This window comes from Sminthopsis crassicaudata, chromosome 1 (assembly GCF_048593235.1).
Source record: "Sminthopsis crassicaudata isolate SCR6 chromosome 1, ASM4859323v1, whole genome shotgun sequence".
Taxonomy (NCBI): Eukaryota; Metazoa; Chordata; class Mammalia; order Dasyuromorphia; family Dasyuridae; genus Sminthopsis; species Sminthopsis crassicaudata.
Genome location: NC_133617.1, coordinates 680,490,052 through 680,549,154, shown reverse-complemented (window position 1 = coordinate 680,549,154; position 59,103 = coordinate 680,490,052). Strand labels below are relative to the sequence as shown.

The 59,103-nt window shown below is 33.4% G+C and overlaps 1 protein-coding gene across 1 annotated transcript; it reads left to right on the top strand.

The window, feature by feature from the left end:
* Window positions 1-13,681: 13,681 nt before the first annotated feature.
* On the top strand, window positions 13,682-53,445 carry SUN3 (Sad1 and UNC84 domain containing 3). Its single transcript, XM_074282730.1, is given in 11 exon segments — window positions 13,682-13,707; window positions 14,097-14,206; window positions 14,745-14,848; window positions 23,293-23,333; window positions 28,754-28,925; window positions 37,551-37,635; window positions 39,279-39,394; window positions 41,027-41,194; window positions 52,518-52,572; window positions 52,575-52,609; window positions 53,146-53,445. Coding segments are annotated over 11 exon segments (1,044 nt in total). The 3' UTR covers window positions 53,278-53,445.
* The last annotated feature ends 5,658 nt before the right edge of the window (window positions 53,446-59,103 follow it).

The following is a 59,103-nucleotide window of genomic DNA, read 5'->3' as shown; positions in this document are numbered from 1 at the left end:
TAGATCTCCTGTACTTCCTTTATAAACATCTATAAATTTTAGTTAGATACACTGTCCTTCTAATTAGCTTATATACTTTAATATGTAGCTCTCTGGAAAACTACAAAGTCTTAGCAATATCCTGGGGACTTTAAATGACTTCATTTTAAAATTACCATTTTAAATCACTGGAAATGGTCCATTTTAGTTAGTGTAGACTAAAGGAAAAAAATAAAATGAACATTTTATTGGAAAGGTATCCAAGATAACAGCATTTTTTAAAGTTTAGACTAGATTTTTCTTTTAAAAATTATTTATTTTTAATAAGCAAATGCCCAATGCCATATCTTTTTTTAAAATTGTTTTATTTTTTTTCTGGTTATTAGTGTGGACAATGTTCTCCTGGTTCTGCTCATTTCACTCAACGCCAATTCATGTAAATCTTTCTAGGTCTTTCTAAAATCAGTTTGCTCATCATTTTTAACAGAAAAATAATATTCCATTATTTCCAGAAACCATAACTTACTCAGCCATTCTCCAATTGATGGACATGTACTGATTTTTCAGTGCTTTGCCACCACAAAAAGAGCTGCTACAAATATTTTTGTACATGTGGGTCCTTTTCCCTCCTATATGATTTCCTTGGAATACAAACCCAGTAATGGCACCTAATGCTATATATTATTAATTTTGATAGTAGGGCTCATAGAAAGGAAACACTTTGGTATTTCAGGAAGAAAATGGAGGAAAATTGTCTTCAACTTAGGTCCTTGTGAAATTTGCTATTTTATAGGTTTAGCTTTGCAAGTAGCTTGTAAGAGGAGGTTTTTTAAATTTTATTTTTCCAAATACATGCAAAAATAATTTTCAATATTCACTTTTGAAAAACCTTGTGTTCCAAATTTTTCTCTCTCTCTTTCCTCCTCCCTCCCCAAGACAACAAGCAATCCAACGTAGATTAAACATGTGCATTTCTTCTAAACATATTTCTATATTCATCATGCTGCACAAGAAAAATCAGATCAAAGAGGAAAAACATGAAAATGAAAAACCAAGCAAACAAAAAAAGGTGAAAATACTATGCTTTGATCCACATTCAGTCTCCTTAGTTCCCTCTCTGGAAGTGGATGACACTTTCCATCACAAGTCTATTGGAATTTTCTTGAATCATCCTATTGTTGAAAAGACCCAAGTTCATTGCAGTTGATTATCACATAATCTTGTTACTGTGTACAATACTCTCTTGGTGTTCTTCTGACTTCACTTAGCATTAGTTCATGTAAGTATTTCCAGATTTTTCTGAAATAATTTCTTATAGCATAATTGTCATTTCTTATAGCACAATAATATTCCATTATATTCTACATACCATAATTTATTCAGCCATTCCCCTCCTGATGGGCATCCACCCAATTTCCAATTCCTTACCAAACAAAAAGGACTGCCACAAACATTTTTGCACATATGTGTCCTTTGCAAGAGGAGTAGTTTTTTAAGGTACTATGCCTTCAGATGGCATTAACAAATGTATAGGGACCTGCCTTAGTGCCTCAAAATTTCTCTTATCTATTTCCTTCTCTCCTATTTCTTTTAGTCCTACTCAAGGTTCTAGTTATTATGGATCTGGACTATTACAATAATATTCTCATAGGTTTTTCTCCTTCTATCCTTTCTCATACTCCACTTCATCCCTCCACATTGTTGCCTAACTAATCCAAAGTGACTTTCAGAGGATCTACTCAAAATGTTTGCTTCCATTCAGAAGATATTCTAAAAATAATTTGGTGCAACTGTCTTGTTAAAAAAATTTTTTTCATTATGAACTTAGCAAACAAATCTTTCCCTACATAAGTAACAGAAAAAGAAACTACTAGGATATGAAACTGTGAATCTGTGTTTTTTAAAAGTGCATGTAATGTTCAACTTGATCATAGTAGCAGTCCTGCCTTGCTTAACTGAGTTCCCTGATTAACTTTCTTTGCTCTCTCATACATTTTCCAGTATTTCATTAACATTTTTTGCACTCTTACTCTACTTCTCTCTCCAATTAAAATGATCTATCTTGTAACAAGCAAGATTAATAAAGCAGATTAATATTTTTACCTTATCTGAAAAATGTCACTACCCTGAGGCACAGAGAGGTGACTCCAGTATTTTTGTCTTGAATCTTGTGGCCTTCTATACTTAACATAAAATTCTGTTCGTAATATTCCTTTGCTTAAAAAAAAAAAAAAAAAAGCTTTCCATTGGCTCTTATTCACCACATAAAGTGTTCTCTGTTTGAAATCAAACTAAATTTTCTCTCTAAATCTTGTTCCTACTTTCCCTATTTCTATTAATGTCATCACTATTCCTTTAATCAATCAGTTCACAAACTTGAGAGTTCCTTGATTTTTCAGTTTTCTCACTTCTCTATCAAATGAGTTGCTAGATTTCATCATTTGTACCTCTACATCATCTTTCCTGTTTCATTCTTTCCACTCCAATCCTGACCACCCTAATTTAGCCTCTCATCACTTCTTCCTTAGATTATTTCATTACCACCCTAATTGATCTCCATAAATTTAATCTTTCTCCTTTTCAGTCCATCCTTTACTGGGTTGCCAAATTAGTATTCCTGACATATAGGTCTGACCATTTTTGACTTTGAACACTAAACACATTGACTAAGATTTGGTTCTGAGTGTCTATGTTCTATTTGAAAGAAACAGGATAAATGGAGGTAGCATTGAATATTAAGGTATAACCACATATATATATATATATATATATATATATATATATATATATATATATTTTAATCCAGAAACCATAGAGTAGAAGCTCTATAGAGAATATTTGAATGAAAGTTAATAAAGGGAGAAACAAGTTATTTTGTCATGAACATGCTATAGACCACCTAGACAAAAAGAGGAAGTAGATGAAGAGTAGAGTAGATAAGGAGCTTGTTTGCTACAAAAGTATGATATGATGTGGTACTGGAATTATCCATATATTTTGCTTTCTCCCTTCCTAGAACAACTAATGATTTCTTTACTTGTTATGGTATCTTTCAGAAAGCAGAGAAATCTATAAGGAAAAATTATATTATAAAACACAATAACAGAGGAGAATTGGTTGTTATTGGTTGTTGGGAAGAAAATAAAGAGAATACAAGAGTTTATATATATATATATATATATATGTATATATATATATATATATATATATATATATATATATATTAAAGGTCATGCAAAAAAAAAAAGAATCTCTTCAAGTGTCTTTTGAAGTTATGGACATCTGGTAAATTTTTTTAAAGTAGATTTTGATATGGTTTGCTTTTTTATCACCAAAATTTTTCCTAAATTCCTCTCCCTTCTCCTTTCCAGACAACCACCCCTTTTAATAATGAATATTTTTTAAAAGAGGAAGGAGATAAAAATCAGTAAAACTGATTAATAAATCAAAAGGAACTGATGTTGTATAATGCTCCACACCCAGGGACTCCCTTCTCCCCAATCTTTGCAAAGACTTTGGGAGGGTGTCTTCTCATGTATCTTCTTTGGGGCCAAACTTGGTGTTAATTGTTTCAAAATACTTCCTTCTATTGTTTTGCGGTGGTGATTCATTCTTTTTACATTTATATAGTTATTTTATTGTTACATAGCATTGTATATATAGTCACTTGCTGTATGACCTTATGCAGTATGATTCACAGGGTCACAAAGAGTTGGGCACAACTGAATGGAATGAACAACAAATCAGTGTTGTTTGGGGGTAATTTATAATTAAACAAGAGATAGAGATGGTCACAAAAGAGAAATGAGATTTTGACAATATGAAATTTTAAAAGCTTTTGCACAAACCATGAACAAGATATTAAGGGAACTAGTTAAATAGAAAAATATATCAAACAGATTTGATATATATCTAATAACATATGTATGTATATATATATATATGTGTGTGTATATATATATATATGTATATATATATACAACCTAATAGAAATATGTAACATCAAAAGAGTGCATTCCCCAATAGACAAATAGACAAAGAATATGAAGAAACAATTCTCAAGTAAACTGGAGATTACTATTAGTGATCATATGATAGATTTTCTAAATCATAATAAAAGAATGCTGAGGTTTCATTTCATACTTAGAAATGGGTAAAGATAATAAAAATAGAAATGGTCAATGATAGAGAGATTGTGGAAAGACACATTATTACATTGGTGGTGAAGCTGTGATTGGATCTATTCATAAAGGCAATTTAAATTATGCTAAGAAAGTGACTAAAATAATCATATCCATTAACCTAATGATATAATTTTTCATTGCATTGAAATACAACCCCAAGTAGGTCACTGGTAGAAAGAGAAGTCCCATATATACCAAGCAATTTTTTGTAGGGGAGGTAATAGGAGAACAGAAAGCAAAGATTTTCTTCAACTGGGGAATGCTAAATAAGTTGTACATGAGTACAATGGAATATTACTAAACAGTAAGAAATGATAAAGAAAGACTACAAATAATAAAATACTCATATGAATTAATGAAAAGTAAGCAGAACCAGGAAAACAATATATACACTGGCAAAGCAATGAAAATGGAAAGGACAAACACAGAATAATCAAATCTGAATCCTATGAAATTATATGAACCAAGCTTGAGCCCAAAGAGGATAAATGAGAATATACTCCCTTTCTTTACAGAGATTAGATACTATATGAGTATGTAATATATATAATGTCATATTTTTTTTTTTACTGAACAGTTTTCTATTTTATTCCTTTTTATAAGACTGTAGAAGGGAAAGGATATACTGCAGAAATGTAGTGATGTGAAAACAAAAGTTGTCAATATTTTTAAAGGTTAAGTTTTAGACTTGGTTCTTTTGTCCCTTTTCTCTATTTTTTTCTTTTCTGAACACAAATCAGAGATCTGTGATCACTGGATGGGTGGATGGTAAGGGTGCTTGCACAAATTTACAAGCTCCTTTGGGCCCCTGCCAACTTTCACCTCTTTCAGCCCCAGAAATGATCACATTGATGACTGGTATTTATATAGCTTTTTAAAGTTTTCAAAGTGTTTATATATCAGTACTGACTACCCTGGCCCATACTGCCTAAAAGCCAGGTAGTTTGCATTGCACCCCAACCTTAAGGGGATTTTGTGTGTCTAAGCTTTCTGCTAATGGCTCCAGCTCTCCATCAATGACGTTCTCTCAAGTGGAGGGAGGGATCTCTTGTATTCCAGTTCTATTTAACTACTGATAGATTAAATCTTATATAAGGATATTTCAAAGGTATAAAAATAAACAAAAAAAAATACTCAACACGAAGAAGGCATAATTGCTAGCCTTACCAACATCCCCCAGTAACACTAGAGAAGGGAAAAAGATTAGTGTGGGTTTCAGTCTGAGGAACACAGGCTTCTCAGGTTTCCCCATCAGACTAGATGGATGCAACATCCTATTTGAAATCTTGCTCCAAGGTCACCATGGATCAAACTTCTGGTCTGATGGGAATGACTGTCTGTACCTAAAAAATGAAGACAAATGAAACACAACAAGAAAAACACTCCAGGCCCTTTTCTATTAGGTAAAATGGAAGGGGAAGGCCAGGTATCTACCCCTTCCAAGCTCCAGCACTGTGGATGGATGGGGAGACAGTTACTTGTGTAGTACTTTTGCCCATGTAGATTATGTGTATCCATATGGGTCTGACTAGATGTGGCTGATGGAGGGAGAAGAACAGGTATCTCTTGAATAGCCTATTTCCAGCCTTCTCCAAGAGCAACTTTGATTCCTTCCAACAGGGAAAGCAGGAGGTTATGGCCAAAAGCTGATGACTACTATGCTCTCCTCAGAGAAAAGGGATACAAGTATATAATATATGTCTGCTCTCTTAAATATTATTAGTCTAAGGAAAATTATCTTGTGTTCAATCTATACATCTAATCAATATCCTTTAAAGCTATATATTAGAAGTTTGATCTGATCCCTTTCCCATCAGATGCCAGTTCCACAATGAAAATACATAGCAAATGAAATATGAGTTCATTTATCCAAATATATAACAACTCGGAGAAAGTATGCTGGTGAAAATATATATGAGACAATAGAATAAATGAGATCTCTCATTGGGAATAAGATAACTCAACTTAACCAACAAACTCAACTCATGAAGGGCTAAGTATACCTAATCATCCACAGGTGAAAATAACAGAAATAATTGACCTTATGCTTATACATGGTGATGCTTAGGTTATAGGAAATAAAATGAACTTGAGATGATAATGTCAATCAGTCAATAAGCATTTATCAAGTGCCTGTTATGTTCCAGGCACTGTACTAATTACACAGCCTAATGAAGTAACATTCATTGCTAAAAATAGTGTTGGATGAAATTGAGAAAATGAATCAAGATGTGAGTATTCCTTGTTCAGGAGAAAAATCTGATAGAGCAATAGAGCAAGCCTATATTTCATTTATTGTAAATAAGACACAAGAAGTGAGAGCCTCTAGACAGAATGGGAACATATCCATCATGGAAGTGTTTTCCCAGGATGTCCAGAGCTATGAAAGAGAAAATTGTAGCTCACATGATATAATTTCCAAGAACAAAGAATAAAAAACACCTTATATTGGGAAACCCATATGGGAAATGTTAGTAGTAGAGATTAAGGTTTAAATAGGAGTGACTGAAGATCTCTACTTGCTAAAATTCTCACCCTAAAAACACAACAGAACAGTTAACTTGGTTAATTATAGGGGCATTATAGCTCTAATACATCATGGTTTCAGCATATCACTTGAAAAAAAATCTTAAAATATCCTTGTAGATAAGATGATGAAATAATCTGAAATAAAATACAGTTAATATCCAGGATCTTGGAATTCTGTCCTATGCATTGAGAAATAGGGCTGGAAAAGCCATATAACAATAGTATGTTATTATCATAACAATATGAGTCTGAGAAATTCAGAACATTAACAAGTTCTTAATTGTCTCCTTATTTGGACATAAATTCTTAAGACAGTCCCATACACATAGGACATGATAACTTGTCTTCTCCAGATGGGTGGAATGAAGGAAGAATACAAAGACCCACCAAAGAATGCAGTTTCATTGCAGTGAAGCTCTTAACTAGTTCTTATTTCTAAGTTGATGGAGAGTTTGTTCTCCATAAAGTTAGAAAGGGCATGATAGGAACTTTGGAATAGTAGAACTGAAGCAGATAGGGATGAAAGTATGGGAAGACAAAAGAATGGGGAGAGATTGCCTCAGTAAAGGATAACAAAATCAAAAGAATAGCATCAGGGAGTTCATCCACCATAAGATGTAAAAAGAACCAGTTGATTTTGTTCCCTTCTGTCTAGAGTCCTGGGACATTGTTTCTGCGTGAGTTTTGTGATCAGGAACTCATCTATTTCATGCACTTGTCCAGGAGTTCTGTAATATATGTCTATGGCTATTTTATTCTTTCCTTTTATCATTATACAAATATTTTTCAAGTTGGAAGAAAATCACAAAACATGTCAACTGAATCTAATAGAAATGTATATAGTCTCAATTGACCCTCATTCCTGCAAGGCATTCTTTTTATACTTCCCTAATCAATTCAGCACAGTGGCTTTTTAAAATCTTCACTCCTCAAACTTCCCACTCTTTCAGCTGAGATCCTTTCCTGGTAGGTCACTAGGGAAAAAAAAAAGCCATTCTCATAGTGCTTCCTCTTTTTTTCTCTTCCTTATATCATTCAGATCCCTAACACTAGTTCCTCCTTCACCTCTGTCTCACCAAGACAAACATCGTTATTTGAACAAATGATTCCAATCTTTCTTCAACTGTCTCCAGAAGATTTCCTTATCAACCCTTGTCTTTATTCTCTATTGTCTACTTCCTTATTGCCTACTAATATGCCCATATCTCTCCCATCCTCAAAAAATCTTCACTTGATTTATCTTTTCCCACAAGCTGCTTATCCAAATATATCCTTCATTTTATAGCTAAATTTCTTATACCACAATATACAATAGACTAACCTTCCCCTCATCATATTTTTGAATCATAGAAAGATGTCAGATAAGTAGCTAATATGTTGGAAATTAGAACTGATTCATAATGCAAGTGATCTAGATCTAGCTTGGAAAAAGCCCTAAAGTCTGAGAGTCCCTTAAAAATGAGAAATTGAAATCCAGGATGGTTAAGAAAATTGCATACCAGGTCACACTGGAAGGGCTGCAATGGTGCTCTAAATTGAGCAATAAGAACTTTGAAAGAATAAATTTAAAGTACTCCATTTAGGTAAAATAATTATACAAATACAGGATGGGAGAGATTTCTAAGATTGCTATCAAATTCTTGGATTGATTTCTGGATGACCCTTAATGTCCTTTTCAGATAGAATTCTCCAATTTGAATTCTCTTTGCATACTTAAACTTTTTTTAATACTTAAAAGAGCTATTGCAAACATTACTGGTATTATGTTAACTAGGTTTTGTGACAGTCAGTCGAAAGGCATTTATTAAGTTCCTACTATGTGCTAGTCACAGGACTGAGTGCAAGAGATACAAAGACAAAAATGCAGGACAACATGCATATAGCAGTCAGTTCTCTTGTGATTAAAATTTCAGTACTCAGAATATAGTCATTAGAAGACAGTCTTTTTGAGAATTTGTAGATAAAGCCTTTAACTTGCTAGGACCCTACCAAATTTTGTGTTCTGTCGGCAAAGACATTGGGAACCTAGATTACAGTTATCCAATAAAACATTGAAGCGAAAGTGTAGGATATAAGTTGAGGTTATATTGCAGGCAAAGTTTAAATTTTACTGAATGTCTTTTCAGTATATGTTAAAATGATACTGTTGTGTTTACTATTTTTCTCATTCCTGTTATGAATTATGTAATCTTATCTCATACCTGTTACATCCTGCCCAAAGTAGGATGGATATATTTAAACAATTAGAGAATCTCTAGGTGGAGGAAACAATAATCTTCACCTGGGGATAGAATAAAGAGGACCAAAATTGAGATGAGAACAATTCTAATCTACAAAACCAACCCTGATTTGCTCTGGGTGCCAATAATCCAAAGGACTGAAGCAATCAAGTAAAGCATTTGCCAGTCAGAAAATATAGGGCCAAAAGAGTCTACTAAAGATCAGAAAACCAAAATGGAGTTTTAGGGATTTGATACTGATTCTCTAAAGTCTGGATCTTTCTTATGATGTGGTTTGAATGCCTCATTCACAACTAGTATTCATGTACCCATGAGGGCACAGATGGGACCCACTATATTTCCATGTATTTTATTCCACCCTCATGCTGAGGTGGGGACCCACATAATACTAACTTTCAATTTTAGACATAAAAATCTCTTGATTATAACTAATATTTAGCTTAATGTGAGCATCTATTTGAATTAGGCTTATAATTTTTTTCTCATATTATTTTTCATATTTGGAGAACAAAAACTTAGTTACCTCAATTATTTAGATAACAAACCATCTTTTTAATTCAATGAGCAATACTTATTATGCACATACAAGGCAATAATCTATTATGTATAAGAAATGGTATTTTAGTTCTTTTAAAACAGTTTACATATTATAGGAAATAATTGCTTTTCAGAAGTTCTTAAATAGTGTTTTAGTGAATTTGTAATGCCTGAGTATCCTTGTTTGGTAATTCTTTAATAACTATGATTGATAAATTCAAGTTTTTTTTTTTTATTTTGGACAATACTTTTTATTTTGTAAGTAATTTTCAATTTCTACTTGGTCATTATTTATACTAGCATATAGTTGAAATCAGTATTTCCCCAATTTTAAAATATATCCTTTTTATCATTTATTAGATCTATTTTCTCAATTCAACACATATTTATTTAATACCTAATAATTGCAATATACCATTCTAGGTGTTCTAGGGTACACAAAATGATTGTGTCATTCTCCCTATTCTCAAGGAACCACAAGATAATTGGATAAATAATTATTTAACAAATTAGCCTCTGGTGAATGCATAAGAGAAATACAAAGTTCTATGAAAGGTTCAAGGAAAGAGAGATTATAACATTTTGAATTGGATGGATAAACTTTGGGATCATCTTCAACACTTTCATTTTAAAGATTCAAAGAAGTGGTAACTTTTCGAAGATTATACAGTAAGAGGCAGAAGCTTTTCTTGGCAAAGATATTGGAATAATTTGTCATTTCCTTCTCCAGTTCATTTTACAATTTACAAGATGTCTTATTTATCTCAAGCTTAGTATGTCCAAAACTCTGCTCAGTCTTTCCACACAAACAGTTCTCTCTCCCACATTTTCTTATTATTTATTGCAAAGGTATCACCATCCTCCCAGTTCCCTAGGTGTGGAATTGATTATCCTCAATAATTCACTATCTCTAAACTCCCATATCTAATCTATTGCCAAAATCTGTCAGTTTCTTTACAATATCTCTCACATAATATTTCTCCTTCTTTCCTCTGACATTGCTACCACCCTATAGCAACCTTCCATTTCCTCATTCCTGAACTATTGAAATAGCCCCTCCATTCTATTCTTCATTCAGCCAACTAAAGTTTTTTTTTTTTTTCCTAAGACTCAGGTCTGATCATGATAACAATCTATTCAAAAATCTCCATTAGCCTCCTATCACCTCCAGGATTCAATTTAAGTTTTTGTTTGGCATTCAAAATCCTTCATAACCCCACTGCCAATTTTCTAGTCTTCTTACACCTTAGATCCTACCCCCTCTATGTGTTCTTAAGTCTAGCAACACTGAATTATCTGGAATATTCCTCCTTCTGGCTTCCTAGTTTCCTATAATTCCCACCCAAAATACCTTTATTTATAGAAAACCTTTCTGAGTTATCCTTAATTGCATCCTCGTATAGGATCCCATAACTGAATGTGGATGTCTTACAATTATGATTATCAGCAAATGTTTGGTTTATATACCTATTTTGTATACCTGATAGCATGCAAAAAAATTTTCTGGTGAAAAGGGATTGCAAGTGGAAAAGATTTAAGAATCTTCAATTTAGATGAAGTTTCCACAAAGGAACCTGAGAAGGAGTCACAGATAAGAAGAGGGAGAATCAGGAGAAAATAGTGTCCCAAATACCTAGAGAGAAGAGAGTATTGAGGAGAAGAGGATGATGATCAATTGAGGGCAAAGATTATAGATAGAGAAGGATAAAGATTGAGAATAGATGGTTACAAAATAAGGGATCATTGGTTACTTTGGAGAGAATAATTTCAGTTGAATGATGAGGTTAGAAGTTAGATTGAAAATACTTAAGAAGGAAAGAGAAGAAAGAAAGTAGAGGCACCTATAATAGAGACTTTTTCAAGCAGTTAGGCCAGATAAGATGTGGGATGGTGGGTAACATGCATGGAAGGATTAAGTGAGAGTTTTTTGAGGATGGGGAAACCATGGACACATTTGTAGGCAATAGGGAAGCAACCAGTATACCGGGAAAGATTGAAAATAAATGAGAGATGGGGTTGATTGAGGGGGCAGTTGGAGATGGGATAGAATGGACCCTTTATGAAATTATTTTTATATTTATAATTCTCATGATATATTATTGAATGGGTTTGTCTGAGAGTCTTCAAGTGATAATGTTGTTTCCAACATCATTGGTACTGTCTTTGAGATATGTTAATGGATATCTTTCCTTTTTGGAAAGAAGTATTTATTATTTAGACCTCTATTTCTTTTTTTTTTTTTTCATTTTTCCAAATTATCCCCTCCCTCCCTCCACTGCCTCCCCCCCCCCATGGCAGGTAATCCCATACATTTTACATGTGTTACAATATAACCTAGATACAATATATGTGTGTAAATACCATTTTCTTGTTGCACATTAATTATTAGCTTCCGAAGGTATAAGTAACCTGGGTAGATAGACAGTAGTGCTAACAATTTACATTCGCTTCCCAGTGTTCCTTCTCTGGGTATAATAATTTCTGTCCATCATTGATCAACTGGAAGTGAGTTGGATCTTCTTTATGTTGAAGATTTCCACTTCCATCAGAATACATCCTCATACAGTATTGTTGTTGAAGTGTATAGTGATCTTCTGGTTCTGCTCATTTCACTCAGCAACAGTTGATTTAAGTCTCTCCAAGCCTCTCTGTATTCCTCCTGCTGGTCATTTCTTACAGAGCAACAATATTCCATAACCTTCATATACCACAATTTACCCAACCATTCTCCAATTGATGGACATCCATTCAACTTCCAGTTTCTAGCTACAACAAAAAGAGCTGCCACAAACATTTTGGCACATACAAGACCTCTATTTTTTTAAAGTTTAATAATTTTTTTTTGCTTGTTTGTTTCAGAGACTTTCACAGTGTGCTGCGGTGATGATCAAGGAAACATGGAGAGAGTGAGGGACTGGTTGAATCAGTGAGTGTGTATACTGGAAAGTGAGGAAGTCGGTGAGTGCCAGGGCAAGTGCAGAGCTGGCAAGTTCTAGCTGTGCATTGAGCCCTGGTCCAGGGGAGACTTTGTGTGGGGGCATCAGATCTAGTCTCAAGCATCTCCTCACAATGTGACTACAATCACAACCAGCAATGATAAGAAGTTGTTAATCAGATTTTGGGGCATACTACTTATTTAAACCCTAATTCCTCAATCTAAATCTGCTGTGGGATGAAATTTCTCTCCCTAGTGTCATTTGTGCCTCCCTGGGAGGCCTCTTAAACCAGTCTTTCATAAAAGTCATTACTGAATTGGTGAAGCACCAGCTTTTGAAATCAAGATTTATTAAATGTTTAGATATTTATCTTTTTAGGGCACAGGATTCAGCAGTTTTCATCAACTTCAAGTAGAAGAAAAGGTCCTGCTCCATACACAATTTTCAGTGTTTGAGACTCATTTGAAGTTGGAAGTACACAATTTTGATATAGCATGGTTTGAGTACAAATTTTAACTCTTCCTAAGAGGACAACCTAATGGTTCAGATAGACACATTCAGAGGAGTATGTGTGTGTATGTGTTCCAAAGAAGGAGGGAGAGGGAATGGAGAAATAGGTCTGGTTTTTAGTATGAATTTGTGAAACAAATGCCACCCCCCAGTATTTTGGGGATTAGGCTCAGAATAAAAATCAGAACCTTGTGAAGAATAAACATTCTCTAGGGAGCAGATTGAGACTGAAAATCCTCAAGACAGGCTGTATGGGCCTCAAGAGGCACTTGGCCCATTAGGGAAAACAACATTCCCTTGATGATTTGGGCAATACCCTTCCACTAGAAAGAACTCCAGAAGGTAAGGCTGAGACAGATGCCCCCACTCAAATTCTTCCATAACAGAAGTCCATGTTTAAAGTCATTAGAGGGGAAAGTCAGCCTATAGTGGCCCAGAATGAAGTATAAGGGAGGAAATCTATTCTTTGGTACTCAAGGAAGGGAAATGGCTTACATTTGAAAATAAAGAAAGACTCTCCAAATGGACTTTGATAAAAATAGAGGATGATTTAAAAAAAAAGAATTGGATTATTCCTTGGTTTATTCAGTTATCTAAGACAGGCAATATGGGGGGGGGAGTAGGAAGAAGCTTGGAAAAGTATCAGGCCAGAAAACAATTAAGAAGGCTGTTAATACTTTTCACCAAGCAATCTAGCAGTAGTCACTGTTAATTGAGACATCTCTTCTATAAGGAAAAGCAGAAAAAAGTAGATTTTAGAAAGGTGATGTCAGATGGTGAGGATACCAAGGGGTGGGAAGAAATATTCTGAATTCTAAACTGAAGGGGAAAGCAAATGCCTAAGCAATTGAAAATGATCATAGAATTGAAATTATCAGAAGTCAGATACGTAGGAAGCTCTTAGGTACTAGAGATCAAAACATAGTAAGACAGAGAAAAGACATATCCACGGATTAGCAAACATAACAGCCCAATGTCACAGAAATTAGAAATTACAGCAATTTCTACCTGAGATTGAAAGCTTCTCACATTCTATTCTCTGGGGCCTTCAAGAGCACTGGTGTATAGTCAAGATTACATGCAGAAACAAGTTTACCATTTTAAGAAGATAGAAATTCCATTAATTTAGTCTGAGAGGGTTGGGGGGATAGAGGCACAAATCATAGCAATGTCTAAAATAGGTTTCCAATAATATTGCAACATTGTATTCTTGGTTTTATATTGTTTAGGGAATATTTCTCATGGAAGATTATCCTAAGTGTGATGGTCTTAGCGACTTTTATCTTTATAGGTAAGTTTTAGTTGAATTATAAAAGGTTCTCTAAACCATTGTTTCAAGTCCTAAAGGTGCATAAAAATATGTTTCCAAACAGCATTTGTTCTTCATATGCCCTTCTAACACACACATACACACACAGAGGTTTTTTGGTTTTTGTTGTTTTGGGATTGAAAATTGTATGCTACAGAATTAATATATGAACTTCCCTTAGTATCTTTTAAAAATATGTTGAAATAAAAATGTCTTTCTTTAAAGAATATACACTGCTACTTTGTACAGGATCCACCAAAGCTGAGGGACCCAGAAAAGGTTTCAGACTATGCCATGCAGAATAAGCCACCAAACCTAGTTATGAAATTTATTAATGAATCTCTTATCTACTTTAAAAAACAAGCAGTGTTTAATTCATTCCAATAAAATTATATGGCATTGTGTTTTTTGAATAATTTTACATATTAGTCCTATTAGTTTCCTACTATTACAGGCTGTACAAGTTAGTAGATAATAATTCAGCTCTGTGGTAACAAATTTGTTTTTGTATGATTAACAGGATTGCATGATAGTGAAAAACTCAGAAGTACAGGGTTATCTCACATACCCAGGCAATTATATGAACTTTCTGCGGATTATGGTTCTAAACTCTACAATTATCAGGTAACATTTATATTAAAATTTTTTTTTAAATACATGTGTAAAATCAACATTTATCATAAAACCAGATAGGTTTGTAAAATATTTTGTTTTACATCCACCAACATAATTTGATATCTTCTTGTTTGAAGGTTATATGTTTTCTTTTTAAAAGCTATTCTAGCTTTAGATCTTATTTATATACTTCAGTCAATTAAGAAAATGAAATGTCACATTTTTAAACTTTTCTACCTTTGTTTCTATAGCCTTATTACTTATATAGTGCTTACTTACTTACTAAGGAAAATCTTAATTTTTGTTCTATTTTTTTTCTTTTTTTTTTTTTTATAACCTAAACGTTCTTAGTACCTATATTGTTTAGTTGCAGAAAATTTCCTGAAAGTCAATGATTCTTGTATTTATAAATTTTCTTAAATTTAATAACATAAAAGTCCTAATTTGTATTTTTGTTTATTTAGATTGATTTTGGGGGGGGTATTGAACTACATTTATCAAAGTAAAGTTTTATTTTGTATGAAATTGTCAAACTAATTGATGGCATCATATAATCACTATAGTTTTTTCTATGTGAAATCAGATGATGGCAGGGATCATGACCAATCACCAACTGACCCATGACCAACTTCCAAAGGTTCATTGATGACAAAGCTTCAGCAACTATAATACTCATTTTCTCTCCTTCATTCTCTGTCCCTGTATTCCCCCTTACAACCTTAGATATACAAGTTTAGGCAGTCATTTATAAAATAATCAAGCTAGAAGGGAACTTTTCATTTTATGAGGGAGAACACTGAAGTGAAAGAAAGTAACTTGCTCAAGATTAGTAGTAGAAGCCTGAACCCAGATTGCCTGGATCTTCTGATTCCAATTCCAGAACTCCTTCCATTGTATTGTCCCTGCTGTCCATAGTTAAAATAAGTTGGAATGTTTGTGTAGAGATATTAGATAAAGCACATCACAAAGAAGCCCAATTGTGTTTTTAATGAAATACTTCAAGCAAGGCTCTTGGCCTTAAATCTATGCTCATTCAAAGTGGTTTGCATTTATGTGAAATTTCCTTTTATATTATGCTATATATTAATGTGATATGGAAGATAGAAAACTAGCTGTCTTGGGAGATCTTTTCCAAGAATGATAATATTGATCTGTTCACTTTTTCCAAGACTATAGGTGGAAAGAAAGTTCTCTATACCAGTAAAATCACAAAAATAGACCAAACTAATTCCAGAGATGTAATTTCTGAGAAAATAAGATATTTTACTAGCCTGTATCTTTGTTTGTTACAGATAATCCACGTATAATAATCTTCTTGTCAATACAGTATTTAAGAGACCAGCTGATAAAGTTTTCTGAAATTCTAAATTTATTCATTTGTTTCTTGGCACTTTGGAAAAGTTGAAGTGGCCATATTGAAGACTACTTTATCATAAGGGAAAGTTTTTCTTAACATTGTTTTGTCTTAAGAAGCATTATAAGTATATAAAATGAACAAGAAAGTGAAACTAAAGAGTTTATCTCTGATTTCTCTGATTCTGTGTGTTGTATTCTCCATAGCAAAATTAGTTATCAATTCTTTTATTTATTCAATTTTTTCCCCTAAGGACATGATATATTTAGAAATTTAAAGAGAATTAGCAAAAAAAAAACACTTGAAACAATAGTTTGTATAAAGTATCCAGATATACAAATTGAAAGTATTTATGAATTATAATAGTGGCAGAATTCACGAATAAAATAAAAATGGAAATGTCACTCAAAATAACTACAAAATTACAAAAATGTTTAGGAGGCAAATCTACTATAGTATATTCCCATAGTATTCCCTAGTTTGTTTTTAAAATATGTTTATTTTCCTCAGTTAAATATAAAATAATTTTTATATTTGTTTTTAAAAAATTTTCAGATGAAGAAATTAAAACCATTTCTAGTCATATGAAAAGGTGCTCTAAATCACTATTGATCAGAGAAATGAAAATTAAAACAACTCTGAGATATCACAACATACCTCTCAGATTGGCTAAGATGACTGGAAAAGAATGACAAATGTTGGAAGGGATGTGGGAAACCTGGACACTAATATATTGTTGATAGAGTTGTGAACTGATCCAATCATTCTGGAAAACAATTTGGAACTATACCCACAGTTATCAAATTGTGCATACCCTTTGGTCTAGCAGTGTTTCTACTGGGCTTATATCTTTCTTAAAGGAGAGACAGGGACCCACATGTGCAAAAATGTTTGTGGCAGCCCTTTTTGTAGTGGCTAGAAACTGCAAACTGAGCGGATGCCCATCATTTGGACAATGGCTGAATAAGTTATGTGATATAATTGATATAGAATATTATTATTCTGTAAGAAACAATCAGCAGGATGATTTCAGAGAGAGTTGGAGAGACTTACATGAACCTGATGCTAAATGAAATAAGCAGAACCAGGAGATCACTGTACATGGATGGCAACAGGATTATATGATGATCAGTTCTGATAGGTGTGGCTCTCTTCAACAATGAGATGATTTAGACCAGTTCCTATGATCTTATAAGGAAGAGAACTATTTACAGTCAAAAAGAGGACTGTGTAGTTCACAACATAGCATTTTCACTCTTTTTGTTGTTGTTTCCTTGCATTTTATTTTCTTTCTCATTTTTTCCTGATTGATTTTTTCACATGCAGCAAGATAATTGTATAAATATGTATGCATATATTGGATTTAACAGATATTTCAACTATGTTTAACATATATTGGATTACTTGCCATCTAGGGGAGGGATTTGGGAAATTGGAACACAAAGTTTTGTAAGGGTTAATGTTGAAAAATTATCCATGCATATGTTTTGAAAATAAAAAGCCTTAATAAAAAATAAAAATAAATAAAAATTTAAGTTCCAGATTCTCCCCTTCCCCCCCACATTGAGAAGGTCCATGTGGAGTTGTGCAAAGTATTTCCATAAAAGTTATATTGCAAAAGAAAATATAAATCTTCTCCCCTCCAAAAAAAAATCCTCAAGAAAAAAGTTTTAAAAACTATGCTTTAATCTGTATTCAGACACAATCAATTCTTTCTGTGGATAAAATTTTTCATCATAAATCATTCGAGTCATTTTGTATCATTAAATTGTGAGAATAGCAAAGTCATTAATAGTTGATCATCCCACAATTACTATATATATAGTATATTTCACTTTGCTTGAACTCTTAGAAGACTTTCCAGGTTTTTCTGATAGTATCTTGCTCATCCTTTCTTATAGAACAATAATATTCCTTCATAATCACATAAAATTTTTTTCAACCATTCTCCAACTGATGGGCATTTCATCAGTTTCCAATTCTTTGTCCTAAAAAAAGAGCTACTATAAATATTTTTATATGTATAGGTTCTTTTCCTTTAAAAAAAAATCTCTTTTTGGGATTCAATCCTAGTAATAGTATTATTACAACAAAGTATATGCATGATTTCATACTTTTTGGACATAGACCATATTTTTTGATCATTTATCAATTGGGGAATGGTTCTCATATTTTCTTTTTCTTTTTTTTTTGCGTTAATGCAGAAAAATAGATGACATGGCAGTGTAATTAGGGAATTTGCTATTTGACTAATTAACCTCAAAGAGCTAAATTTTAGAAGTTTCTTTTAGAGCTCTATTTCTTTTTCCATTTATTTTTTTTCATTGACTTAGATAAAAACATTTCATATGCTTTTCAAATAATTAGATGATATGAATTTAAATTTATTTTTTAATTAACATTCCAAAAGATCTCAATATGTTAGAATGATGGGTTAAATCAGAGATGTAATTGAATAGGGATAGAAGCAAAGTCTTAAATTTAATGTTTCAAAAAGATAAGATGGGAGAGAAACAAAAATTTGGGAGCTTTAAGTCAATGAGTCAACAATATGATGTAGCATCCAAAAAACTATTGCAGTCTTAAACTTAACACAGCTTACAACTTCTTTGGGCTTCAGTTGCCTTGTTTTTTAAATGAAAGGGTTAATTTAAGTGATTTTAAAATTTCTTTCTAGCTCTAAATCTATGAGTTAAAAGAAATATAATTTTCAAAGCAAGAGAAGTGATGTCTTGCTGCATTTTTTGATAATCAGACCATATCTAAAATACTGTATTTATTCACAAGTATCCAGTTTAAAGTAGACATTGACAAGCAAGTTATTTGTACAGAGGGAGGGGACCAAAATGTTTAGATGAATTTGCAAACAATGGCATTTGAAAACTGGTTGAAAGAACTGGGGATGGTTAACTTGAAGAAAAGAAATTATGCAGATCATTGGTTGGTTGTTTGGTTTTTCCCAGATTAGAAAAGGTTTTCACAAGGAAAAAGGCTTAAATTCATTCCATTTGACTCCAAATAAGAGATAATTGGGACCTATTGGTAAAAGTTTTAACAAAGGAAATTTTAGCTCAAAAACGACAGTTTTCTAACATTTTGGGCTCTTCAAAATTAAATGAGATACCTTATTTAGTAATTGAGTTTGCAGTCAATAGGGGTATTCAAATAGACTGGATAATCAATTCAAAATAGAAGAAATTCATGGTTTTGGCAGTGATTGGACTAAATGACTCTGACCTAATTCTAACATAAGACACAATCATAAACTCTTAGATTCCATAAATATGATATGAATATTTTCTGTACAACTATTTATTGTAACAAGATTTGATTAAGATATTGAAGATGCCTTATGAATTACTAAATAACAGTATATAAATTTTTGTTAAATATGTCAGGTATATCCCTTGAAAAAATAATTATATTTCAGTACATCACCTCCTCAAACTTCCCATATCTTCTCCTCTTCCTGCACATTCAGTTGAGAACCTTGTCTCATATTTCACAAAAATTTGAGACCATTTTCAGAGACCTTCCTCATCTTGCATCATTTAGATGCCTTCTGCCATTACCTCCTTCATTTCTATCTCACTTGAAACATGAGATTGCCAAGACAAATCATTCTACAACTTCATTCTATCCTATTTTCTCTGGATAACCATTTCTATCATCTCTAATCATTCTCTTGTCTACTAACTGCCTCCTTACTGCCTACAAACATGCCCATATCACCCCATTGTCAAAAAACTCTGCAGTTGATCTATCCTTCCTCACTAGCTACTATTTTATATTTCTCCTCACTTTTGTGGCTAACCTCCTTATGAACATCATCTTTCTTTTCTCTCTCAAGTTAATTCTCTGCATTCTAGCTTCTGATGTCATCATTGAACTGAAACTGCTCTTTCCAACATTATCAGTGATTTAATTGCTAATCATCCTTCTTAGTCTGTGGGCAGTTTTTGACACTTGATCATTCTCTTTAATACTTCCCTAAGTTTTTCTGATAATACTCTTATAATGCTCTTATCTGTCTGACCAGTTTTTCCCAGTCTTCTTTGATAAATTTTCATTTAAGTCATTTTCACCAACTATAGGTATTCCAGAGGGCTCTGTGCTATGCCTTTTCTTCTCCCTCTATACTATTTTACTTGCTGATCTCATCAGCCACCATGGCTTCAATTATCATCTCTATGGTGAGGTTCTCAGTTCTATTTATCCAGTCCTAACTTCTCCTGCCCTCCAGTCTTACAATTTTAACTGCCTATTAAATATCTCAAATTGGATATTATAAACATATTAAACTCAACATGTCCCAAGTTATATTCCTTATGTTTTCCTTTCAAGCCTTTCAACCATCCTCCTAGTCTCCTAGGCTCAGAACCTAGTTGTCATCCTGGACTCTTCCATCTTTCACACACCTAATATCCAAACATTTGCTATCAGTTCTTGTAACCTCATTCATGTATCTCTCCTCCTCTTCTCTGACTGAAACACTCTGGTTCAGGCCTTTCTTCTTGGGCAATTGCAATGATTTAAGTGCTTGTTATTCTCCTTGCTACCAGTCTCCCCACTCCAATCCATCCTCCACTCAGTTGTCGAAGTGATCTTCCTAAATCTGCTCTTTTCATTTCCATATTCAATAAACTTTATTGGCTCCCTATTACCTCAAATATCAACTATAAGACCTGTTTAGCATTGAAAGCCCTTTATAACTTCATTTCCCTCTTCCTTTTCTGGACTTCCTACTTTCATATCTTATTCTCATTCAGGCATTTTGTGATTTTGTGTGCTTTTCCTACTACATGATACTCTTATCTTCTAGCTCCAAAATTTTCACTGTCTTTCATGCCTGCAGTGGAAAATCTCATATCTGTCTCTCAGCTTCCCTAGCTTCCTTCAAGTATCTGATAAAGTCCCACTTGCTGTGAGAAACTTTTCCTAGTCCTCCATAATCTTAATTGTTGTTTATTCTTAAAGAGGACCAAGACATAAGGGAGGTGATGCCATAACATGCAATTGGATTTAAGTGAGGGAGGGCTGTGCAAGGTCACTTGCCTCACTTTTCTCTCCAGAGCCAGCTGGCTCCAGTGGCCAGATATAGATCAGTATGACTGGAGATGGCTCTAGATGAAACACCTTTCCTCTGAATACTACCTCAACTTATCCTATAACTATTTGGTTCATACACAGTTGTTTGCATGTTTTACTCCAATTAGAATGTGAGTTCCTTTAGACAAAAAAGGAACTTTTGCCTTTCTATGCCTTTCTGGCACTTAGCACAATGTCTGGTACATAGTTAAAAATAAACAATAGCTGACTTCTAGTAGAGTAACATTAATTTCATATAGCAAAATCCTGTTAAGTCCTATAAGACTGCTATATAGCCTTTATACTGAATAATCTTAGAAATTCCTTACCCCTTAATTTTTTTTTAAATTATAGCTTTTTATTGACAGGACATATGCATGGGTAGTTTTTACAACATTGTCCCTTCTACTCACTTCTGTTCCAACTTTTCCCTTCCCTCCCTCCACCCCCTCCCCTAAATGGAGGCCATCTTACACATGTTAAATGTGTTAAAGTATATTCTAGATACAATATATGTGTGCAAATCCAAACAGTTCTCTTGTTGCACAAGAAAAATTAGATTCAGAAGGTAAAAATAACCTGGAAAGAAAAACAAAAATGCAAGTAGTCCACATTTATTTCCCAGTGTTCCTTCTCTGGGTGTAGCTGATTCTGTCCATCACCGAACAATTGGAACTGAATTAGATCTTCTCTTTGTTGAAGATATCCACTTCCATCAGAATACATCCTCATACAGTATTGTTGTTGAAGTGTATAATGATCTCCTGGTTCTGCTCATTTCACTTAGCATCATAGCATCAGTTCATGTAAGTCTCTCCAAGCTTCTCTGTATTCATCCTTCTGGTCATTTTTTACAGAACAATAATATTCCATAAGATACATATACCACAATTTACCCAACCATTCTCCAGTTAATGGGCATCTATTCATTTTCCAGTTTCTAGCCACTATAAAAAGGGCTGCCACAAACATTTTGGCACATACAGGTCCCTTTCCCTTCTTTAATATCTCTTTGGGATATAAGCCCAGTAGAAACACTGATGGATCAAAGGGTATGCACAGTTTGATAACTTTTTGAGCATAATTCCAAATTGCTCTCCAGAATGGTTGGATCTATTAACAACTCCACCAATAATGCATCAATGTCCCAGTTTTCCCATATCCCCTCCAACATTCATCACTATCTTTTCCTGTCATCTTAACCAACCTGACAGGTGTATAGTGGTATCTCAAAGTTGTCTTAATTTTTATTTCTCTGATCAATAGTGATTTAGAACACCCTTTCATATGAGTAGAAATAGTTTCAATTTCATCATCTGAGTCTGTTCACATCCTTTGACCATTTATCAATTGGAGAATGACTTGATTTTTTATAAATTAGAGTCAATTCTCTATATATTTTGGAAATGAGACCTTAATCAGAACCTTTAACTGTAAAAATGTTTTCCCAGTTTGTGGCTTCCCTTCTAATTTTGTTTGCATTAGTTTTGTTTGTACAAAGGCTTCTTAATTTGATGTAATGAACATTTTCTATTTTGTGATCAATAATGATCTCTAGTTCTTCTTTGGTCACAAATTCCTTCCTCCTCCTCCACAAGTTTGAGAGATAAACTATCCTATGTTCCTAATTCATTTATAATCTTGTTCTTTATGCCTAAATCATGAACCTATTTTGATCTTATCTCAGTGTTAAGTGTGGGTCTATGCCTAGTCTCTGCCATACTAATTTCCAGTTTTCCCAGCAATTTTTGTCAAATAGTGAATTCTTATCCTCAAAGTTGGGATCTTTTACCCCTTATTTTTTTTTTAACTCTTTCAATATTGGTAGCTATAACTTTCATCTGTCTTAAATATATATTCTTCATAATACATAGAAACCTGGAACACAGTAGATGTATCAAAAGTGTATCACTGAATGATGTGGATTTCATGCAAACACATTTTTGTAAATAATTAGCTCTGAATGGGGAGATCTCACTATCATTTGATCAACCTGCTTTTTTTCTTATAGACCAGAATTCGTTTGTCTAAAAGCAAAATGGAGCTTCTAAAGTGAGTAGTAGTTGTTGTTCCTGTTGTATATGTTTTACTATTTTGTTAAATAGTATCTTTGGGGTGATTTATGGGATACATATGTATTTAATATAAAATATATTTAATTTCCAAATGTTTTCCTCATGCCAACCAAGATCATATTTTTTCTTTCTTTCACATTTTAAAAATTTAATTAATTAGACTCTTTTACTTGGAAGGAATCCTGGTGACTAGTTCAAACCCCTCATTTGAAAGAAGAGGAAATCAAAATCCAGAGAGTGAGTTGGTCATATTCGCATAGTAAAGCAGTAATAAAACCTGGAAGAAAACCCAGAACTTAACTCTACAAAATAATCTTAGTATAGTTACTCCTCAAATTATAAGCATTTAAAAGACTGTTTTATTCATTCAAATGGCATATTGCACGTTATCTCATTTCCACATCCCTGAGACCCCTTTGTCTCCATCATTATGCTCATTTATTTCATGGAGCAAAGAAGTTGTCCTAAATCAGTGGCATCTTAAAGGCCTGCTATGGGTGGCTGACTGATCCAAAGTACCTCACTCATCTCCCTTCTCTTTAGAAGAATCTTGCACATGTTTTAGTATATTTTTTTTCTTCTACTTCATCAGCTACTTTCATTCTATCTCACATATATGTATACATTTTCTTTTACTCCTTCCTTCCTCTCTTCTTCCTAAGAAAACCTCTCAACTTTTCCCTACTTCATTACTTTCTTCTCTCTTCATTCTATTTATGGCTTAAAAATGTCATAAACTACACCTAATAATTCCCTTTCCCCAATATACACAAAACCCAGCACAAAGTATTTTTTATACATATAGTAGTGGTGTTGTCACAACAGAACTTCCATTAGAAGCAAGAAAAGCCACTTAGTAGATACCTGTGACTTAGAGACTTAGAGACAAAGTAGGCTATGGGAACAGACACAAGTCTAATACTGGGCATCAAGTAAGTCTTCTAGCAGGGAGGTAGAACATATTTTCAGGAAATCATTCAACAGATCATAGCACAGCTCCACCTATCTAATTCACATCTGGGAGACCTGATAATTAGAAAGGAACAATAGAATTTGGAGTTTTTAGGTAGGTCTTTGGGTCTAGAGATAATGGGGAGGGAAGTACTGAGGTACTGGGTGGGCAAGATTTCAGGAACAAGTAAACAAGATAGGAGCTCAGATAATGGACACAAAGAACTAGAGTCCAATTTTTGGAATCAGGATTCAAGGCCAGAACAAGACCAAAAGTATTAAGACTGAACTTTGGATCCAAGGTTCCCTATATTTCTCCTATTATAGGTCAAATTAGTCTTAAACACTGGGAACAGGTTGTGTCTGAAAGTAGGGGATAAGTGTTACCAACTAGCTATATCAAAGGTAAGAAAAAAGAATTTAAAAAATATATATATTTTTAAAAATATTTAACCCAATTACATTCAAAACAAATTTTTTTGTTTCTAAAGTTTTTGAGTTCTATGTTCTCTCCCTTATCCCCACCCACAATTAAGAAACCAAATGTGAAGGTATGCAAAACATTTCCATAAAAGTCAAGTTGTGAAAGAAAACATGGATCTTCCACCATAATGAAAATAAAAACCCTTAAGAAAAATTAAATTCATATGAAAGAAAGACACACAGAGACATAGACAGACAGATACAAGTAGGAAGGAAAGAGAATACTTCAATCTGTATTCAAACCCAGTCCTTCAGAGTAATCATAGATGATTGGGCTACTGAGAATAGCAAAGTCATTTATAGCTGGTCATTCCAGAACATTCTATTCATTCTTTCTTAGAATTAGCCGGAATCAGTATAAGCAAAAGTCTTTATTCTTGTTCTTTTAGGGTCTCTCTCAGGAGATTAGATATAGGAATCTCTCCACTCTCTCCACCGCCAAACAATGACCCTCCTCCCCCTACTCCACCCACTAATCTCACTTCCCCTTCTTTGTCCACACCCACCGATCTAGCCAGCACAGAATAGTTAAGTAGGGTCATCCTCCAAACATGTTAATAGAGAATCTTCCAATTGGTAATTAGGCTTAAGTGCTAGGTTACCTTGCATCTGCTCAGTTGTAGCCCTTTACAATATATAATACATTTCACTTTCTTCATGGAGGACTTTCCAGATTATTATTATTTTTTTTTTTTAGAGCATTCGGCTCATAATTTCCCCTAATATTCTATGATAGTCACATAACACAATTTATTCAGCTATTCTTCAATTGATGGACATCCCTTCAATTTCTAATTTTTTTTGCCCTGAGAAGAAGAGAGGTTCTATGAATATTCTTGTACATACAGATCATTTTCCTTTTGTTGTTTTTTTTCCAATTCATTTTTGGTATTCATGTCTAGTAGTGGTATTATTAAGTCAAAGAATAGGAATGAATTTGTAGCCCTTTGGACACAGATCATATCTTTTGATAATTTATCAATTGGAGCATAGTTCTTATCTTTTTTACAAATTTATCTCATTTCTCTCTGTTTAAGAAATGAAGCCTTATCAGAGAAATTTGCTTTGAAAACTTTTTTACAATTACTCTTGCTAAATGTATTTCTCTCCCATTTATTCTCCCTTTCCTTTCACCCTTTTCCTCTTCAAAAGTATTTTGCTACTAACCATTTTCTCCCTAATATGCCCTCCTTTTTTTTTTTTTTATTACACTCCCCCCCTTCTCATATCTCATTTCCTTCCTATTTTCCTGCAAGGTAAGATAGATTTCTACACCCCCTATTGAATATATATTCCTATTTGAGCCAATTCTGATGAGAATAAGGTTCGCTCACTTCCCTTCTTTTCCCTTTCTTTCCCTGTACTGTAAAAGTTTTTTCATGCTTCTTCTTTTATGACATTATTTGGACCATTCCACTTCTCTCTTTCCCTTCCAGTATATTCCTCTCTCCTTAATTTTATCATTTTTTAAAAAAAGATATTATCAACATGTCTTTAAAAAGACATATTCAACTACATCTGTACCTTCCACTTCATATATAATCCTTCTAACTGCCATAATAATGAGAAAGTTCTAATGAGTTATAAATACTCATCCTCCCATGTAGAAATCTAAACAGGTAAATATTATGAAGTCTCTTATATCACTTTCCTGATTATCTCCTCCTGCTTCTCCAGAGTCCTGTATTTGAAAATCAAATTTTTCATTCAGCTAGTGAAAAACATAAATTTATTACATGTAATAAAGAATCATTGAGCTCTGAAGTTCTTGAAAATACCCCAAAGTGCAATTTTGAATATCTATGAAAGTTTCTAACTCTTGATCCTTTGTAATCACACCTGCCTTTCTTCAAGAACCAGTATTTACAATAATTTTTTTAAAAATTAAATTGTTTTACTGTTTTTTTATGTTAATAGAATTTATGGCAGTATTTTTTTCTATTGTTCTTCATTGCAAATATGTAATGTTTTAGATATGTTAAGGATTAAGCAAACTATTGGCAACCTAACCATTAATGCCATTTCCCAAAATATAGGCTTCCAAATACATTTTTGGAGCATAGACTATTTGTAAATCATGGAATATTTGGACATTTCTGCATGTTTTTGGAAAAAGTTCACTTAAGTATTGAGTTATATTTTGAGGATTAATCATCACATTGAAATGATGTTAATCAAGAAAAAATAACAACATTCAATTTCCTGATTGCCTTGCATTAGTAGTTTAATAGAAATAATCTATACCTTCTCTTCCAGATATATGATTCTATGATCTATAAATATGTCTGTGACTGGCTACCTCAATTACTTTGAGCATTATACAAATGATTTTGATACCACTGTTAAACAATATACTCTGTTCAAGGACTATAGGTTGAACCTGATCCTAGCAACAGGACAATATGGGGTGAAAGAATATTGAGGAGACAATGCAGATTTATAATCAATACCAGAAAAACTAGATATTAATGGTATATAGGCAGTTGTCATCTTCATATTTGATGGATAGCTTATAACAATGCTCTATATTTGAATAACTTTAAACTTGGATAACATGTTATCTCATTTCGTCTTCCCAATATATTTATAATATGGGTAAAATATTATTATTCTACTTAATGGGAAACTGAGACACAGGTAAATGGATTGTCTAACGTCACATGGTGAATCATTGCGGAGAGGGTTAGGTCTTAGAGCCATGTATCCTAGTCCAGTACTACTTCTACTTCAGACCTAAATCACTGTCCAGGACAAAAATTTGTCCTTTTCTATTTTAGAACACTATATATTATTAAAGTCTTTCATTAGAGAGATGTAATGTGATCCTATAGAATTATGAAATTCCAAAAATAGAAGAAAGCCTACTTATTACATGGTCCAGCTATACTTTAACATTAAATTTAAAGAAGGACTTTTTTCTCTTGTACAAAGAAAATTATTAGTGTCTCGAGACAGGTACTTATTGAAAGTTGTTTTCCTCAAAAGAATAATAATGTTTATAAGGGAATCATACTGTTTAGTCTATTGGAAAGATTCACAAGGCAGTCAGAATCTTAGGCTTAACTCCCAATTCCTTTAAATGTTAAGTAGTTGGAAAGAAAATGTCATATAAAAATAATCATTTTAATTTGTAATCTCCTAGGATTGGAGTATCCCCTACTCAACATGCAAATTATAAGACATTTATAATTTAGTCTTAGTTGTCAGAGAATCAGAGAGATGGTAAGTGGGATTACTCACAGTCACAAAGCCTGTCAAAGGTATGGTCAAAGGCTCCTGAAGGGCAAATGTGAAATGTAAAATTTGAACCTGGATCTTTCTGGCTCTTTTATCACTCACAACAATTTGCTCCTCTCTACTTATAACTCCTAGTTCCTAATAAAATATAACAATTTAACATTTTGTTTTGTTCTATGATGAACATGGAAGAGAGAATCCCCAACTTTTAAATGAATTTTAGACTTTTGAACTAGAGGGAATCTTTAGAGGCAAGTTAATTTAACCCCTTCACTTTATACAGGAAAAAATTGAGGCACAGAAAAGTTAAGTGGCTTTTCTAGGTTATATAGCTAGTTAGTGGCATAACTGAGATTTAGACTCAGATAGTTCAAATTCTCTTTTCATTATATTGTGCTGCTAGGAACAGGAAAATTACTGGAAAATGCTTAAAAGCACACCAACAGTAGCATCTGTCAGAGCTATAGTGTCTTAGAACTTGATTCTTAAGCCAATTAATTCTCCATTTGTTCTCTATTCTCTTCTCTCTCTGAAACATTCTTCTCTACTATGTTAATACCTATATTGTAACTATTATATTAATCTTGTTTATACACATATTAAGTACTTAGATTTATGGCATATTGAAACAACAATAGTAATTTAGTGAAATAAGAAAATATGGGTGATCTTTTACAAAGACCCTTTCTCCTTCTTAATCAATTTTCCATTTTTTTTTTTTAACAGGAAGGGAAGGCACTATTTGGAAAACAATTCCCAAGAAATTCTATCCCTGATTAAACAGATAAATATCCTGAAGGCTATACTTAAAGATATAAAAAACCAATTGGACAACTTTGTTCTGAATGCTAATACAGATGCCTTTGGAGAGCAGGATGACTCAGATATTACTGATGAGGCAAGAACGGATTTGGGGTTCTGTTTGTTATTTTTAAAATAATTCAATGTATGAAATAATTGTATTAATGCCAAATCAGGTTTGTCTTTGTTTGTTTTTGTTTTTTGTTTTTAACTGATTTCTTTTTTATTTTCATATTATTTTTTTATTATAGCTTTATATATATAAAATATCTGCATGAGTAATTTTTCAACATAGACCCTTGCAAAAATTTCTATTTCAACTTTTCCTCTCCTTCCCTCTACTCCCTCTCCTAGATGGAAGGTAGTCCCATACATGTTAAATATGTAAAAGCATATGTTAAATACAGTATATATATATATATATATATATATATATATATATATATATATATATATATATATATATATATATATATATATATATATATATATATATATATATATATATATATATAATATGTATATATGTATATATATATGTATATATGTATATATATACATATTTATACAGTTATCTTGCTGCACAAAAAAAAATTTGTAAGAAAGAAGGTAAAAATAACCTGAGAAGAAAAAACAAAAATGCAAGCAAACAATAACAGAGTGGAAATGCTATGTGGGGGTCCATACTCATTTCTCAGTGTTCTTTCTCTGGATGTAGTTGGTTCTGTTCATTACTGATCAATTGGAACTGATTTGGATCCTCTCATTGTTGAAGATAACCATGTCCATCAGAACTGATAATCATATAGTATTGTTGTTGAAGTTTATAATGATCTCCTGGTTCTGCTCATTTCACTTAGTATCAGTTCATGTAAATCTCTCCAAGCCTCTCTATATTCATCGTGCTGGTCATTTCTTACAGAACAATAATATTCCATAACATTTATATACCATAATTTATTTAGCCATTCTCCAATTGGTGGGCATCCATTCAATTTACAATTTCTAAACACTATGAAAAGGGCTGCCACAAACATTTTTGTACATACGGGTCCTTTTCCCTTCTTCAATATATCTTTGGGATATAAGTCCAGTAGTGACACTGCTGGATCAAAGGATATGCAGAGTTTGATAATTTTTTGAGTATAGTTCCAAATTGCTCTCCAGAATGGTTGGTCCATTCACAACTCCACCAACAGTCCATCAGTGTCCCAGTTTTTCCACATTCTCTCCAACATTTGTTGACTGTCATCTTAGCCAATCTGAGAGTTGTGTAGTGGTATCTCAGAGTTGTCTTAATTTGCATTTCTTTGATCAATAATGATTTGGAACACCTTTTCATATGACTAGAAATAGTTTCAATTTATTCAACCAAAAATTGACTGTTCATATCCTTTGACCATTTATCAATTGGAGAATGGCTTGATTTCTTAAAGAGTCAATTGTCTATGTATTTTGGAAATGAGGCCTTTATCAGAACCTTTAGCTGTAAAAATGTTTTTTCCAGTTTGTTGCTTCCTCTCTAATCCTGTCTCTGTTAGTTTTGTTTGCACAAAAGCAAAATTTCCTATTTTGTGAATAATGACCTCTAGTTCTTTGGTCATAAATTTCTTTCTCCTCCATAGATCTGAGAGGTAAACTATCCTATGTTCTTCTAATTTATTTATAGACTCATTCTTTATGACTAGAACAGGAACGCATTTTGATTTTATCTTGGTGTATGGTGTTAAGTGTGTGGGTCAATGCCTAGTTTCTGCTATATACTAATTTCCAATTTTCCCAGCAGTTTTGGTCAAATAATGAATTCTTATCCCAAAAGTTGGGGTCTCTGGGTTTTTCAAATACTAGATTGCTATAGTTATTTACTATTTTATCCTGTGAACCTAACCTATTCCACTGATCAACCAGTCTATTTTTTAGTCAATACCAAATGGTTTTTGTGACTGCTGCGTTGTTATATAGTTTTAGATCTGATACAGCTAGGCCACCTTCATTTGATTTTTTTTTTTCATTAGTTCTCTTGAAATTCTTGACCTTTTGTTCTTCCAGATGAATTTAGTTATTTTTTCTAGGTCAGTAAGATAGTTTCTTGGGAGTCTGATTGTATAGTGCTAAATAAATAGATTAGTTTAGGTAGTATTGTCATCTTTATTATATTTGCTTGACCTATCCAAGAACACTTAATATTTTTCCAATTGTGTAGATCTGACTTTATTTGTGTGGAAAGTGTTTTGTAGTTTTCCTCATATAGTTCCTGACTTTCCCTTGGCAGATAAGATTCCCAAATATTTTATACTATCAGCAGTTATTTTAAATGGAATTGCTCTTTGTATTTCTTGCTGTTGGATTTTGTTAGTGATGTATAAAAATGCTGAGGATTTATGTGGATTTATTTTGTATTCTGAAACTTTGCTAAAGTTGTGGATTATTTCTGATAACTTTTTAGTAGAATCTCTGGGGTTCTCTAAATATACCATCATATCATTTGCAAAGAGTGATAATTTGGTTTCCTCATTAACTACTCTTAATTCCTTTAATCTCTTTTTCATCTCTTATTGCTGAAGGTAGCATTTCTAATACAATATTGAATAGTAATGGTGATAGTGGGCAACCTTGTTTCACCCCTGATCTTACTGGGAAAGGTTCCAGTTTATCCCCATTACATATGATGTTTGCTGATCGTTTTAAATAGATTTTACTCACTATTTTAAGGAAAAGTCTATTTATTCCTATACTCTCTAATGTTTTTAATAGGAATGGGTGTTGGATTTTATCAAAAGCTTTTTCTGCATCTATTGAGATGATCATATGGTTTCTGTTAATTTGGTTATTGATATAGTCAATTATGCTAATAGTTTTTCTAATATTGAACCAGCCCTGCAATTCCTGGTATAAATCCTACTTGGTCATGTTGTATTATCCTGGAGATGATTTTCTGAAATCTTTTTTCTAATATTTTATTTAAGATTTTTGCATCAATGTTCATTTCATTAGGGAGATGGTCTATAATTTTCTTTCTCTGTTTTCATCCTACTTGGTTTAGGTATCAGTACCATGTCTGTGTCATAAAAGGAATTTGGTAAGACTTCTTCATTCCTTATCTTTTCAAATAGTTTATATAGCATTGGGGTTAATTGTTCCTTAAATGTTTGGTAGAATTCACATGTAAATCTGTCTGGTCCTGGGGATTTTTTCTTAGGGAGTTGATTAATAGCTTGTTCTATTTATTTTTCTAAAACGGGACTATTTAACCAATTTTCTTCTTCCTCTGTTAATCTGGGCAACCTATATTTTTGAATATATTCATCCATTTCATTTAAGTTCTCAAATTTATTGGCATAAAGTTGGGCAAAGTAATTTTTACTCTAATTTCCTCTTCATTAGTGGAAAGTTCTCCCTTTTCATTTTTAAGACTAACAATTTGATTTTCCTCTTTCCTTTATTATACATATATAATTTTTATATATGTTTAATATTATAAATATACATAATATATTTATAATACATATAATATATAAATATATTATTATATTTCCAAATTACACATTTACTCTTTAAGTATACCCATAGCAGAAAAACCATTCTCAAGGTTCTTTTTACCTTTTTAGGCTGCTCTTGAGTCCTGTATTTGGAGGTCAAATTTTTTGTTTAGCTCTCGTTTTTTCATCAGAAATAAATTGAATTCACCTATTTCATTGAATATCCATCTTTTTTTCCTGGGGGAAAAAAATGCTCAATTTGGCTGGATAAGTTCTTCTTGGCTGCATTCCAAATTTCCTTGCCTTTCAGAATATCAGATTCCAGGCCCTTCTATCCTTTAATGTGGATACTGCCAGATCCTGAGTGATCCTTATTGTGGCTCCTCGGTATTTGAATTATTTTTTTCTGGCTGCTTGTTGTATTTTTTCCTTGGTCTGATAGTTCTGGAATTTAGCCACAATATTCCTTGGAGTTTTAATTTTGGGATCTCTTTTAGTAGGTGACCGATGAATTTTTTCAATGGCTATTTTACCTTCTGATTCTATGACATCTAGGCAGTTCTCTTTGATGATTTCCTGAAAAATAGTGTCTAGGCTCTTTTTTTATCCTGATTTTCAGGGAATCCATTAATCCTTTGATTATCTCTCCTAGATCTATTTTCCAGGTCGGTTGTTTTCCTAAGTAGGTATTTAACATTTTTTTCTATTTTTTCATTTTTTTGATTTTTGCTTGATTGATTTTTGGTGTCTCCTTGATTCATTCATTTCCATTTGTTCAATTATGATTTTTAATGGATTCTTTTTTCAGTTACTTTTTAATTTCTTTTTATATTTGTCCAATTGAGTTTTTAAATGAGTTGTTTTGTTCTATGAAATTTTTTTCCATTTCATCAAATTTTTTTATAAGGAAATATTTTCTTTTTCCAAGTCACAAATGCTGTTTTCCTGGGAGTTGTTTATCTTTTCCAATTCTGTTTTTCAGGGAGTTTTTTTCTTTTTTCAGTCTATTTTTTAATGAGTTGTTGGGCCTTATCCTGACCTCTTGCAAAGCTTTCCTTTCCTTTCCCCATTTTTCTTCTAATTCTCTTTTAAGATCCTTTTTAATTTCTTTTATGTGTTGGGGACCAGATCATATATACCTTTGGATTTTCATCTAGAGACACACTGTTTCTAGTCTCTTCAGGGTTTGAAATCTGCTTTCTTTCAGTATAGAAGGTATTTATAGTTAGAGCCCACTTTGCCTTTTTGTTAATTTAAAAAAAGAAAAAAAGAAAAACAAACAAAAATGCTTTGGTCTGCTTATGGGGGGCAGTAGGATATTTCCAACCTGTCTCTACAGACAACAGGAAATGGCAGTGAAGGGGCAGTGGGACAGCACCCACTGGCTGCCCTGGGATTAGTAATTGTGCTGAAAATCAGCAGTAGTGGAAAGGCAATGTCTGTGCTGGGAATAGCAACTACAGATGTGCTTGGATCATGCTGAGTCACACTGGGTGTTGGGTGGATTTGGACAAGTCCTGAGAGACTCTAGCATTTTGAGGTTATGGTTGCTGCCAGGGCAGAGTAACCAACACTATGGTAAAATTCTGCCTGCAAATTTTCAGGCAGCAAAGACCACACTCTGCCTCCCTCAGATCTGTTCACCATGAACCATTTTCTGTGCTCTCTCTGCCTATCTGCCTGAGTCTGCACCTGGCCTAGCTCTGTTCAGTTCCCCCACACAAGCAAAAACAAACTTGTTCTAGTGAATTTCGAGATTATTTTTGGTTGATAATATGTTTTTCTCCCAATATTCATGGGTTCTGACAGTTAAGCACTTATTCAGAGGATGAATTTCATTAAAATATTTTGAGGGTAAAGGAAAGCTCAGAAAGACACATGTGTCCTCTCCACCATCTTAGCTCTGCCTCCCCCCAATTTTTTGTTTTTAATACAGATAAAAGAACTAACAATTTAAAGCTAGCAGTCTTTTACTAGCTCCATTTTCTAAGCTAAAGAGACATTTGTCAATAGAGAAAATTTTTGAATTAAACAAGCCTTTTCTTTAGCAACCCTGATTCATTCCTTCTCCAAAATATACAATAATTTCATCCTGGATACCTACAACTCATAGTTTCCTTCCTTCTTGTCCTTCCCCCATTCTTTTTCCACATTTCACCCAGGAATATAATCACCCAGCAATTCTACATGCTTATTTCATTTATACTCTTAACAATGCAAACTGATAAACTAATTTCCTACAGCATCAATGACTATCTAAAGATGAATTCATTATGCCTTCCCAAAGATAGTAGTATTTAAATAATGAACAATGGAAAGCTAATGTCTCAACTTACAAAAATGAATAATTTCATAATGGTAGAAGTGTAGGCATCATGCCAGCCTAAAGTAAGAAAATTGTTTTAGTGTCTCTTACATTTTTTCAATATTTATTCAGGGTACAATGAAAGAATCATACAGAGAATCTTATGGTAAGATTGGTAAGATTCTAAAAATTAATCAGTTCTATAGGTAAATAAAGCATAGAAAGATGTTAAGATGGACTTAATGCAGTGCATCTTTCTCTCTCTTTTTTTAAGATATTGAATTGGATCACTGAGCAAGGAAGATTAATGATAAACTATTTGGCTTCTAGATTAGTACTCATGGAACCTTCAGAATTGAATGAATCAGTGATTTAGCCATTCAGACAACTGGAAATCCTCGTATAGGCTCATCATTCAGGTCTAGATTTATTTTCATGCCACATGCAAACAATGAAATAATGACAGCCAAATGAAAATGAAAGAAGCCTGCTACCTTCTCTTCCTAGCTCCCATCTTGTTAGTAAAAAATTTAAGATTTTTTAAAATGTCAGAAATGATGGAAATTCAGAGCTGGAAAAGATTATTAGAAAGCAATTTGTCCAATACACTTGATTTTACAGATAAGGAACTAAATAGAGACCCAGAAGTTTCTTCAAAGTGACATGGCCAATTGTGGCCTTAAAATTTTAAATCCTTGACTCCCAGTAAACTCAGTTCTCCATTGAAAAAAATCAAGCATTGATTTTATATTTTTTTCATTCTGAAATTTTTTGTCCTGTAACCACCTAAGTAATGGTTCTTTGTTTCTAAACTTAGCTCAAGAATTCAATTGCTCTGTAAGGAACCTAGTTCTCCTGTTAATCGCTGCTCTATTCTTGATTTAATGACATCTGTTATGAGGGATGCAGGTGGACACCAAAAGTATATCTTAAAACCGCCAAGCTATCCTTTAAGGATGTCTGCTATCTAAAGCAGTCTGGCACACTTGCACTTTTAACATTGAAGTTGTATTTAAACAGAGAATACTTAGTAACAGGAGGGAAAGAGGAATTGTTGCTAGATTCCCAACTTCAGGCCAATCATGTTGTTATCCTTGCCTCAACTATGTAACCAATCATGTTATCTTTAATCACATCATATTACCTATCCTGTTCTGTTTTTTTGTTATAAAAAATGAATTGTCTTCATCTCAGTTTTTTTTTTCTTAAATTGAAGCAAACAATTGACTATTATTGGTTTGGAACCCTATTAATAAACTGTTGTCTTGATCAAAGACAATATCCTTCAGTCTACCTCTGGGGTAGACTTTCCACTCATGATACCATAACCTTGTGTCTCTCACAAAATCCTTTCTATTAGTTTTTTTAAAATAACATTTTATTTTATCTTAATTACATGTAAAACAATTTTTAATATTTGTTGGGGGGTTTTAAAGTTTTGAGTTCTAAATTCTATTTTTCCCTCTTTCTCCTTCTCCTTCCTGAGAATGTTAAGCATTTTGATGTTGTACATGAGAAATCATGTAAAACATTTCCATCTTAATTATTTTTTGCAAGAAGATTCAATCAAGAAAGAAAGAAGAATAAAAGAAGGAAGGAAGGAAAGAAAGAAGGGAGGGAAGGAGAGAGGGAGGAAAAAAAGAAATGGAAAGAGAATATGCTTTAGTTTGTATTCAGATATCAATTTTTGGAGAGCATTTTTTTTTTTAGCATTTTTTCAATCATGAGTCCTTGGGATTGTTTTACTATTGCTGAGAATAGCTAAATCATTCATAGTTTTTCATCATAAATTATTGCTTGTTACTGTGTACAATGTTCTCCTCATTCTGCTCACGTCACTTTGTATCAGTTCATATAAGTCTTTCCAGGTTTTTCTGAAATCGTCTTGCTTGTCATTTTTATAGCACAATAATATTCTATTATGCCACAACTTCTTTAGCAGTTCCCCTATTGATAGGCATCCTCTCAATTTCCAGTTCTTGACCGCTACAAAAAGCTGCCATAGTTTTTTATACAAATAGATTATTTTCCTTTTTTAATATCTTTAGGATATAGACCTTTAGCAAGTGGTATTGCTGGATGAAAGGGTATGCATAATTTTATAGTCCTTTAGGAATAGTTCCACATTGTTTTCCAGAATGGTTGGATCAATTCTCAACTTAACCAACAATATGTTAGCATCCTAGTTTTCCCACATTCCTTCCAACATTTATCATTTTCTTTTAAAATATTAGTTCTTTGAAAAAAATAGCAATTTGTAAAACTATCCTAATCAGAGCAAAGAGAATTTATGTCAGAGATACCCTCCTTTCATTTTGTTAACTAAAAATATTCAAGGTAATAACAATATGAAGGTGAAAATATAAATTTATTTTAAAAACAAAAGTGTTACTATCAAAATAATAATATTATTACATGATAATCTTAACCTTGATAAATAACTGTTAGTAGTAATACTAATAATATGATGGTGATAGTTTATATGAATATAGTATATTACAAATTTACAGAATTTTCATTGTAATCTGATAAGATAGGTAAAATACTCATTTTTACAGATAGGAAACTGATTCCCAAAAAGGTGAAGCCATTTGCTCCATGGTCACATAGTTTAGCAAGACCAGAGCCAGTACTCAAATCTTGGTCTTCTGACTCCCAAGTCTAATACTCTTTCAATTGCATCATAATGCTTCTCTCAATAATAATGGCATTAGAAAATAATATCCTCAGTCCTAGAAAATTAATGCTAAACAGAGATCTAGAAGACACTAAAACACTTAAACTTTTCTAAATACAAAAGTATATAAGGAGTTTGATTTAATAAACATTTAAACCCAAAACATTGTTTTGAACCCCTCCCCATCAGGGTGATAAAATTCAATGTGATAAAGTAAAAAAAGTCCTGTATGTTAATTGTAAATCATTCATTTCCTCACAGGAAATGATGCCCTTGGTGAATTATGTCCTTAAAAAGTTAAGGGAGGATCAAGTCCAGATGGCTGACTATGCCCTCAAATCTGCAGGTGAGTTATATAATAAAATAAAACTCAAGACAAGAGAATTGAATGCAAATTTGTGTGTTGTTTCCACATCTATACATAGTATTTCAGTACTTCTCACTAAGTAAAAACAAACCCATGACTTTTTACCTGGTAGTTTAAGAGGGAACATAAGAATGAATATGAACTACATGGCAAAAGACAGAAAGATGAGTAGTTTTTGTTTTGTTTTCTCTTTGAAAGAACTGTGTAGAATGGACACCTCTATGTTTTAAATCAGTCAGGATCCTCCTCTCTCTCCCCTAAAACTCTCTACCATTACCAGCAGTTGGGAATGCAAAAACAAAAATAGTCAGAACAAATTTCCACATTGACTGTGACCAAAAAACAAAACAAAACAAAAGTCATTCTGAGTCCTGAGCTTTTTACATCTCTAAGAGGAAGGTAACACATTTCATTATAATTTCTTTATAATGCTGCTTTTAAGCTGATAGAGTTCAGTAGAATATTCCATCACATTTATAGACCATGCTTTGTTCATCCATTTTCCAACTCATAGGGGACTTTCTCAGATTTCTATTCTTTATACCTTAAAAAGAGTTATATAAATATTTTTGTATATTCTTAATTGTTTTGCTTAAGACTAATAATCTCTCCTTATCAAAACTAATCAATGTGGTTCCATCATCACTGAGTAGCTGAGATGCACCATAGGTCTTTGGTCCATAAATAACCTTAAAGGCTTCATAAAATCACTTTAGATTATTACTTGCAACATAAAACAATTTTAAGTGCTAATTACACATATATGGCAATATTATGCAAAAACTTATGAACTATGGTCTAAGTACCCTTCAGTAAAACTGATCCCTTTACTGAAGGGAAATTGAGAACAGAAAAAAGGTACATTGCTTATATAGCACCACTATTTTCATTCAGTTGACAAAAGGATGGATGGATTTATATGTTAGAAGAAAACCTGCAAATCTCTTAAGACTCCAAGATATGAACTTTTGATAAATTTGAGAAATCAAAGACATAAAATGAGGTTTAACAATCTGAAACTTAGTTGAGTAGAGGGTTTTCTAAAGTCTTACTCTGATCCTCACATAGATCTTAAGAAAATTGCTTAGTTTTTCTTCAATTTCCTTTTCTCAGTGAGCTACCTTTAAAACTGTTTTCCTATTTTCAAATGAAAGATACAACCATCAATAAAGTCATATAAAAATTATTATTGCAATTCTTTTTTCTTTATCTTGAGGTAGCTTGCCATTTGTTTCATCAACTGCAAAATTTTAAGAATCTTCATATTTAGAACTATCTCTTCTTAGCAGTTATAACAGGAATTTTTCATAAGTCAACCAGTTACTAATATGCATAGCTACATTTTAATTATCTCATTTTCAAGCTTTAGAACTGGACAGAGAATTAAATTAGATGGGATTAAAACTTTTTCATATAGTTATTTAAAAGAGCTGTGATTTCATGGGTATACAGATAATCCCTTCACCAAAGCTGATGACAAGTCTTTCATTAAAATTTGCAATTTTCTGAGAAAAAAAAAAAACAACTATTACATTACTTAATTTCTTTATTAACATTTTCCTATCATTTTTAGAATTGTACTAATCTATTTCTGTTTCCATCTTCTTGGTTTCTAATTTCAGGTGCCTCCATTGTTGAAGCAGGAACTTCTGAGAGTTACAAAAATGATAAAGCAAAATTATATTGGCATGGGATAGGATTCTTAAGTTATGAAATGCCTCCTGATGTTATTCTTCAGGTAAAATCAAAATCAAATATGTTATTCTTCATTTTCCTGAATTTCCTGATTATAGAATTTTCAGGGCTTATAAAGCTGAATAAGAGAAAATACTCTATAATCACTCCTTTTCTGGAGGCCTGATATAATGCCCCTACCTTTTTGGGTTAAGAGATCATAGGATTTAGAGCTTGAAATAATCTTACAGATCAGATCATTCTTATAGGCACAACTTTTCTAAACTTCCCCAGCCACTAATTTATTTTCATTTCTGGAAACAATCTCAATATTTAGTTCTCTCAGGATATCACTTAAAATCTTTTTCCATTAAAAAAAAAACCAATATTGAGTCAAGCTCATTTTAAAAACATTTTAATTCCCAGTTATCCCTACAGGTTCCTCATAAAATGACAGTTAAACTGTTTAATCCCAGATTCCTGTACCTCTTAAAGATACAGTAATTCTATTTATAGTCTCTGTGAAGGAGGCTATTGAAGTTGATATTATACTTATATAAATATTTTTATCTTACCAGTCTGCAATCAATCCTAAAGGTTTTCATCCTTACTTCATTCCTTTCATACCTTAGTTCTATTTTAGGCCATCACCCTGCATTGGCTATGTTCTTTTTTCCCTAACTCACTCTTGGTGAACAAACTCAACTTTACAATATTCTTCATTCTTGAATCTCTTACCCTGTGATTATGCCTTCCCAAACCCCCACATTGCTCCTCCCATCTTCACTTTATTTGCTCACTTCATTTCTGTTTATATGCTCCTAAATAGATTATAAAATTTCATTGACTATATATTCCACTATAAATTCACACAATATAATCTCAGTTGTACCCTCACTATAATAAAGCAGGGGTTCTATTTCTCTCCAGTCTATTTGCTATCCCACTCACAAACATAATTAATATAACTGGGCTAAGAATTAAAGCAGTCAAATGGAATAAGGATTTGGTATCTCAGATATTAAAACAATTCTCCTAAATCAATATATTTGATGGTAAATTAGTCCATTTTTTTGTCCCAATTCGCACCTAGCCTTAGTCATTGAAGGGACATTGTGTCAGACAAACTGAGGCCTGGGAAAGACCTTAATTTAGAAAGCCCACGGTCATCCACTGCATCCCAAGCCATTGCCAGTCATTTATGATTCTGGAGGAGAGAGATTGACACTGCCATTTCTGCCTCTTTAAGTCCAGTTCATGCACAGGTCAAGATATTACCCTGGAAGGACAAACAACAATCTGAGGGAAGTGCTTTAGCCCTCCTTAGAGATAACATGATGTGATATTTCCTCAAAAAGACTGAATTTGTCACTGCCATGATGGCATCACTTCATTCTACTCACTTTGCAAAATCTACTTATGTTCTACTTCCTCCATGAAGCCTTTCCTACTACATTCTTATTTCTCTATTCTCTAAACAACTACAACATTTAGAACATAGTTAGTTATTTAAATACATCTTTTATTTCTTATTAATTGTGTCTTCCTCACTAGAATGTAAACTCCTTGATGACAGGAATCTCCTCTTATATTTCTTTTGTATATTTTGTAATATTCATCTTGAGTGTCCTGTAACAGTTACTAAGATTGTTTTAGAAAGAGGTGAAAGGATATTAATTTTATTTTATTTTTTTAGCCTGATGTCCATCCTGGGAAATGCTGGGCATTTCCAGGTTCTAAGGGTCATACTATAATCAAACTTGCCAGAAAGATCATACCAACAGCAGTTACAATGGAGCACATCTCAGAGAAGATTTCTCCCTCTGGAAATACCCACAGTGCTCCCAAGAACTTTTCTGTTTTTGTAAGTACTTTTCTACATATAAAGTTCAAAGTACTTTAAAAAAAAAAAAGAGGAACAATGATGAAATGTACATGGGATCTGTAAGTACTAGATTATGTAAAGATACTTTAATTTATTCAGTAAATCACTGTCACAGTTCCTGAGACACTTAATACAAATTGACTTATTGATTTACTGTTTTGGGTATTATACAACATATGCTCCCAACAAATACCAAAAAAACTTGTACAGTCTATGAATAAAGTTTATCAACAACAGAAGGGAAGGGGAGGATGTGAACTTATACTTTTAAATTTGTCAGTATGATGCAAATATTGTCTATTGCATTGCACCTCATGATGTGATCTTATTTATACTATTGTAGTGTTTTTTGGTCTGCATTCTTCATTTGGCATCACTTCACCCAAGTTTACCTAAATTTTTTGAATTCTGTATTTTTGTCATTCCTTATTATGTAATGATTTTCTATTACATTCATATACCTTATTATTAATCCATTCTGTAGTTGAGCATGTCTTCTGCTTTTATGTTTTCAAGGTCATAAATAATGTTGCTACAGATATTTTTGGAAACAAATGTCTTCTCTGTGACTAGTAATGTCCCTCCCAGCAAAGGGCTTTTTGAGTCAGAGGTTATGAACAATTTGATAACTTTTTCTTGTATAATATAAAATTGTTTCTCAAGATAGTTGAACCAATTCACATTTTTACTAGTAATAAATAAGCTTTCCTTTATTCAAATATCTCCCCATACAATGAGTTTTCCAATCTTTTAACAAATAACTTCATATTTTTTCCTTTATATTTTTATTTATTTTAAATTTAATTTGGGAAAAGAAAAAAATATTGCCATGTTCACAGTAGAGGATTCAAAATATAAAGCAATGAATTTCAATTTCGAGAAACCTTATATAGTAGATTTTATACATTGTATTTAGAGTCTTTCATCTTTGCTGCCTTATAGATTTTCTTTTGTTCTCTACTGTGTACTTTTTACGTTATAATTTTTTTTCTTCTTCTCCCTCTTCCCTAAGAAGGCTACAATTAAGTTTGGATATGTTTACATGTAGTTATAGATTGTGATATATACACATATATAGACACATTTGTGTACACACATATGCATAGATATCTATACTCATACATACATATGAATATATATACATTCATATGCATCTATGTAAAACTATACTATACTTGTTTATACTGTTTGTCTGAAGGTAGATACCATCTTCCTTCATAAGCCCAAGTCTTCCCATATTTTTCTAATTCCATCACCTCATCACGTTCTACACTATAGCAATATTCTTATATTGTCTAGTTGCTTTAAATAGTCTATAACAATATTTATGAATATAGCTAATGTATAGTGTAGTTTCCCTATTTTTCTCTTTTGATTAAATCTAGTTTAGTTTTAATTTTATCTGAAATCATAATTACTACTGCTGCTTTTTAATAATGTAATAAGTTCTCCTGATCTTTTTTTAATGTTCTTGTATATCTCTTATTTCCTGTCTCTCCTCACTTCTCTACTTTATTTCTACCTGCTATCTAGTCTTCCTATTACTTAACCTATCCCCCCTTCAAGGATCTTGCTTTCTTATCCTCACCCCAAAATTTGCACATCCTATTCCATCACCCTCTTTATTTCTTAATAAATTTAGAAGACTTTTATTCCCTTCCAAATGTGTGTCATTCTCTCTTTAACCCACATCTGATGTGAGTAGGGTTCCCTCTAAAAATTTCTCCCTTATCCTTTCCCCCATCCCTTACCCTCTTATTTCTTTCTGAATTTAGAAGACTTCTTTCTATACCCTTATATAGATATGTTAACCATTATATAGATACCCCTCTTGAACCCATTCTTGATGAGAGTAGTTTCAGAATTAGCAGCTCTCCTTTTCCACCTAATTCTTCTATGTTAGATTTTTCTCCTACTTCATTTGTATGAGATAATTACTCTTTTATCTTTTTCTATATGGTTTTGATTTTTTAGAATCACAGAATATTCAATTCTACCCCAATCTTTCTTTTAAACTTCCTAATTACTAATAACAATCTTAAACATATGTTAGGATTACTAAGTGAGAACTCGGGTTGTCTGGATGGTGACAAGGTGAGAATTCAGGTTTTCTGGACAATTACAAGGTGAGAACAGTTCTTTAAGGAACTTCAAGAGCAAGTGAGAAAACATCCAGGCAAGATTTATATCTTGCATGTCCACTCACATAGTGGACTTCCAGGTCCCATTTTTGATGGAAATTCAAAGGCAGATAGCCTTCTAACCATGTTAGCCAGTAGTCCTTTATTTCAGGAAGCACAAGAATCTCATTCTAAATATCATCAGGCTGCTCGAGCTTTACGTTTACAATTTGGAATCACAAGAGAGGAAGCTAGGAGCATAGTAAAAAGCTGTACAGCTTGTCTTCCTTTCCATGCTCCTACACTCCCTCCAGGGAAGAATCCTCGTGGTTTGAGACCCAATGAAATCTGGCAAATGGATGTGACCCATTATAAATCTTTTGGTCGTCTATCTTTTATCCATGTAGTGGTAGACACCTTTTCAGGATTCACATTTGCAATGCCAGCAGCAAAAGAGACAGCCCGAGTGGTCACTGAATTCCTTATACAGGCTTTTGCAATTATGGGTGTGCCACAAGCAATAAAAACAGACAATGGACCTGCATATACGTCCAAACATTTTACACACTTTTGTGCACAGTATAAGATTTTACATACCACGGGCATACCCTTTAATCCTCAAGGGCAGGCAATAGTAGAGAGAAGAAACAGAGATATTAAGACACTCCTCCAAAAACAAAAGAAAGGGGGAGCCACAGGTAGCCCTAGGGAACTTCTAAATTTAGTTCTCTATACCATTAATTTTCTAATTTTTGACAAAGATGCACTGGCTCCAGCAGACAGGTTTTATAACCCACCAGAAGGGCAGTGTCCAGTGAGAGCATCTCCACTGTCCTTAGATAATCGCCAGGTGATGTGGAGAGATCCAGAAAGTGGTGAATGGAAGGGACCAGATAGGTTAACTGTAACGAGCTGTCGTCTCCAGAAGCTGCTGGATCGCTCTCTGGGAAGAGATCTGCTGTGTCTACTCAAATCTCTCCAACAGATTCTTCTTCCTGTAACGAACCGTTGTCTCCAGGCAGTTGCTGTTAACTCTTGTCCAAAGAAGTGACTTCCCTTCCTGCAGAGAGCCCCGTCAAGCCTGATGCAATTCAGAGTCTTTCTCTTGAATCCTGGCTCTGAATCTCCTCCAGCTCTTATCCTTCTCCAGGCCGATCTGCTGTCTGCGCCCATTGCTGTCTCTTTTTATCCTCCCAGAGAATGGGCGTGGGATAATGCAAGGGCTTCTGGGAAGAACCACCCCAGCCAATGAGCTTTCCCCCTCTATCAAGTCAACCTGAGTTCTCACCTTGTAATTGTCCAGAAAACCTGAATTCTCACCTTGTCACCATCCAGACAACCTCAGTTCTCACCTAGTAATCCCAACATCTCCTCCTTTCTTTTGATTTAGAACATAGGACAGTCATGACCTTGAAACATAAATCCATCAATATGGGAAGTATTACAGATAATTACATAAATTACATAAGCACATAGTAACATAGTAACATAACACATGCTAGAAGTATATAACATAATCATAATCATAAATTGAAAATTTATAAATGTCCATAAGTCCATTGTCCATTATTCTCATCTTGTGTGAGGAAGTCCAATGATTCCTGCTGGTTTTTAAGTTCTTTAACAGTCTTCTTATTATCCATGCTCTTTCAGTGTCAGATGTTTCTTAGATCTTCTCCTTTATTTTGAGGTCTTTCTCTTTTTCTGTCTCTCTCTGATGGACAAGGCGAATATGACTTGTTGGCACCCATCTGATTCCTTCTCCTGCTGAAGAAATACAAGCAAACCCTCTCCCCCAGGCAGTTAACCTATCTAATTTCCTTCTATTTACCACTTTCTAAATCTCTTCTCATCATCTGACAATTACATTGGAGTTGTTTGCACTGGGCACAGCCCTGTTGGTTTAAAAGGCCTGTATTCTCCCCAAGTGTAATCCATTTTTGCAATCTGATTGCCTTTTGACTGACTTATCAGGTAATCCCTTTCTACCATGTGATTGCTTCTCTGCTGATTGATTAAATCAGAGTCCTGGCCTTCTAAAGGCTCTTTAGGTGTAACATCAGCTGCCATCATGCCCCAAGTCTTTTTTGCCTGGGGCCCTGGACCTGGGCCCCTCATCCCATTTCCCTGAATTATTCTACACTCTGATGCCCAATGGAGTCCTCTGTTGCATTTTGGACATGGGGTTTTAGGTCTTCTCTCACCCTGTCTTTTCACTGTATCTCCATATCTACACTGAGCTCTTAGATGCCCAATTTTTCCACATTGAAAACATCGCCGAGTTTCTCTAGAAGGCCCTTGCCAGGAGGGACCCTGTCTTTCCACATTCATCATTGTCCGGGTGTAAAAAGCATTTGTTCCCACTGTAGCACAGCGTCTTATGATCTCCTCTAAAGGAGCATCTTTGTCTAATCCCCATATAATTCTTTTGCAAATCTCATTGGCATTTTCCTTAGCCAGATGTCTGGTCATTATTTCTGTAGCTGAATTTTCTCCAATAGTTCTTTTGACAGCAGTTTGCAAACGTCCCACAAAATCTGCAAAAGGTTCATTGGGACCTTGCTGTATTTTAATGAAAGCCTCTCCACGATCTTTCTGTCCAGGAAGGACACCCCAAGCTTTTATTGCAGCCTTAGCAATTTGTTCATATATTGTCATGGTATAATTAATCTGTTCCGAATTCTCTCCATACTGACCTTCACCAGCTAAGTGCTCAAAAGTGAATTGTGTGTTAACTCCTATTTCCAAATTGCATCTGACTTGAATTTTACATAATTCATGAAATTCCGCAAGCCATAATAAATTTTCTCCAGGTTCCAGACATGTCCTTGCTATGGATTTCCAATCATTCGGGGTTAGGACTTCATAAGACAATCCATCTAGTAACATTTTGACATAAGCTGATGTAGCCCCATAAAGGGTACAACCTTTTTTCAAATCCTTAATTTTATTCAAATCTAAAGGTGCATATCTTCTCCTTTTTTTACCTACAGAGTCAATCTCTTCAATCACAGGATATGCATGTATAAAATCACTTATATCCTGTCCTTCTCTCTTAGCTTTAACCAATGCTTTTTCTAATCTTGTCATAGGCTTAGGCTGCTTCACAGGAGATTCTGTTTGAGTTTCTGTCTCTTCCCCTCCTCCTTCTTCCTCCACCTCTGAAGGGTTAATTGAGGGAGGAGATGGGAGGTGCTCCTGTTGCTGTTGCTCAGAATTGTACTTAACTTCATTGTTATCTGATTCATCCTTTTCACCTAGTTTAGTTGACACCTCCCCATTTTGCTCATTCATCTCTTCCTTTAGAATAACATTTTTTAAAGCCATTTGGATTAAATTGTAGGTATGAATTGTATCTTTGGAAACTGAGTTTGATCTGGAACCAAAGGGCAAAATGTCACAAAGGCAATTGTACTGTTCACCTAATTGCTCTCCTACTAATTTCCACTCATCTGGATCCAATTCTTCTTCCAGAGAAAAAGAAGGACATATGACCTTCACAGTTCTTAAAAGTTCAGTAATCTCCTCTAAAATTATAATCAATCCTTGGCTTTTCATAACCTTGATGATGCTCTCTAAACATTTTCCTTGAACAGAAGGTGTTTGCCCCATTTCACTATAAGAGATTCCTGGTTTAGCCCTTAACAAGTTAAGTTCCTTATTTATCTATTAGCACGCTCACTTAATCTTTAACAAAGTTTCCTCGTTACTCACGGTTCTGGGTCAGAGAGACTGAGATCTAGATTGGAAGCTTTTCCACTGGAATCAGGACTGTGTCTGTCCCTGTTCGGGCGCCAAATTGCGAAGGTCTGGTCTAGCTCTTCTTGTCAGGATAAGCAAATGTCCTTGCCCCACGTGTGGACACCAAATGTAGCGAGCTGTCGTCTCCAGAAGCTGCTGGATCGCTCTCTGGGAAGAGATCTGCTGTGTCTACTCAAATCTCTCCAACAGATTCTTCTTCCTGTAACGAACCGTTGTCTCCAGGCAGTTGCTGTTAACTCTTGTCCAAAGAAGTGACTTCCCTTCCTGCAGAGAGCCCCGTCAAGCCTGATGCAATTCAGAGTCTTTCTCTTGAATCCTGGCTCTGAATCTCCTCCAGCTCTTATCCTTCTCCAGGCCGATCTGCTGTCTGCGCCCATTGCTGTCTCTTTTTATCCTCCCAGAGAATGGGCGTGGGATAATGCAAGGGCTTCTGGGAAGAACCACCCCAGCCAATGAGCTTTCCCCCTCTATCAAGTCAACCTGAGTTCTCACCTTGTAATTGTCCAGAAAACCTGAATTCTCACCTTGTCACCATCCAGACAACCTCAGTTCTCACCTAGTAATCCCAACAGTTAACTGCCTGGGAGAGAGGGTTTGCTTGTATTTCTTCAGCAGGAGAAGGAATCAGATGGGTGCCAACGAGTCATATTCGCCTTGTCCATCAGAGAGAGACAGAAAAAGAGAAAGATCTCAAAATAAAGGAGAAGATCTAAGAAACATCTGACACTGAAAGAGCATGGATAATAAGAAGACTGTTAAAGAACTTTAAAAACCAGCAGGAATCATTAGACTTCCTCACACAAGATGAGACTAATGGACAATGGACTTATGAACATTTATAAATTTTCAATTTATGATTATGTTATATACTTCTAGCATGTGTTACGTTACTATGTTACTATGTGCTTATGTAATTTATGTAATTATCTGTAATACTTCCCATATTGATGGATTTATGTTTCAAGGTCATTTATGTAATTATCTGTAATACTTCCCATATTGATGGATTTATGTTTCAAGGTCATGACTGTCCTATGTTCTAAATCAAAAGAAAGGGGGAGATGTTAGGATTACTAAGTGAGAACTCGGGTTGTCTGGATGGTGACAAGGTGAGAATTCAGGTTTTCTGGACAATTACAAGGTGAGAACTCAGGTTGACTTGATAGAGGGGGCAAGCTCATTGGCTGGGGTGGTTCTTCCCAGAAGCCCTTGCATTATCCCACGCCCATTCTCTGGGAGGATAAAAAGAGACAGCACTGGGCGCAGAGAGCAGATCGGCCTGGAGAAGGATAAGAGCTGGAGGAGATTCAGAGCCAGGATTCAAGAAGAAAGACTCTCTGCATTACATCAGGCCTGACGGGGCTCTCTGCAGGAAGGGAAGTCACTTCTAAGGACAAGAGTTAACAGCAACTGCCTGGGGACAACGGTTCACTACTGGAAGAAGAATCTGTCTTAAAGATTTGAGTAGACACAGCAGATCTCTTCCCAGAGAGCGATCCGGCAGCTTCTGGAGACGACAGCTCGTTACAAACATACAGTTTACATTTCCACATATAAAACATAAATACTTCTTCTCTGTGGCCAGTAAAGCCCTTCCAAGTAAACAGCTCCAGTCTTCATATTGAGTCCCTTGTAATTAGACTTTGATGCTTACCTTATTTTTCTTTTGGATCTCAGATATATATATATATATCAGATTTTCTATTAAGTTCAGCATTTTTTGCAACAAAATCTTGTAAGTCTTGTAATTCATTGATTATCCTTTTTTTTCATTCAGGGTTATCCTTAACTTTTCTATGTATGATATTTTTGGCTGCAAAACTAGTTCTTTACTCTTTGATATATAGCATTCCAAGGCCTGTGGCCTTTTAATGTAGTTGCTACTAGATCTTACGTGATTCTAATTGTTGCTTTGGCGTGTTTGAATTATCTTTTTTTTCTAGCTCATAATATTTTCTTCTTGACTTGGAGGTTTTGTAATTTGGCTATGATGTTCTGTAGGTTTTGTAGTATCTCTTTCAGGTAGAGATTGGTGGAATTTTCCTATTTCTACTTCCCCTTTTTTCTGTGACACTTCAAGACAATTTTCTTTAATCATTTCTTGTATTGTTGTATCAAGATTTTTTTTTTTCATGTAGTCCTATTGTTTTTGTTTTTTCTTCTTGATCTGTTCTCCAGATCAGCTGTTTTTCTTTTTTTGTTTTCGCTAAGGCAATTGGGGTTAAGTGACTTGCCCAGGGTCACACAGGTAGGAAGTGGTAAGTGTCTGAGATCCAATTTGAACTCAGGTCCTCCTGACTTCAGGACTGGTGCTCAATCCACCAACTTCCCTTCAGCTATTTTTTTTTTTAATTTTAGGCTGGGGTTAAGTGACTTGCCCAGGGGACTCAGCTAGGAAGTGTTAAGTGTCTGAAGCCAGATTTGAACTTGGGTCCTCCTGAATTCAAGGCTGGTGCTCTATCCACTGCGCCACCTAGATGCCCCTCAGCTATTTTTCTTATGAGATATCTCACATTCTCTTCTATTTTTTCATTCTTTATATTTTATTTTATTATTTCTTGGTCTCTTATAAAAAGAGATTCCTTTTGCCCAGTTTACAAGGAATCATTTTCTTAAGATTCTGGATCTCTTTTTCTAATTGATTTAACTTTCTTTTCATAATCTATTTTTTTCTCAATCTCTCTCATTTGATTATTTTAAAGTCTTAAATTCTTCTATTACATCTTTTTGGACAGGTGATTATTTGACTTTCCTTTTGGAGATAGGAAAGGTTTTTTGTTTTTGTTTTTTTGCTTCAGTATCATCCTCTGAAGACAAATGGAAGTCTCCTCTTTTCCACAATAACTTTCTATGGTTAGGTTCTTTCTTCTTTGCCTTCTCATTAAAAAAAAATTATAGCAGCTTGTTTATATAGAGATGGTACCTCTGAGCTTCAGGTTCTCCTTCAGTTCTCCACTCTGGTTGAAACCAAAAATTTAGCCATCCTCTAAGTGTCTGCAGCCAGCAGCATCCCTGCCCCACTGTATCTGTATTCACCTGGTTGTGGCTGGGCCTGACATCCCTTATCAACAGAGGTTACCTGGAAATTCTCCATCTCAGACTCCTGACTCCCCACACTGTCTGTGAGGGAGGAGGAAATTCTTGTGGCTACAGCAAAGACTACCTCCCAAAACAGCTAGCCCCAAGGCTCACTACTTGCTGTTTCAGCCGAACTAGTCTGGAGGTGTTTACATTTCACAGGGTTCAAACCTCTGTTGTGATATCTTTCTTGTGATCTTCTCCATTTATCCCAGAAACACCACTCTTCTGCCCCAATTCTTATTTATTTTTACCACTGTGTTCACCTTGAGAGGCTATTTTGTCTTGTTCGTGGAGGAGATTTAGAGAGCTTGGAATTGTCTCACCTACTCTGACATCTTCCAGAATCCTCTCTCAAATCATATTTTAACAACAGAATATATTACTTAAAAGAGTCCTCAGTTCATTTAAATTCAAATTAACAAACATTTATTGATTATGGTACACAAAGCCCTGAGTTAAGACACCAGAAAGTTACTGCCCAAATGGCATGTACTATCTGGAGCAGGGCATATAAAACACATATAATTAAAAATAAGACATAAGTATATAATAGATCCTGACTTCTTAAACAGTAGGTATTATAACTGAATGGGGAGGGGTAACAAAATTATGATTATCAGTAAATTATTGATTTGTATACCTATTTTATGTATTTGGGAGTCACATAAAACTTTTCTTGGGCAAAAAGGGGTCATAAGTGAAAAAAAGTTTAAAAAGCTATATATTAGAGCAGCAAAGTAGTCCATGAAGTCCAAAATGGAAAAAGGTATTAGTAATTGAGAAAGTCATGGAAGGCTTGATAAAGCAGTTTTTATTTGAATTGAGCTCTGAAATATGGGTAGGAGTTTATGAGGGATAGTGGCAGAAAGAGCATTCACACATAGAATAACATATGGAAAAATAAAGAGATGGGAAATTATAAGTAAGCATAAATTGTAACAGTGAACCCTCTAGGCAGAGAATGTCTAGAGTAAGGTCATCAAGATGTTGAATCACTTGAAGGAAATTTTTAATCTGGAGAAAAGACAATGGAGGGTGATAAAATAATTGTATTCAGGTATTTGAAAGGCTGTCATTTAGAAAAAGGATTTGACTTTTTCTGTTTAGTTCAGGAGTGATGTATATGAGTTGTGAAAGGGGCAAATTTAGACATGGTATTGGGAAAAACTATGAAACAAGTTATCCAGAAGTAGAATGGTTTGCCTTGGGAGCTCATTTCTTTATGGGAACTCTTCAAGTTGAAATCTGATCACATATTTGTTGGCTATATAGTGAAGAATTTTTTTTTTCATTTGTGGATTGTAATAGCGGCTTAAGTTCTTTTCCAACTCCAAAATTCTGTCATTTTAAGAAATGCGTTATGTCAGGCCTGCCTTTATTATATGTATTATAAGTTTTGTGATACATTACTTTATTATGGTAAAATAATTTAATTGTAATAATTAAGTATTTCTTATCAAATGTGATCAATTCAAATAACACACTTATCCTTTTGTGTAATGAATTAGGTACAAAATATTAAATTTTGGAATAATAATAAAAAAACACTTTTTTTCTTTTATAAACTAATATTTACCTTTAAGTTCTGGGAAGAGAAAGAAGCATGAAAGAAAATATATAAAATGCATGGTCATTTTCCTTCAGCTGACATGGGATTACATGTACACTAGAGAAATATATTTGTGTACTGTGTAATTCCTGGAGCCCTAGAGTAGGAATACAAGCTTTACATTTTAGAAAGCATAGCAAGTAATAAGATTGATTAAGTAATCTGAGATTTAAGTCAGAAATAAAATATTTTTATGTCATGATACTAACACAGATTTAAGGTCATATGCTATTTCCTATAAGCAAAATGCTTTCAGATATTCACATGAAAAATATAGTCTGCCTAGTGAAAATAGTTACTGCCATTGTTACTGCCAGAAGTGATGTTCTCATTGCTTTTTGTCCTTACAATTTTCACTTGTCTCAGGAACTATGAATAAGTGTTAAGTATTCTCTCCTTTCTTTGTTATTTCATATTATCTATACTTCTCTTAGGCAATTATCATATTCATTTTTATATTTTGATAAAAATCTATCTTCTGTGCTATAGTGAAAACTACTTAAACTCAAAAGTATGCCTTATTTAACTTTAATTCCCTTATACCACTTAGCATAGTATCTAGCACATGGTACTTGACAAACTTTTAATTTGAATCTAATACATCTAATTTGGTACTATCTTCCCAATAAATTTTTAGAGAATTTTTGCTACTTTGAACACAAAAGTTTGATCCTTTAGTGAAATCAATCTTTCACATAGTCTCTAATCTTCATGTCTTTTATGTTTTCAGGGACTCAGAGATGAATGTAAAGGAGAAGAAATCTTCTTAGGTCAGTTTATGTATAACAAAAAGGGACCACTGTTCAAACATTTCAGCTCCAGGTAATGAGAGACCTGGGAAAAGATAATTAGATGAAAATATGTTTCTTTCCTGGGAAGGATTTGTTTGGATTTAATTCTTTAAAAAGACTATAAGAATAGGAAGTACATAATGAAATGCAGAAGTCATATCAAACCTTGTAAATAAGGTTTCAAAAATGTGATAGTAAAATAAACATCATAGATTCATTGTAATAATTAGGAAATTTTTAGAAAATTCAAGCAAAATTGAACATATATATATATATATATAATATATACTTGAATGTGTGTGTATAAAATCTATTAAGGAGAATTATAGGGAAAAAATCTGACTTTTTATATTCTATTCCTTTTCTGCTTGACATATATGATCTGGGTGGGAATGTACATAGGGTAAGGAACATCTCTTCAGTTCTCTGTAGTTCATTGTTTCCATCAGTGAAATGATGATTAAAAATATTTATGTCATAAAAGATTGTTTAATTCACAATTCATATTATTTGAAATAAATTTGCCTATAAAATATTGATTAGGATTTATACTTTCCTTTTTTTCAGAATGGAGTTTCTGAATCCTTTCCATATGTGAAGCTGAAAATTTTGAAGAACTGGGGCCACCCTAAATATACATGTTTATATCGATTCAGAGTCCATGGCAAACCAGGAAATGATGCCTTAGAAGTCCTTTAAAAAGAGCAAGGGACTAACTATGGTGATGTAAAATGGCAGCCAAAGCCCTCTAGAATCAAATAAATGGGATGAAAGCTTCAAAGAGAAGACTTCACACTTGCATAAAATAAGAAAAGTTGGTTTTCTACAATTAGTGAATGTTGCTTATAAAAAATGTTTGGAAATTAACTTCAATCAGTTTTCTTGTGTTTTTTTTTTTTTTTTTTTTTTTTTTTTTTTTTTTTTTAATGCTCAAATACTACTTCCCCCCCCCCACCCTGCTTTCCCTACTTCATTTGGAGCTGTGTAAGGCATGAGTTTTGGACTGATATCAGGAAGTTCTGTGTTTGAATACCCATTTTGACATTTACTATGTATTCATAAGTAAGCCAGTTAACCTATTTGATCTTTTTGACTTCTACATCTATATTTTCATGTTTGTTTTTTACCAAAACTGTGATTTCATAGATGTAAGGAATTCTCATCTCCACCAATGCTGATCTGAATTGTTCTCTATAGCTTAATGTTAGCTAATTCTAAATTGCTAAATCTAGCAAGGCTTTGACATGTAGAATAGGGATAATAACATTGACCATGTCTAAATTTTAGAATAAAATATAGCTTTATAAATAATAAACTGTAGAAGAACCTCCTGTAGAGGTTTTCTCTCATTCAATCATTCTCATTTTATAGAAATGGAAATTGAGGTTCAGAAATGAGAATAACATAAGTGGAATAAGCAGGATTCATATTCGGATCTTCTGAATTCTGAGTCTAGTGCTGTTTCTATCATGTTGTAATTCCTGTAACAACAACAATAACAACAGCAACACTATCCTCAAAAACTAAACTATCATCTATATCATAGGTGACACGGTTACTGGCTGGCCCTACTTGAAATTTTAATGATGATTAGCTTGATACAGAGGAGAGTAGAGCAATTGGTACTTCTCCTCATTCTAGTAATATAAGAAAGCAAGTTACATCAGAAACAATAATATCCCACCCTGAAAATGCTGTAAGACAGACTGTGATGATAACTAAATAGATTAATCATAAAAGCACAAGAAATTAAATGGATAGAAAACATGAATACTTTATTATGTGCCAGTACAATAATATGACAAAAAGAAAGCATTGTAACATTTATATTGCTGTTAATTATCTGGAAAGCCTTTGATATAATTCCATAGTCATCACTTAGCCATGTATTGCAATATATAAAATAGACCCAAATAAAGTGAGAACACTAGAACATTTAATGTCTACATGGAAACATGTATTTTAATATAAAAATACTAACAATACAATTAATACAAATTGTGACATTTTTAGGAAGAGAGTTTAAATTATTATAATTTTGCTAGCTTTAAATCCATTATTAATCTATCTGAAATACAACTAGGCCTAGTTTCCAAATTAAAGACCAACTTGAACCAAACATCAATCTATATGGCTTCATCAAAAAGCATATTAAACAACTCTTTCACCTCATGAAATCTTCCTCCAATAAAATCCAAAAATCACATACTCAAGAGTATTGAAGTCTTAATGTACATCATTTATGTACATGAATTTAGATATTATATTAAACCAATGATAATGATAAAAGGTGATTCTACAAATACTTTATTTTAAGCAATACACACCAAACATAATACACTAAAAAAGAAGGCTTAGAGCTGAATACACTAAAAGATAATGGCTTCTTGAAATCACAACTGAATGGAAAGAACATGTTTAAAACAATACCCATGCAATACCAATGTCAATGTATAATTTTGGATCTACAGAATCATATCACCACATATTTGGAAAGTATACTATCAAAAACTCTTACAGTATTAATGAAACATAGGCATCCTTACTCTAAATCAGTTATAAAAAGATTAGCACTTCCTTAAAATATGGAAGAAGACTGATTCACATTTTTAAAGCAAATGATAAAAAAAATTGATGTTCAGAATAAGCAAAAAATATTTCACTGAGAAACAGTAAAAGATGATAACTGGTATGTACATAGAATGGAATATCTCAGATCCAAAAATAGAATCAAAATTATCTCCATGAACACCATCCACATGGACTTAATTATGTCAATAAAGATATTAAACAAATGACTGAATTATGCAAATTTGTGGTAATCTAGAAATTTAAAGTGGTAATTCAGGACCAGGTCAACACCATCAGAAATTACTAAAGAATTATCCTTGTAGTTCAAATCTGGTTTCAGACACTTAACACTTCCTAGCTGTGTGACCCTGGGCAAGTCACTTAAATCCAACTGCCTAAGGGGGGGTGGGGAAGAATTGTCCTTATGAACATATCAGCACAGTTTTAAATTTTTGATATCTAATAAGAGATGTGACATATTAGCTAAAATGATACATCAGAAATATGCTATCTTTCTTAAACTGACAATAAATATCCATTCTATAAATCATGAACATGCAGATTTTTGTGGTGACTGCATTAGCACCCTGGATATCCCAGAATCAGCTGGAGTCAGGATAAGCAAAAGTCCTTGGTCTTTATTCTTGATCTTCAACAGCAGAAGTGAAGGGAATGGACGCACAGAATCTTCTGGACCTCTCCTCTTCATCTCCCGCCCAAAAGTGATTCTGGCTAGTCTTACTCCACCCCCTAGTCACTCATACAATTCTCTGTATACATCAAACGATTGGGCCAGCACAGAATAGTGGGAAGGGCCATTTTTCAAGCATATTCTAATAGAGTACTATTCAATAGGTAATTAGCCTTAAGTGATCAGTTGTCCACCCTCAATGCATCAACTCAGTTTTAGCCCTTTACAGATTTTAAAAGGAAAAAAACCAAATAATCAACAAACTTGGGGAAATGTTCCAAACCACTAATAATTGAAAGATGAAAATTAAAGCAACTCTGAGGTTCTATCTCAGATCCGTCAAATTTGACATAAAGGAAAAATGACAGTTTTTGAAGGGGCTATGGGAAAATAAATAATGCAGTGTTTGTGGGATTGAAATTGTTTAAGGCATTTAAGAATGCAATTAAAGAATTATGTCTCCCAAAGTAACTAAACTGTATAAACCCTTTGATCCAGCAATGAAATTACTAGCACATAGTCCTAAAGAGAAAAAAAAAAAAATAGGAAAAGTACCTATATTTACAAAAAACATTTATAGCAGTTCTTTTGTATAACAAAGAAGAAACTGAAAGAGTGTCTGTCAATTGGGGAATGGCTAAAATAAGTTATGCCACATGGATGTAATGGAATATTTTTTAATTAAAAATAACAAAATAGACCATTTCAGAGAAACTTGGGATGACCTATTTGAACTATTTTAGAGAGAAATGAGCAGAACTAGAATCATTTTTATAACATTATATATAAAGAAAAACAATTTTGAAAAACTTTGACAATTGTAAATATCAACTACTTTTTCTGAGTAATGCTACCTTTCTTGAGAAATAATGGGTTCAGGATGCAGAACAAGATTTTGGTCACAGCCAATGTGGGAATTTGTTTTCCTTGATTATGCATATTATAATTTTTCTTTTTTTTTTTTCCTTTTTGTTTCCAAAAGAAGTGGATGGAAGGAAAAAAAGGGACAAGACAGGGTAAACAATAAAAGTGTGGTCACTGAAGCTTATTTTTTAATATGGAAAATGGAAGGAAGCTCAGAAAAAGCAAAGACAAGCTACAGTTTGAACTTTTAAAAAAAGGAAGTTATCCATAATAGAGATTTGCAGTTTCGTGTAAAATCCTATTTTTCTACTCTACTAGATATATGGAAATGCCAATGTTGCTCATTTAAGATTAAAAAACATCTTAGCTGCTTTGAAAAATTAGCTCAAGAATAACCTTTTACCTTTCTAGCGACTCTTCCTACCCAATCTTTGCCCTGTGATTCATTACCTTTTATTTACTTTTCATATATTTTGTATATTCTATGCATGCATGTTTCTTATCTCCTCTGTACCTCCTCTCTCCCTTAGGATGTAGCTCCTTGAGTACAGGGTCACTTAGTTTTTGTCTTTATGTGTTCTCAGTATAGCACAGTACCTGGCACACATCATGTGCTTTATAAAATACTGGTTGATTCACTAGAGAGAGATGGAAGCACACAAATAGAAAAAGACACAGATCCAGAGTACAATTAGGAAGAATGGCCTTTGCACAGATACGCCACCTTTTCATTGGAGGCTAAAGTATTGAGTTTTGTAATTAAGAGATCATGGTAATTTTGGAAAGAGTAGTTTTAGAATTAAGTAATGAGGTCAAAAGCCAAATTGCAAAGGGTTGAAAAGTGAATGAGAAGAAAGTAAGTAGAGACTAATAGAAATCTTTTTCTAGGAGTTTGACTGTGAAAAGGAATAAAGATCAAGAATGAGTACCTGAAAAAATGGGGCAGTGAAGAAATAATTTTTAAAAGGATAGGGGAAAACTGGGGATGCTTATAGGTAGAAAGGGAGAGATTGGAGATTAGACAAAGAGTATCTAATTAGAGTGTGAGTGCAAATATCAGGAGAGAAAAGTATGTTTAATATCAAGTGTATCAATAGATAGATTGGTCTTAGTGAGAATGGACATATTTTGCATGATTATACATATTCATAATAAACTTTGTTTTTCTTTTCAGTAGGTGAAGGAGAGAATTTGAAAATAAAATTGAATTTTAAAAAATAGGTATATATCAGAAACTAGAGTAAAGAAGGGGAGAATGAGGGATGATGTCAAGAGGAGATATAGAGTAGGGGAGAAGAGAGATAACCTGGAGAGTAGCCTCCTTTTTCTAGGTAAAGTATGAGGTAAAGTCACATTTGAATGACCATTCCTCAGCTTAATTTTCATAATCATCCTGTTCCTACTTAATCAAGTATGAAAATATCCCTTTTCTTTCCCTTACATCCTTTTGATAATGTCATCATCTCTTAGAGTCCAATTATCATTTCTTTATAGATAACTCTGAAATCTATATATTGTCTTAATTTCTCCATGGAACTTCAGTCTTACAATAATAGACTTTTTTTCCTCAGTTTATTCAGAAGTGTAATTATAAGTCTTTGTCAAATACTATGCTAAAATCTATATCTACAATGTCTTTGATACTTCCCTCATAAACCAAGATATTAATGTTTTCAAGAAAAAATTAAATAAGCTTGATATAAGTTGTGCTTAGAATGCTTAGAAAGCTATTGCTTTCCTTTCTAAGAACTCAAAAAGTGTTTAGTAACATTCTAAAATTCTATTGGAACTAAATTCTCTGCAAAGCCAATTGGTCTATAATTTCTTGAGTATTCCTTCTGATTTTAGAAGGTTGCAATATTTGTTTATATCCAGTACTTCTGCATGACTCTCTTTCACCCCAGTTACTTAGCGATATCCAACAACAGAGTTTACAAGTTTCCTTACCTTCAGTTGTAATTAAAAAATACTATGACATTTACTATATCCTTGGTCATCTTTGGTCTCTATTTTCTTCTAATTATAATTTTCTACCCTTTATCAAGTAAAGCTCACTATTTTTGACAGAAAAGATGAATGTTAAGAGTTGAATCTTTTTCACTAAGCAAAGAAGAGCTATCCCTTCTTTTGTCTTCTTCTTTGAATATAATTTAAAAATTATTCTTAGAATTTCTCTTTTTTGTCCTTAATATTTTCTACAGGTCTTATAAGTCTCTTTACCTCAATACTTTATAGTTTCTGATATTTTTATAAATATGTGGTCCATCCCCACATGCTTTCAGTTGTTAAGTCTTCCTGATTTAAGATTCCAATCATCTCCTAAATCTCTTACCTATTTTCTATTCACACAATCTCCATCTTACTTCAGTCCCTTTCTACTTTTTACTGGACAATAGCAT